The following is a 72,089-nucleotide window of genomic DNA, read 5'->3' as shown; positions in this document are numbered from 1 at the left end:
CATTCTTTTCAAAAAGAAAAAGAGGGAAGAAATCAGACCTGGCTTTCTCTCGCCTTCTTTGGCACACTAGCTTAAAGGAAGCTTTAGAGCGAGAGGTCGTACATCACCCTAGCAACCTGGCTTGAAGGAGGGGAAGCATCTCAAATGTAGGAAGAATGGCAATTGTAGCATCCTAAAATGTAGTGAAAGATGGCATTTGTCCGGCAGACTTATCACAGAGAGCTGCTTCTCCCTAAGTGGTCATGGTGTCCTGCTGAAAAGGGATGCCACATCCTAGTGTTGTTAGGATGCTCCAGAGTACTGTGTGCACTTACTGAATCAGCTGATGTTTCTCAGAAGAGCACATTAGAGAGTTACAAATAAGTTAGCATGAACTCCTATCTTTACTGCACAAGTGTTACCCATCAACAATTAAGTAACTGCCAAAATATTCAGACTGCATATGAATAAGTATTATTTGAGAACCCAAAAAGCTATGCATGGAACCCAAAAAGCAGTTAGACATTAAGTGACTGTGTTGCAATGTCAGTACAGCACCATTATCCTCTTTGGTTCATCATTTAAAAAGACAAAACCTAGCATAAGATGGCTACATATATTCAAAAACTCTAAAATTGTCATATTTCTGTATTAGTTTGTGGCTCATGTGTAGGACAGAGTCCCAGGCATGTATACATCTTCCCACCAGTGAAGCCTATAGCTCATGGAACATAATTTTTTCACCTATCTTTATCAATTTTCTGCAAAAGACTGAAGAAAAAAATTGTTTATTCAGGGGCTAAGTGGTTAAGAGCACTTACTGTCCTCCCAGAGGACCAAAGTTTGGTTCCTGGCACCCAAGTCAGACTGCCTGTAACTTGAGCAGCAGAAGATCTGATGCTTACCTCTGTCTTTCATAGGTATCTGCATGCACACACATAAGTAATAAAATTGTAAAAGTGTTTACATGCTTCTCACAAAATGTACAAAAATTAGAAAGACTAATCAGAGCTCTTTATTAATGGTAGGAACAGTATTTATTATTTCTGTGATTATTTCCTCTTTCATTTTTTCTTACAGGATTTCAGCCTGAACCAACAGAGAGAAAGCAAATAAACAAAGACAGTTTGAGGATGCTGAAAGGGGTATTTTGGACTTGTGGCAGCCATCCTATTGCAAGGCTAGCGGGCAGCATCTCTCTTGTAGCTCACTCTATAAATCACCTCTGAGTGATAATTGCCCAATTTTCCCCCACACTAAGGGAGAGATTATGTTATAGCACAATCTACCCTGAATTCCAACGGTGAATCAGGTTTGGCCAAAAAGTTAAATGGACTCTTAACCACTGTCTCACCTAAATGCTTCATTACTGATAGGATGCTTTAGAAAGGGGATGATGGGAGACTCAGAATTTTTTTTTAAATAGCCAAGAATGAGTTTTTATGCCCTTGTTTCCATAAAATTGCATTCTGATTATTATGCTACAAGATGAGATTGTTAGGAGAAAAGGTTTTTATAAAAATTCAAGAACATGATGAATTTGTAAACAGCATGCAGAACCTGTGTTCTGTATGATTGAAGGACCAATTATATACCAACTGGTGCAAGGCATGGGCACTCTCTTTATGCCTCTACACACCACATAAGTCTCGATTCTGTATCTATCACCCACAAACCAATATTCCCCACCACTCCGAACACAGTCCTCTACCCACCACTCACAAACACAGTCTCTAAATGATGGTTTAGACATTGTCTTCTCTCACTTTTCAAAGGACTTTAAATTCATAGTTTTTTAAGATTATAATTCTGTAGTCTTCTTCAAAAGTCTTAAATATGTCCATTTTATTTATCCATAAATTTTATTAGAAGGTGTTTTCAGGCCGGCAAATGGTTCAACCACTAAGTCCAATGGCCCATCTTCAGTCTGTGGAACCCACACTGAGGAAAGAGAACATGGATTTCTGTGAATTATCCCCAATCTCTACTTGGGCCATGACATGCACACACACACACACACACACACACACACACACGTGTAAACAAGCAAGTGAAATGTAATAAAAATATTTTTAAAAATAAATAGTCTAGTAGAAAAATATCAAAAATATGAACAAAATTGGTGATAGGATATTTATGAAATGTTTTATATTATTGCAAAGATGAAAATGATCAGAATGTCCATGATGTTATGTGGAACTATATAAGACACAATAAATAAATGGATACTACATTGAAGACAAATCACTCTCATATTTTCACATGAATAAAATGTGTAAAAATACCTATTGATTATATCTTGGAATACTAAAATCTAGGCATATATATGCATGTATATATACATATATATGTACATATATGTATATACACACACACACACACACATATATATTCAAAAGGCTAAAAAGCAAATCAGAAACTATAAAGTTATCTATTTAAATACCAATGGGATCAAATATTTCATGAGATTAGTGTTGAGATTCTTACACACAAAACTAAATCATACAATACTCTTCAATACAAATACTGAGTTGATTTTGAGTCAGCAAGTAAAAATTGATTTTACCTCATAGATTTTATGTTAAAAAGAGTCTGGGCCAGGAGGTGGTGGCACACGCCTTTAATCCCAGCACTCGGGAGGCAGAGCCAGGCGGATCTCTGTGAGTTCGAGGCCAGCCTGGGCTACCAAGTGAGTTCTAGGAAACGGTGCAAAGCTACACAGAGAAACCCCGTATTGAAAAACTAAAAAAAAAAAAAAAAAAAAAAAATGTCTGAACATGAATATGTTGCTACTGTCTCTTTAAAAAAGAAAACAATCATTTAGAGAGAACAGAGTTTGTGCTCTTTATCATTTTCCTCAGGAAATAAAAGAGAAATTTTCCATAGCTGTGACTTATTAAGAGATGAGTGGATGGGCTATGGAGCAAGGGTAACATTTGTTGCCACATTTTCAGTTCACTAGTTCCAGAGGACATTTTTCTTTACCACTTTGCTGCCAGTGTGTGTGTGTGTGTGTGTGTGTATGTGTGTATGTGTGTGTGTGTGTGTGTGTGTGTGTGTGTGTGTGAAAGAGAGACAGAGACAGAGACAGAGACAGAGAGAAAGAGACAGACAGACACAGAGAGATTTCCATGGGGAGCAAGGAAAAAGCCCACATAGACAGAAGGGGGAAAGGGACAGAGCAGTGTGGGGAAGAAAGAGAAGGAGGAAGAGGAGGAGTAGAGAGGAGACATGAAATAAGCAATCAAATTTTGTCCATGGGGTAAATGCAGAACATCAGGAAATACAATGGCAAAACAACATGGAATAACTCGGCCAAACACCTGCTTACAAACACACATTCTTCAGACATGGACAACATCAAATGCTACCAAGGACACGGAACAACAGGATTTTCCATTTACTGCTGGTGGGGTTGCAAAGTGGCACAGCCATCTGAGAAGAAAGTATAGTGTTTCTTACAAAACTCCACAAATACTTGCCATAAAATCCAGTGATTGTAATTCTTGGGATTTACCAAACGTCTTGAACAGTAATGACCATACAACATGTGTAAATCCACTGTCTTTCAAGATTCTAATCTGGTAGTCTTCTTCAAAAGCCTTGAATATGGTTGAGCATCTTTGGGGTTACACCCAGGAGTGGCATTGCTGGGTCTTGAGGTAGGTTCATTCCCAATTTTCTGAGATACTGCCATACTGATTTCCAGACTGGCTGTACAAGTTTGCACTCCCAACTGCAGTGGATGGGGGGTTCCCCTTTCTCCACATCCTCACCAACATAAGCTGTCATCAAAGTTTTTTATCTTAGCCATTCTAAGTGTAGAGTGGTATCTGAAGTTCACTTTGATTTGCATTTCCCTGATGCCTAAGGATGTTGAATATTTCCTTAAATGTCTTTTGGCCATTTGAGATTCTTCTATTGCAAATTCTCTATTTAGCTCTGTAGCCCATTTTTAAATTGGATTATTTGATATTTTGTTGTCTAGTTTCTTGAGTTCTTTATATATTTTAGAGCTCAGCCCTCTGTCATTTGCTCAACAATGTTCATAGCAGCATTATTTGTAATACCCAGAACCTAAAAACAACCTAAGTGCCCTTCAACAGAAAAAGGGATAAAGAAAATGTGGTACATATACACAGTGGAGTATTATGCAGTGGTAAAAAACAAACAAACAAACAAACAAACAAACAAACAAAAATCCAAACAATGTCATCGTGAAATTTGCAGGCAAATGGATGATACTAGAAAAAAATCATCCTGAGTGAGGTAACCCAGACTCAGAAAGACAAACATGGTATGTACTCACTTATAAGTTAATGTTAAACGTAAAGCAAAGAATAACCAGACTACAATCCACAAGCCCAGGGGAGCTAGGTAAAGAGAAGGACACTAAGAGGGACACACATGGATTGCACTGGGGAGGGAAAAGGGTTAAGATCTCCTGAGTAAACTAGGAGGGGGAATAGAAGAGAGAGGATAGGAGGGGGTGGGAGGTGGGAACATGAGGTCTAGAGATGGCCCAGGGAGGGAGAGCAATGAAAGAGATATCTTGACAGAGAGTACCATTAAGAGGATGGGGAGAAATCTGAAGCTAGAGAAAACCCCAAGAACTCACAAGATTGTTCCCAGCTAAGACTCACAGCACTGGAGTGGAGAGGGTGCATGAACTAGCCTTCCCCTGCACTGAGATTGGTGTCTACCCTAATTGTCATCATAGAACTTACATCAAGTGGCTGATGAAAGCAGATGCAGAGACCCAAAGCAAAACACTTGGCCATGATCCTGGAGTTCAGTTGAAGAGAGGGAGAAAGGGCTGTAAGAGAGCAAGGTGGGTCAGAATCATGATGGGAAAAACCACAGAAATAGCTGACCCAAGCTATTTGGGAGCTCATGGACTCCGGACTGACAGCTGGGGAGCCTGTATGGGACTGAACTTGGCCTTCTGAATGTGGATGAAAGTTTCATGGCTTGATGTGTTTGTGGGTCCCCTGGCAATGGGACCAGAATTTATCCTGGGTACACGAACTGGCTTTTTAGACCCCATTCCCTATAATGTGATGCCTTACTCAGCCTTGGTGCAGGGGGAAGGGGCTAGGTCTGTCCCCAACATGGCATGCGAGCCTGTGTTGACTACCCAAGGGAGGCCTTATCCTCTATGAGGAGGGGATAGGGGCAGGATGGGGGGGTATGTTGGGGCAGCGGGAGAAGAGGAGGGAGGGGGAACAGGGGTTGGTATGTAAAAGGAAAAGTTTTAAATAAAAAATTATATTAAAAAAGTAAAAAGCCCTGAATATGTCAATTTTATTTATCCATAAACTTTTTTCCTAAGGTATTCCCAGGCTGACAAATGGCTCAGCCTGTAAAGGCACCTGTCTCCAAAACTTACTGCCCTACTTCATTCCCTAGAGCCCACACTGTGCAAGGAGAACATGGATTCCTGTGAGTTGTACCCTACTTGAGCCATGATATGCATTTGTGCATGTGTGCATGTGTAAACAAGTGATACATAATGAAAATACTTCTAAAAATAAGTTTTCTAGTAGGAAGGTAATCAGAAAAATGTACAAAATTAGCAATAAGATAATTCTAAGTATACATGGATACATTTTCGTTTGTTTGGCACATAAACTATTATTGGGTTGTAAAAAAGAAATGAGCTGTCAAGCCATGACCTGTTTGTATTAATGTATATTGCTAAGTAAGACACCAATCTGAAATAATGTATTTAATACCTTCTGATTTTATGATGCTGGAGAAGTATAGGGAAAGTGATTAATGTTTTTTAGGAGTCACAGGCTGGCCAGAACAGGTGGAGTGCAGAGTAACTTTAATGCTTTTGTATTAAATGCATTGAAACTATTCAATATGGCACTGTAATGATGAATATAGGTTATTATACATTTGCCAGTATCCATAGTATATACCATGCTCGAGAGGAACATTGACAAAGTGGATTTTGGGTGATGGGTCAGATTGGCTCCTGACTGCATCAGAGGTACCAGTATGGTGTGGAATGAGGAAGGGGGTCAGGGTGGATACGTGAAAAACAGCAAATTTTAGATATTTTTGTGCATTTCACATAATTTTGCTATAAATAAAAACTGTTTTATTTTAAAATAAGGTATATTTAAAAGAAATATCTAAGGAATGTTATGTGATGTTGAGAACATGATTTAAAAATTGTGTCTTTAAAGGAAACAGCATGAGCAGAAAGGTGGAAACATCTCAGATATGGAGATAGCCTGAGTGAAAAAAAGAAACTTTCCATGTGAAGAAGATGCTTTTGCAGCTGATTGCCATCAAATATTTATTTGTTCCTGGAGGCTACGCGCACATTTGCCCTTAGTGAATTTGCTGCTGCCAGGCTGCTTATTGCCATGTCCTCTTTCCTGCTCTCCTGTGGTTTTCCATGTATCCACCCTGCTTTCCGCTGGGCCTATCTGGTTCCTACCACTTTCATTACCCCTGTTCTCCAGTGAGACCTGGAAATGTTTGCATGTGGCTTCCTGGATTAAATATCTCATATATAAAACATTCACAGAAAGTATTTAGAGAAATTATGGCTTTAGGTTCCAGAGCACATAGAAACATAAAAAGACAACAAAAACAACATAAACATTTTTTTTTTCTGGCAGGAGGATGTTTGCTACTGTTCATTGTTTTGTTTCAAATGAGAAGGTTATTCTTTTAAATTCATTTAATAGGTTATTCGTTTTTTTTTCATTTTCCCAGATCATTTTAATGCATAATCATAGAATTTAATTGCAGGATTTTAATGGCATACATATATTACCTAAACATTTCTGCCTTGTTGTACATTTAATCCACTGATAACTTTGCTATTACATCATTGAAAATAAACCTTTCCACAGCTATATTTCTGTGCTTAAGATAAATTTCTAGAAATCTAATTATTATATAAAAGATTATTTTCACCTAAAACATATGCCAAGATGGCTCTTCAGAAAAAGGTAAAATCATTGCTTTCTCCACTGCTAGCATCCAGACTTTTGTACCCATGCCAAACATTGATGTATATCCTCTGCTTCTTCAAATAGGAATTTATTTAATTTAATATTTATGATCATTACAGCAAAACTGAACACACTGCACACAGTTAAATGTTCCATATCTACTTTCACATTAACACTAAAATGCACACTTCTATTACAAGGTAACATTTTCTTATCAGAGAGTACTAAAACCATGCTAGGATGTTACCCATTCCATACACACGAATGTTTGATCTCTTTCTCCTTACTCAGAGAAAACCATGAGACTGGAAGTTGCTTGAGAAAAGTTACCAACTCTTGTTTTAAGACAGGGTGTGATAGTAATACAATAAGATATATGCTTGCTTATGGATTATATTTGACATTGATAGGTCTGCTAACTTGCTGAACGGTTGATAGTGTCGAATATTCAGAGTAATTGTGCATCCTTCATTTTTCTCTGGCTGTCATGGGTTAGCTTGTGCAGTCATGTGAAGAGATGCGAAGAGATGACCATCTGCATGGGTCAAGGTGTGACCTCATTTAGAATTCCTTCAGATACCATCAGGACAATTAAATAAGGCCTCTGCCCGTTGTCAACTTCTAGAGTAAGAGAAGAATTGAAAATAGTTAGTACAAACTACTCTATTGGGCTTTAATCTAAGGGATGATGGAGAAATGAAACATAACTGAAGTTGTGCAAGAGATCAGAAGAAAATTCTTTTTCAAAGAGAAATTACAGCAAATTGTGATGGCAGTTATCACTGAGTAGGAGGAGAGACACCACACAGGGAAGAGTAGAAAGAACCTCTGAAATAATGTCCTTGAGCAAGCTAGAGAAAATTGTATCTATACATGGAGGGGCCAACCTCAGACGGAAAGCCATTGTTAGGAACAACAGCAAGGCAGAGATAGACAGATCAGGGGTGGCTTAAGGGAAAACTGAAAATATACAAAGTCCAGGGCAAGGCACGGAAGCCAATCTGCCCTTCTCTGGAAGTTCTTGCCCCAACAGTGGTACGTAAGCAGACTGATTGGGATTCTACTAATCATTGCTAGACTTACTCTAGGGTGTTGGCTCATGTGTTTACAGATGCTGACAAGTTCAGAATCTGCAGAGTAGAGGGCTGGCTGGCCTACACCCAGAAGGAGTAGGTGCTGCAGTTCTTTTCCAAAGACGGCATACTGGCAGAAGGTTCTTTCCTAGAGGTCAATCTGTACTTTGTTCTATCCATCCCTTCAACTGACTGAAAGAGGCCAAAATGCACAACAATCAAATGTTACATTAAGAAACCTCAGGCAGCTGGGCAGTTGTGGCACATGCCTTTAATCCCAGCACTCAGGAGGCAGAGCCAGGTGGATCTTTGTGAGTTCGAGGCCAGCCTGGTCTACAGAGTGAGATCCAGGAAAGGCACAAAACTACACAGAGAAACCCTGTCTCGAAAAACAAAAAAAACAAAAAAACAAAAAAAAACAAAAAAAAAAAAAAGGAACCTCAGCCAACAGAATATTCAGAGATGGCAAATACAGGAAAGTATAAAGTTTAATGTATTTATTTTACTCTCTACACAATACAGTAAAACAAGGTCTGCCCTGCCTTGAAAAAAAAAAAAAAGAAAAAAAGAACCCTCACAGATACCTAGAATATGTGCATACACTCTGGACATTTTCATCAGCCAAACTGACACATATGGGTGATCCCCAGCCACAGAATTTTTCTAAGTTCTACACAACTTCTCTTTCAAATGGGCTCTGTTTTGGGACTAATGTGGACTAGATGCCCTTGTCTAACTAATTGTCTGCACAATGAATGAGCAGGAAATCAGTCAGGCCAGCTGTTTCCTTGCTTCTTCTCAAGATACTAAGAGACAGGTACATAAGCCAGACTGATTCTATACAGGATGAAATACAGGATGAAAACCGCTCCTCTTCAAGAGCCTGCAACCTAGGCTGGAGAATGACAGGAACAGCAGGGAAGGATACGGAGGCTGGGGTGGGGGGGGGGGTATGTATGTGTGGTAGTGGTGGAGAGAATCCTAGGTCAGGGTCTGAGTGATGAGAGCTCCACTTGTGTGAGGGCCATGACCTGGGGAAGGAAACTTTGTGAACCAGCTTTTCAAGACCCTGAATGGTGTGGCATTGTCCTATCAAACTTTACTTACAAAACACAAGTTATGTCTGTTTTTATTATTATTTTATTTTAAGGCATGGTCCATAAAGCATTAGTTTTAAAGTGTGGGTCTTTTCTAAATGTGGGTTCCTGTGAGACTGTTCTGGTTCCACCCCTGTGAAAGGCCCAGGTGGAGACCAGGAACAATTTATTTATTTCCTCTTTTATTGAAAGTAGATTCTTTTCTCATACAATAAATCCTGATTACAATTCCTTCTCCCTCTACTTCTTCCAGGTCCTCCCTGCCTCTCCTCCCACCCCAATCTATCCCCTTTCTGTCCTCATTAGAGAAGAACAGGTTTCTAAGAGGTAACAACAAAACATGACAAGATGAAATATAATTAGGTCAAAACAAAACATCACATTGAAGTCAGACAAGGCAACTCAACAGAAGGAAAAGAGCCTAAGAGAAGGCATAAGAACGGGCAGTGGTGGTGCACACCTTTAATCCCAGCACTCGGGAGGCAGAAGCAGGCAGATCTCCGAGTGTGAGGCCAACCTGGTCTACAGAACAAATTCCAGGACAGACAGGGCTACACAGAGAAGTCATAAGAATCAGATACCCATTTGTTCACACACTCAGAAGTCCCATAAAAACACTAAACTGGAAGCCATAATGTATACATAGAAAACCTGGTGCAGACCCACCCATACAGGCCCTGTGTGTAGCTGGAGAGCTTTTCTCCAGGTGCCACCAATCCCCCGTGGTCCCACAACCCATGTATAAAATAATCACTCAGACGCTTAGATTACTTATGGCCGTGGCAGGCTTCTTGTTATCTACTTCTTCTATCTTAAATTAACCCATTTCTATTAGTCTATTACTTGCTATGTGGTTCGTGGCTTACCTGCACCTTACATCTCACTTGTCATGGCGGCGGCTGGCAGCTCTCTCTGCCTCTGCCTTCCACTTCCCAGATTTCTCTTCTCTGCTTGTCCCATCTATACTTCCTGCCTGGCTACTGGCAAATCAGTGTTTTATCTTAACCAATCAGAGAAACACATTTGACATACTTGAATATCCCACAGCACCTGTGTATGCTACTTTTTAGTGTCTGAGTTCCTATGTGCCTTGCTCCTGTTGATTCAGAGGACCTTGTCCTCTTGGTGTCCTCCATCCCCTCTGGCTCTTACACCTTTTCTGCCTCCTCTTCTGAGGGGTTTCTTGAGCTCTGAGGGGAGGGATTTGATAGAGATAACCTGCTTAGAACCGTGTGTTCCATGGTCTCGCGGTCTCTGTGTAGTGTCTGGCTGTGGTTTCTGCATTAGTTCCCATCTGCTTCAAGAGGAAGCTTCTCTGATGATGGCTGAATAAGGCACTGGTCTATGAGTATGGCAGAATGTCATTTGGAGTAATTTTATCACTGCTTTCCTTTTATTTTTATTTTATTATTATTATTAATTATTATTATTATTATTTCTTTTTTTTGGTTTTTTGAGATAGGGTTTCTCTGTGTAGCTTTGGCACCTTTCCTGGAACTCATGCTGTAGCCCAGGCTGGCCTCGAACTCACAGAGATCTGCCTGGCTCTGCCTCCCAAGTGCTGGGATTAAAGGCGTGTGCCACCACCGGGCTTTTTTGTTGTTGTTGTTCTTTTTTTTTTTTTAAAGACAGGTAGTATTTGGTTTTACCCTAGGTCTTTGGATTATTTAGTCTCTGGTTCTTGATCACCCAAGCAGTTTTGGGTATGGGCTTCATCTTGTGGAGTAGACCTTAAGTAAAATCAGTGCTTAGTGGCTTACTCCCACAGGCTCTGGGCCACCATTGCAATAACATATTGTTCAGGCAGGACAGATTGTAGAAAAAGGTTTTGTGGCTTAGTTGGTATTTACATTTCTCTTTTGGTAGCCTACATAGTACCTTCCTGTAACAAAGACACTAGAATGTAAGGGTGAAGGTGCTGTGTAGGCAACACCATGTCTGATGAGCTGTGTGGGTGATGTCCTCAACAATGGGGCCTTGCTGTGTGTAGAAAGCAAAATATTGTCTTGTTGACAGCCTGGGTTGTTTGGGAATTTCCATGGGAACTCTTTGGTCAACAACTCAGTTGGATGTAACCCTGTCTGGGAGTAGATTCTTAGAGAACTGTGTGGAAATTTTTGGTTGCTCTTATTTTCTTAATAGAAAGAGGTAATCAAGAGAGGGAAGGAAAAGGCTGGTGGTAGACTCGGGATACAAACAGATGAAATTAAATCTTTTACAAAGAGTGAAAGAGGGAAGGAACATATTTGATGTTCTGGGCAGCTCCAGGGCACCACTTGTGTAAGCCACGAATTTAAGGAAAGACCAAGATGAGAGACAGTTGATTTTTCTGATGTGTGGGTATCACAGGATAGTATGAAGAGTTGGATATAGCCAGGATTGATATTTTGCAAGCAAATACAATGAAGAAAAAGGTGATTAAGTAATCTAGTGAGCTAATAAAGACTTCTCAGAACATCAGAACAAAGCAAAAAAAAAAAAAAAAGATTTCCTAGTATATTTAATTTGGAGCCAAATAGATTATTTTCACTGTTCCATTTAATTACCCAAGTGTTATTTATTATACTTATTCATTTTTAGCCAACAGTTATTTGTGGAGCTCCTTTTTGGTGCCAGGCCCTTCTTTGTGCCATGGTTCACTCATAAAGAAAGTCTGTATTTCCATGGAGCGGAGTAAGTATCATAAGTACAAATAAATGAATGAGAAACACTGATGTAGCAGGAAGTTCTTTGAAGACAACATAATTGGGCCAGAAAGTGTAGACAGAGATTGGAAGGGATACTGGATGAGAGGTGGGACTCCTAAGGGTGAAGGATGCAGGGCACACCCCACAGAAAGCTGAAGGAGGACAAGCTGGCGAGTCCTCCCACTGTAAGAGCATCTGAAATGCAGCATTTGCCCACCATCGCCTGACACTGGCGTCTCCTAGAGGCGAGGATGGCAAAGCCTTCAGGAGCAATCCTATAACTAACAGCGCTTTCCTTCACATGCACAGCTGCCTCGGCTGAATTCTCTCCCCAGCCGCAAAGAAATAATTAGTGAAGATGTAGAAATGATCGCTGTGTGTGTTACATAGATATAATTACCAGCTTCACTTCGAGGAATTGGAGAAATCCCCTGTTCCCTGCCGGATACTGATTCTCCTCTTCTGCTGATGAGCTCGGCAGATTCTTCTGCTTGTTCTCCATCACCCTTCCACCCTCTAGTATCAGAGATGATACTAGTAGCAGAAAGATGATTTAGCTCTTGGAAGAAAACGTCTGGTTTCTATATCGGCAGCTGCACTGGGTTCATCCAGAGAAGGCTCGTCAGCTACTTCACTGCAAGGCTTGGCTCCCTTCGCTGAGCTCTGCCAAGTCCCTGTTGCCAACTTGGTTTCCAGTGTTCTGACTGATTTCTGTTCTTTGGCAAGAGCCCCAGTGTTCTCCATTCGTTCTGACCTGCTGCCACGGGGAGAAATGTAATTCTCTCCTCCATTATGCTGAAATTTGGCACAAAGGAACATTTTCTGATTATGAATTGAAAAGGAATCCGCAGGGGGTAAAAGCATGAAACTTTAATAGTTTTCATACAAATCATCTCTATCGTAAACTCTGTTCCTATAACCTTTTAAAAAATTAATGGCCCCTGTGTAATAAAGCAGAAAAACCCATACATTGAGGACATGATTGTTGCATGCATCAATTCACAGCAGCTGTAGTTAGCTGAACAAGCTCGAACTGGCCAGAATTCCAGCTTGGATGGAGTAGAGGCACCTTCTGGAGATGATATTGGCATTTGGTTGCAGCTGAGGGAGGGTCCTTCACTTTCAGAGAGGTGGCAACTGGTAGGTTGATCATACCACAGTGGATAGCCACAAACCAGGAGCATATGGGAAGCATTAACTGGACACAGTAAGTTGTAGTTAGAGTTTTCCTGCCTGGCCCACAGTCAGGACAAATCTCTCTCACCCGCCAGTCCCACAGTCGCTCAGACCCAACCAAGAAAGCACACAGAGACTTATATTGCTTACAAACTGTATGGCCATGGCAGGCTGCTTGTTATCTACTTCTTCTATCTTAAATTAACCCATTTCTATTAATCTATACTTTGCCACATGGCTTGTGGCTTACCAGTGTCTTTACATGTTGCTTTTCATGGCGGCGGCTGGCGGTGTCTCTCTCCAGCCTTCTACTACCCAGAATCCTCTTCTCTCTTGTCCCACCTATACTTCCTGCCTAGCCACTGGCCAAACAGCATTTTATTTGTACAGAGCGATATCCACAGCAGTAAGTTATTAATAACTGTGTAAAAGAGGAGATGATGTCAGGAGAGCTATGAAGTGGAAGGCACTACAGGGAGTTGGAGTAATGTGTGCAATATGCATTGTCTAAATGTATGAACTTTTAAAGAATACAAACATTATACCTTTTAAGAATCAAAAGGTATAGGCTGTGGTTCTGTTACTGATACTTTATTAGCGACTAGTAAACATCACTGATTCTAATGTTTTCTTTTGGAACAAATACGCTAATCTGGAGTTAACTACAGTGCTCTGAAGACCAAAGAGGGAACACAGTTATACAATGGTTTTCATGGCAATAGATATAAATCTATTTGCAATCTTCTACATGTTGATGTCCAGTTATGCCAGCACCATTTGTTGAAGATGCTTCCTTTTTTTCCATTGTACAGTTTTGGTTTCTTTGTCAAAAATCAGATGTTCATAGGTATGCGGATTAATGTCATGGTCTTCAATTTGATTCCATTGGTCCATATGTCAGTTTTTATGCCAATACCAAATTGTTTTTATTAGTATAGCTCTATAGTAGAGCTTGATGGTAGGGATGGTGATGACTACCCACCCAAATTCAAGTTATTTTTCTTCCCCTCTCTCTCAAAAACAAAAACAGACAAAACCAAAACAAACAACAAAAAACAAAGAAAATAAAAACAAACAAAAAACCAATAAGACAAAGTAAAAGGAAATAAGAAGCCCACAAAATAAAAAGCAACCAACAATCAAACAAACAGAAAAACCCATGGAGTTCCTTCTGTGGTGACCAGCTAGTTACTCCTGGAGATGGAGCCTGGCCTGGTACCACTTGATGTACCTAGTGACACCTCATTCTACATTAGAGAAACTAATAATTTCCCCTTTGCCAGGAACTGTCACTTGCAAATAACTTGTGGGTTAGAGTTGGGAGCCCTTGTCTAGTACCCCATCGGTGCCAGGAAATAGTTCTCTGGTTTGAATTTTCTTTTCAAAAAGCTGTTCTCCTGTATTAATTTATGCTTCCCAGAGAACTCTGTCCTTAACATAAAATTAAAAACTATCAACCTTTTCCAGTTGCTAAAGGGCCCATCTCAGATGATGCCCATCTCAGATGCCAATCTCAGAATGAACCAGGAGCAGCAACAGAAACACATGACACAGTAGCAACGGATTAAGGGAAGTGCTGGACCCGAAGGAAAGCAGAAACTTTAAGGTGACATGGTGTGGCAGGTGAGTAAATGCTCTTCTGGGACAGCTGTGTCCTGATTCCTGAAACAAAGGAATGAGGTACCTGGTAAACAGGCTTTGTGATGGGGTTGTCTATATTAAGGGGAAGAGATTATTGTGTATGAGTAAGGTGGTCTAGAAATAACAAAAAGGGCCCTTAGAAGGGGGAAACAGTGAGGTCAGGGTCAGAGCACACGTTATGACAGATGCCAAGTTCTGAAGGACATGGAGCTACCAGGCAGGGAGGGCCAACAGCGCTAAGCTGGAAATGGTAGGAAAGTGAGTCTTCTCTACAGTTCCACCTCTGTTCTAGCTAGACTCGTGACCTCACAAACACATGACAATCAATTTACATTGTGTTAAACCCTTATGGGGGTGCTGGTGTGCTACCTGAGCAGAAAGAAGTAAAGACAGGGTTCTGCTTGTCTTTAAAGACACTTGTGTGTCACACAGGCTGGGTCATCTGAGTTTGCCTGCCTGGGGAAAAAGAGAACCAACTATAAAGTTGTCTGTTGACCTTCACATACTGCACATGTGCTTGTACTTGAAATATTTAATATGCACACACATATAATAATCATAAATAACAATACATTTTAAAAAGAAGCAAATACAGGTTTTTAGGACTTGAACAAGTAGGAAATTCCTTGTCATTTGTACACTTACATGAATTGATTGATACATATGGAGATGTTTGGATATGCCTGAACATGTTTCCAGAAGGACTTACATGCTGTAGAGTGTCCAGACTTGGAACCATCTTGGAAAACATTTTATTTCATCTTCCGCCCTCTGGACTTCTGGACTCATCCACTCATCCATTAATTTACTCATTTGAAATGGTCAGCCCAAGCTGGCCCCAAAGCTGCTATGTAGCAAGGATGACCCTGAGCTCTGGTGTGATGGGATTATAGGCAGGTACCATCCTGCCTCTTTTCATGCAGAACTGGTAATGGCAGGCAGTCTACCAACTGAGCTACATTGCCAGACCTGAATTATTTTTTTAAGTTAGCTCTCTGCACATATCGTTTTGTAAAATTTTTGAGCAGGCCCCAAATAGGATGAAATTTGAACCAATTCATTTCTAGTCACTTCTCAGAATATCTTCTCCCACCATCAGTAGGTTACAATGGCTCTGCCTTTGGGAAAGTCTGGGTGTGTGAAGGGAATGTATGGACAATTGATTTACACCAATGCTCTTTCTAAGACAGCTGCGTCTTCCACTCTGACATAGAGGCCTAAGAAGCATAAACCACATAGAAGACAGAGCTATGGTTTTCATAATTTCCCAGGTAAGTTCTAGTTCAAATAAAGACTTATCAGACAACAGTGTTCCCTTACATTTAGAAAAGATAACAGCTTTGAGACAATTTTTGTACGTCTGCCTGGTAGTGTTCATTTCTTCTTAGAAAAAGGGTTGAAATCAGGAAATAACAAAGATTCATAAGTAATAGCCCAAAGATGCAGATGAAATCAGGACTCCGGTGGAGAAGCACTGTGATTCTGCACCCTGTGTTTGCTTTGGTGTTGCGGGAGTGAAACGTGAAGGGGCATGGATGTGGTTGTTTAGCAAGGAGCATGTTTTGCTTAATGCAAATCACTGAGCTAAAACTGCTTCCCACAAAGCGTCAGCATGTCCATTTCATTACGAAATGACGCCACCGCTGATGACAATCGCAGCAGTCACTGTCTGCCTGAGAGGATCAGGGTGCAATCAACGAGGCTTCCCGATTTGGGGAAAGTAAAATAATTTACAAGCATATTGTTTGCTTACTCTGATGGGTGTACAGTTCTTGCTTGCTTTTTCAGACACAAACTATTCTGATCACGGCCTAGTCACTGTAAAGCTGAATGGTCCTTTCTCAGAAGCCACATGTTACATTCTCACATTTGCTTGGATTCCTTACTTGCTTCCACACAGTATATTGTATATGGCGGTGCAGGACTCTAGTTTCATTTGGGAAAACTATGCTTACACTACATGGGGTCCCCAAACACCATTTTTCAAAAAAAAAATAATTTTTGTATTATGCTTTTTATACATTGAAATCCTCCCTTTTTTGCTAGATAAAAGCCTCATAATATCTTATAAAAATGCTGGCTTATGTCTAAGGGGGTTCATTTGCATAAAAGGTATTTTGTGCTGTCACGCTCATTGCTCATTCACAGAGTTTAAAAGCAAAAGGTGATCTCTTGGAAACTTATAGAGAGCAGCCTAAAGAAAGAATATCTTTTTTCTTTTCGAGACAGGGTTTCTCTGTGTAGCTTTGCACCTTTCCTGGATCTCACTCTGTAGACCAGGCTGGCCTCAAACTCACAGAGATCCGCCTGGCTCTGACTCCCAAGTGCTGGGATTAAAGGCATGCACCCCCACAGCCCAGCTAAGAAAGAATATCTTGAGTTTTCCCCATCAACCTCAACCTTTTCATGTTCTTCACAGTTTCATTTGAATCCACAAATGCACGAAGTTCTAAAATAGCTTTTCATTGTTATTGGACAATAATGAGATCTAAAAATGTTAGGAAGTGTTTTATAGAGTGCTTGATCCAAAACCAATATACTGTCTTCTCCTTTTTCCTTTTTAATTCAAGAAAAAGCTAACAAAGACACTAGTGTAGTACTCACTTGGGAGGGCCTTTTCAGTGACTAACTTCATGAATTTAGGTTTGCAGAGCAGTCACTTATAATTTTGCCCAAAACTAAGGTGTGTAGTCCTCAATCACACCAGAGCTGGTTCTTCATCTATAACACATCACAGCATTTAGAATAACAATGTCAAACTCAAGGACTGTAGTGAATAACAGTGGGATATATTCTGGGCTTTTGCTAAGTGGGTAGGTTGTAGCTAGTTTTGAAAACATATACAACGGAAACCCTGTGGGATGACAGGGATGTGACCTTGCTTTACTGTAGTAACCATCTCATCCTCTGTGTGGATCTCACAGTATGATGCCGTGTTCTAAACATACACAACAAATTTCATTTTTCAGAGTTGTACATGGTTTCCATCTAGCAATATTAATAAAATCACAGAATATTTAACAATAGACAGATATATCAGTAGCCATAAAGTAATACTAAAATACTGGAAATTTTTAAGTAAACTTTGACCTGTATTTAATCGCTAACGTACGTCATTCTTACCGACTTCAGACCCATACCTCATTGTTGCAGCACTATGTAAAAGGGTGCTGTTTGCCTGCTCTGCAGTTTCGAACAAGATTATATTAGGGGCAATAGCTATTTGTGCTTCTCCCCTTTCATTTGTTTATGGGATGGTAGCACTATGCTATCTGTGGTGTATCTGCTATGTGTAATTAAGAATCAAATATCATCAACTGGAGCTGACAGGGTATTCTGTGAAAAGAAAGTAAGGAACACTCTATGTTGGACACGGTGGCTTCCATCCGCCTTTGTTTCTTCCTTTGTCTCCATTTTTGCATGACTGCAGTGTAGAAGGTTCATATGAGGCATCATGTGTTCTTTTTCTGACAGCTCTCAAAAATTGCTAGACAAACCCCAGCTTAAAGAAAGAGAAGGTTCCACTATGTCCTAGACATATTCAATCAGCTCTCTGAGAGTGAGAGCTCCATTATCTTAAGTGACAGAACTCCAAATGGGCAGTCTTTAAGGAAAGACATTCTGTCTTTCCAACCCGAGGAAAGCTTTGAAATTATCTATCATTTGTTTTAATCTTAAACCTTAGCCTTTGAAACCTTTAGAAAGTGAGGTTCCTAATGTATGATATATAATTCAGCTTATTAAATACAATATCTGGTTATATTTCAATCTGCTGATAAAGACTTCAGCTGTGTACTCATTCTTGTGTATTATCAGTTCAGCTTTTCTTGTGTCTTCTACATAGAAAATATATTAAGCATCAGTGTTTATGCCTGACCCATGCCTGCTGCCATAAACTCCATTTCCTAATCAATGAAGGCATGAGACAGCCTTGCTTGGTTGGTCATGGTGGTTTTCTCCAGTAGAGGCTGCATGAGGTACTTGGGATGCTGATGCTGTGTGACTAAGAGTGGCGAAAAGGTCTCCTGTTCACATATCTATTTTTCAGAACAGTCCCAAGGTGAACTTTTTGGATCCCAGTATGTTACACAGTCAGTCTGGCATAAATGAATTTCAGTTATCACAACTTACTAAGCACTATGAGCTCCCTACCAACCAACTGAAATTTCAGTTGTCACAGTATATTAACAACGAGTAATTGTGTAAATCATCAACATCACTGCTGGCTCTTTAGTCCACAGTTATTGAGAAGCAGATGTGCATCATAGACAGTCATCAATCACACCTGCCACTCAAAGACTGCAGTTGATTGGTCTTGGTATCTGCTATTCAGTTCGTATTCAGACCACAAATCCTCTTTGTCTCTCAGTGAAAAACAAATGATAGAGAAGGAGAAAGAGGGGGAGGAAGGAAGGAAGCAAGGATGGGAGAAAGGAAGAGAAGAGGAGAGGGATGGGGAGGGGACAGAAGAGGAGGGGAGGGGAGAAGAGGAGGGGAGGGGAAAGGAGGTGAGAGGGGAAGAGGGAAGGGAAGGGGAGGGAAGGGAAGAGACAAGAGAAGAGAAGAGAAGAGAAGAGAAGAGAAGAGAAGAGAAGAGAAGAGAAGAGAAGAGAAGAGAAGAGAAGAGAAGACTTGGGCAACAAAGACTCATGCAGGAAGAAACAAGATAGAACATGATGTCAAATTCAAATTAAATATGAATAGAGATACAGAAGAAATAGTCTATTGGCAGTGCTGCGGTTTGAAAGACTAACTCCACAGCCAGAGGAAATCAGTAAGATGAACTTGCTGATGAGGAAATGAGGAAAATGATTGTGACACACACAGAGGCCGTGATGTTGGCAAAAACATCGCCTGAAACTCCCAGATCCTAGTTTGCTGTCACACTCCAGTTATCCCAGCAAACATAAAACTGAGGCAGCAGGATCATGAGTTTGAGACTAGCCTGGGCAACAAAATAAGACCACACCTCAGAAAGAGAGAGAGAAAAAAAGAGGAAGGAGAAGAAGCAGCCACAGCCAGAAGCCTTGGAGTACATCTGTAATCTCAACACTCCTAGGACAGTACAGGTCACAGAGACTGAAATATCAGCTTTTTAATTTCCTCATGCATATATATAACTAATAGAAAAATATCTTAACTTTTTGATGAAAAAAATTAAAGATCACAGGGCTATTGAATTCTTCTTCATTAGTTATTATTTTTATTTCTTCACTGCTCAAGATCAAACCCAGGACTGTGCTCAAGTAGGAATTCTACTCCAGATTTCTACCTCCAGCCCACCCATTGAAATGCCCTTGTGTGGATATTTCATGCTATGATCACTTTATGTTTTCATGGCCTTACACCATCCTCACAGCAGAAAGCCCCTGGAATTGTATAATTCATTTTCTTCCTGCATGGGAGAGTTGGCCCAGGTATTGTTTTAAGAATTGATAATTGGACTCAAAAATCATTATTCCAATGTGATGGCCAAATAGTCATGATGCTCCTTGGTTCTTCAGATTCTCCAGAGGTATCACACTGAGTAATCATTTTGATTGGCGTGATAAAAATGACTGAACCACAGAAGAAGCGTAACTTAGACCATTTTCAAGTAATTTGTTCTTTCTAAAGACATATGATTCGGGCAGGATTTGATTCAACAGCCCTCACATTGTGGTTGTTACCAGATCCACAACCAAGCCCACTGCTTCAGCTGAGGGCCTTGCTCTATAAGAGAAACTGAGGCCAAAGAAGTTCTCACATCATTGAAGAACATGTTAAAACCTTTGCTGAATTTTCTAGTGATATTTTGAGAAAATGAGAATATGTGTCTAGGTAGTAGGGTAGAATGATTTAGACTTCACTGGGAATAAATTTTTATATGTGTGTGGTACTGAGAAATTGTTTTCTAGGTGTGTGTGTGTGTGTGTGTGTGTGTGTGTGTGTGTGTGTGTGTGTGTGTTCACTTCAGCTGTCAGTCCTCAGGTCCATGTTGTTTTTTGAGACCAGGTATCTTCTTGGCTTGGAGGTTGCCAAGTAGAATAGCTTATGTAGCCAGTGAGTTCCAGGGGTCACCTGACTCCCTGCCTCCAGCCCTTGGATTATAAGAATGTACTACCACCCTGAACTTTTAAAAATGTACATATATTCTTACATAGGCTTTGAGGGACCAAACTTAGAGCCTCATACTTGCAAGGCAAAACTTTATCAACTGAGTTATCACCCAGCCTGATGGTGAGAATTGGATTCTAGGGTTGTGAGTGTTGTAGGCAAGAACTCTATCATCACTCAGCCATATATCAGCCCTGATTTTGATTTTCTTAATTATGTGGTACTTTTAAATAAAAATTTCACTTAAAAGGATAGTCTTTTATTATTATTATTATAATTATTATTATTATTATGTGTTTTAATTTTATATATCAGCCATGGGTTCCCCTGTCCTCCCCCCTCCCACTCCACCCCTACCTTCCCCCCAGCCCCTCCCCTCCATTCCCATGTCCTCCAGGACCAAGACACCCCTGGGGACTCATTTAAACCTGGTGTATTCAGTACAGGCAGGTCCAGTCCCCTAAAAAGATAGTCTTTTTTTTTTTTTATAACGTATCATGGCTTGAGTATACATTCTTATCACATCAATTCATTCTTTTCCTTCTGTTCATCAATTAAATGTGTTTATGTCTCACTTCCCAGTGTCAGAACACAGCAAAACAAAAATAAAATAATTTCTAGTTTCTTTGAATTTCTATTTCTTTTTTTTAATATTCATAAGACAGAGCAAAAGGTATTTTTTTTCCTCTTGCAATCCAGCTTCTGGCATTTTCAGAAATATACCACTAATTGCGATTTTATTGAAACTATAACGTTTATTTGCTTGACACTGAATGTATGTGTCAATGTGCAGCCTTGAAAAGGATTACATACAAATCAATTTGCAGAGGCAATTTAGCAGTGGAGGTCGAATGCCCTGTGGCTCCTCGCTGTTGTCTGAGTGGCTTGGGAATGAGTTATGCCAGATGTCGGTCACACACACAAGTAAACAAGGCCAGTCCAGCACAACAAAGCACAGAATTACCTATGAAAGAATACTCAAAATGATTCCAACCATACAGCTTCTCTGTTTTCAAAACCAGCCACTGGGAAGAGCACAAGGTCTCAGGCTCATTTAAGGTGAACTAAAGAAGTTGTTTTGCACTCCTCACCCCTACATGGTACATATTTTTACACAATCAGCTAATCAAACATGAATATAAGTTAATGAATGATTTTTTTTTTTTCCTGCTGGAGCTGAGGACCGAACCCAGGGCCTTGTGCTTGTTAGGCAAGCGCTCTACCACTGAGCTACATCCCCAACCCAATGAATGATATTTTAAATATTTAGCTTTTATTATTTTTAATCTTAACATGTATGTGTGTCCATGCGAGTGAATGTCATCTGTGTGCGGGTCATGGAGGTCAGAACTGCCTGTCAGGACTTAGTGTTACAGGTGGCGGTGAAATGCCCAATATGAGCCCTGCAAACTGAACTCAGGTCCTCTGGAGGGCAGCAGGTGCTCTTAGCCAGTGACATCTCCCCAGACCTGCACTGGACTTCAGGTCATCCTTTTAGTACTAAATATCCTCCAGAACTGGAGAGTAAAGGATATGTTGGACTAAGCTATTAAACATCAGCAAGTAGAAATTACAATGTAAAAATTTAAAACGTGTAGGCAATACACACACACACACACACACACACACACACACACACACACTATTTTTAAAAATACATTCTCTAGTTTTATAAATCAAAATTAAGTCAGCTGAGGTGTAGCTCAGTAATATAGTGTATGCTTAGCATGTGCCAGACCTTGGGCTCAATGCCTAATACACACACACACACACACACACACACACACACACACACACACTAAAGTAAAAATACATGAGAGGAACTGGAAGCCTTTGCTTGTGCTGGCCCAGCTTGCTATATTTTGAATAGCTTACAGCTTAAGTTAGGGTTCTTAGACACAGGACATGGAGCAAGGACCAGATTTCAACTTTTATCCTAACTTGGCCACTAATTAGAGTTCCTACAAGAAAAGAAAATGGATGATTCTTTCCTGGGGACCTACTCCATGCCTTGCACTGTCTGGCCCTGACATCTCACTTGGTCTTTGCCATAAGAGGAGTGTCTTTGTCTTCATATTACAACCAGCACTCTGCCAAGGCTTCCCACAGCACATGAGCAATTAGAGAGAGGTAAACACAAAAATAAAATTCTGATATATTGTGAGCAGATGCTCAAGAAAAAAAAGATAGCATGGCAAAAACATAATTTGATTCAAAATGACTGCAGTAAAGAGAGACACGCTTTCGTTTAAAAATGTGTTCAATTCTGAACACAATGTGCACAGCCTGGGCAAAGGGCAGGGGTGCTGTAATTGGAGAATGACTAAACACAGCATAGGGATGTAGGTGTGGCTAAGGAGTCCTGGTGGGATTCCTGCTCAAGCAGTCAGGCTGATGTGACACCTGCAAGGCATCCAGGTCCACTCGGGCTCTGGATAAAGGAGTGGGAAGGTTCTTGCTAAAACTTGATTTTACTAGGAAGTAAATTTCTCTAGTTTGCAAGGAAGCACACTGAGAAGCACACACCTCAAAGGGGCTTAGAGGCTTCAGGGGAGTTGAGTTGAGCAAATACCCTTGTCAGTATAGCCTTTATGCTGCATTGAACCTAAGCTTTGTTGTTCTACAAACAGACTACCATGCAGTAAATTCTTCCTTGCCAATTTCAAGTACAAGTGTAGAGCTTTCTTCTCATTGATGAGGTTTTCATTTCTCATTCATTGTTGCTTATACCAGTTACCAATATTTTATGATCCGTTTAACATCACTGGTTCTTATGTTTTTATTTTATTCCAAGAAAAACAAGTATCTAATAACTGTTCCTAAATATTAATGAGACGGTTGAGTGAGGTAGTCAACAGAAATGTGTTTTTCAGGTTTAAGGGATATGTACAACCTGAGGGCCACAATACTGTTTATATTACAAAGCCACATGAAATACACTTCACAAATTTAGAAATTACGCCAGAAGAGTGTGTAGGTGTATCCTTCCTTCTGTACCAGCAAAATCTACCAAATTGACCTTACATATAGTAAGAAGGATGCTGCCTGTTCACAGTTATCTGCTGAAAATGAAGCAGGAGATCCAATATAAGAGGATGGGTTTCCTTTAGAAGACTTGAAAGTGGGACTTCTTTCTCTGCCCATCTGGTGCATGTGCAACTCTTCCAAATACTAAATAAGTCTCTTCATAGGCTCCAACCCAGAACTGTCTTTCCCAAGGACAGTTGGAAACATTTATTGGGAATGAATCACCTCAGAGGAGAGGAACTGGTCCCACTGTCGGGGAAGGTAAAGAGTCACCTCTAGCCAGAAAGATGAAAGACTATTTTTCCCTTTGGATAAAGACAGTCCACACAGATGGTCACTCCAATTAGAACCACAGGTCATAAATGGTGTCCATGCCCTTTGCTGGATGAGTGGTTAATTCTTCTTTTCTCCTTTTATTTACTGTGTGTGTGCATGTATATATGCATATAGGTGTGTACACGTGGAGGGCACAAGACAACTTGCAGAAATCCATTCTCTGCTTCCATCATGTGGCTTCTGGGAACTAACTCAGCTTGTCAGATTTGGCTGCAAACTGAGCCGTCTCACTGGCCCCCGATTCTTTAAAATAAATAAACAAATACATTGATGTTTTGTGTGTGGGTGGGTGAGTGAGAGTACATGCAATCACTGTCTTAGTCCTACCAAGCGTTACTTTGCCTTTTTTTTTTTATCTTAAATATGTAGTTCCTCATCTTCCCACACTCAACACATCCATTCCCACAATTCAGACCTCCATAGAAAATTTGAATTTTATTCTGAAGAGACAAACTCTACATCTCTTTAATGCTGAAAGAGACTTGAGTGTGTTTCTTTGGTCCACTTTAGAGTCGGTTGTTCAGGGTGAGAGTAGACAGCGGCAAACACGGGGCCTTTGAAAAGCTGTCCTTCCACGAAAAGAAATTGACATCGATGCACCTAGTTAGTTAAAGAAGGGGGGCAGATGCAAATAGAGCTTTTCTTGTCCAATAACCCCCTTTTGGCTTAGGAGAGAGCTGTCCAGAAGTTTCACACCTCTCCCAGACAAAGATTGACAGAGGTGAATATCTACATAAAAGGCAACCTCCAGTCTCCTTTTCTTTACAGAGGCCCTCAAAACTGCTTGTGTTCCCCATCGTTTACTTCCCCAGCAGAAAAAAAGTGAGGATATGTGAGCTGGTGATTTATGCGGGGCTGATGGGTAACTACACTCTTGAGGTGTTTTTCCAGTGCTCTGATGCCCATCCCTTCCTTTGCACATTAATAAACATATTTGCCTGTTTCCTGTCTGATGTTTGTCAGTCTGTTGTGAGAAAACTTCAGGAGACCACAGGGCAATTATCCTTTGCCCCAAGTGAGTAACTCAGTATGGATTTCTCCTTTGAGTGAGTCACATACATTTCAAATTCTCACTGTTGAAATGGGCATTGCATAGGCCCTACATTCCAAAAACCCAGCCTATGCACCAAGGACAGGTCCCGGTCCCACTGCCTGGGGGCCTCCTAAATAGTTCAAGCTTATCAACTGTCTCACTTATCCAGAGGGCCTGATCCAGTTCCATGGGGATTCCTCAGCCATTGGTTCACAGTTCATGTGTTTCCATTAGTTTGGCTATTTATCCCTGTGCTTTTTCCAATCATGGTCTCGATATCTCTTGCTCATATGATCCCTCTTCTCCCTTGACGATTGGACTCCTGGAGCTCCACCTGGAACTGCCTCAACTGAATCTACCAGGCTGAGCTGACTCCCCAGGGGAGACCTTGCCTTGGAGGAGGTGGGAATGTGGGATTGAGGGGGGAGGCTGGAGGTAGGAGGAGGGAGGACAGGGGAATCTGTGGCTGATATGTAAAATTAAATAATTAATTATAAAATAAAAATGTTTATATAAGAAAGAATGGGCATTGCTTCTTAGCATGGTATTTATGTCTTCTTTTTGTGTTCACAACTCAGGTCTTACATGAAACATAATAACAATATCAATAATATTAAAAATAACCCCCAAATCTCCTAGTTCTGGAAGCCACCACATAAAGGTCAAGGATAGAAAGTAACCTTATTATTAAGCAAATATGACATGAGAATGTGACATATATCACAGTCAGGGAGCAAGGAGGTTGCCAACATATGAAGAAGGCTCTTCACTGCAGTCAAGCAGATACAAGCCATTACACTTGCTCTCAAAGAAACAATACTCTAGCTAGTGAGATGGCTTAAAGAGGTAAAGGATATTGCCAAACGAGCCTGGCGTCATGAATTTGACCCCCCAGAACCCACACAGAGGTGGAGGGAGACAGTCAGATCTGCATAGCTGTTCTCTGACCTACACTTGTGTCCCAGCCAGTTCATCACTCTCTGTGGAAGCAGATCGATCAGTAAAGGACCTTGAGTTTCAGATCCTCTTACTCCTCCCCGCTGACTGCTGGGGTTGCGGGATCATCAAAGCTGGTGCTGATCAAACCCAGGCCTCATGCATGCCAGGCAAGGACCCACATCACAGCCTCCTCCCCTTTCTTTACAAATTTCTTAATATTCCCAATGATTCTATTATTTCATAGGAACAACTAGACTATGAGAAGTCTAGTATAATCTTTAAGAAAAAGTTAAAACTCAGGGGCTGGAACGGTGCCTCAGTGGATAAGAGTGTTGGCTGCTCTTCTAGGGACCAGAGTATGTTTCCTGGAGGCCATGTCTGGTGACTCACAACCACTGCCACTCAAGCTCCAAGGAACTCTTCTGACCTCCAGAGGCACACACCAATCCACAGGGCACAAGTCACAAAGACACACAAGCGTGCACATAAATAAGAATAAAATAAATCTTTTTTTTTTTTTTAAATCAAAACTCACTATCTCACTAGGGCACATTTTAAGGCCAGCACTGAAAATTCAGATTTCTTCCCCAGTCCCATTTGAGAGTTTGGAGGAAAGGAGACATTTGATCAATGGTGAAACGAGGCTCTGACGCAGTCTGTCTCAGAGTTAGCATATGGCAGCCACGCAATTCAAGGTTTTTGGTTAATGGGGATTAACAAAGCCAGCTGGAGCCTCTGTCAGTCATTCAGAAAGACATCTGCAGAGGTAGCTTTAAAAGCTTTTTTGTTGTTGATTCCTGAGTTTTTGCATTTCACCTGTCTTAAGGGAAATGGATTTCCCGTTAATCCTTGAGGAATAAAATTGACCTAAGTGGTTCCTGGAATTACATGAATTAGATTTCATCAAATCTAGAGCTTATGCAAGCATTCCCCAAGGTAAATGATAACTAACTAACTAACTAAACAACCAAGTATGTTCCTTTTTGCGGAGCTCAGTTGTTTTCCTGAAAGTTTAGTCCTCAAAGTGAGAACCCAAACCTTCCACCCTGTCATCAGTGTGGCCCCTCAGACCTGAAACTGTCACCCCTCAATGCCTAACATAAGGTAGCTCTGCTAGTCTCCAGGCTTCTTCAGCATTGTTTTCTCAGGAGTCTCTAGTCTAAGCAGGGTTTGACTTGGTTATAAACAGCATGTGAAAGGCCCATGAAGTCTTCAATGGACACTGTCAGCATTTAGTTATGGGACACTGTCAGCATTTAGTTACGCCTCATTGAAAAATCCTTGCTTTCTTCTTTCTCCTCCAACCTAGCACTGCCTTCTCATGGCCCAACCCCATCCCCAACTCATCCACTGCTTTACAGACCTTCCTGTAAACAAAACTGCTCCATTGTCAATTCGGTTACGGCTATGACAGACCTGACTGTGTTGTATTAAGAGGATTCCTGAAGGACTTTCGAACTTGGGGCTAGGAAAGCCACCGGATGTTCAAACTGGAGGGTTTTTCTGTGGGACCTTGGAAGGTAAAAATGTTGAGAGCAGTGCAGATGGTGGCAGCCTGGCTTGTGCAGTTCAGAGGGAGGTGTGAAAGTCACTAAAAGATTGTATCAGGGCCATTTGCTCTTTTGAGTTGAGAGTATGTCCTTCTGGTTGGCTAGGACTGAAGAATCAGCTGTGATTAACAAAAGACCAAAACTGCAGAAGGAAAATCTTTGCTCTACTAGGACAATTGATGTTGGTCAGCTGGAGATAAGGAACTAGTGATGATTAAGAAGAGACCAGCATCCTTGGGCACCAGCCATCCCAGGAGGACCTGCCCAACTTGGCCCCAGTTTCAGGCCATTCTTCAGGCCCTGTGGGAAGGCTCCCCTTTTCCAAGACTTCAGGCAGACCCTGCAGTCTCCACACCCTGCCCCAACACCCATTTGCCCTAGACCCCAGCCACTTCCTGAGACTCAGAGACCAGCCCCCAGCTCCCATCCACCATGGAACTCCCATCTGGACCAGAGAGCCTCCAGAAACCATCTGCCCCGGAACTCCCATCTGGACCAGAGCTTCCATCCTGTCCCAGAATTCCCATCTGGACAAGATAAGGAGACCCCAGGGACTTCCTGAGACTCAGAGTCCAGCCCCCCAGCTCCTATCCAGCCAGCACTCTCATCTGGCCCAGAGCTTCCATCTGGACCAGAGAGAGGCTCCCTAAATCTGTCAGCTCTCTCTGGACCAAGTACACTGATAAGACCAAGAACGAACACAAGAGGAGATGGGCAGATGTCAAGGCAGAAGTACATACAACAAAATAAAGAGCAACACAGCATCACCAGAACCTAGCCATTCTCCAACAGCTAGACCTGAACATCGCGGAAGGGAAGAAGAAGAAGAAAACAACCTTATAAGTAACATCATGAAGAGGCTAGAGCCTTATATAAAAGAAATCAAAAATAAAGTAGAGGAACAGACAAACAAAAAATGGGAAGAACGCTATAAAAAACTAGAGGAAAGGACAATTAAAGCAGAAGAAAACAATAAGTCCCTGAAAGAAAATCATGAAAAAACAGGGGAAACAGTCCAAGACCTGAAGAGGGAAATAGAAAAAATGAAGAAGACACTAGCAGAAGGAATGCTGGAAATAGAAAATCTGAGTAAACAAACAGGAACTTCAGATGCAAGTATAACCAACAGAATGCAAGAGATGGAAGAGAGGATCTCTGGTATTGAAGATACGGTAAAGAAATAGATTCATCAGTCAAAGAAAACACTAAAACCAACAAAGTCATGACCCAAAATGTCTAAGAAATTTGGGACACCATGAAAAGACCAAACCTATGAATAATAGGGATAGAGGAAGGAGAAGAATACCAATTCAAAGGCACAGAAAATATATTTAACAAGATCATAGAAGAAAACTTTCCCAACTTAAAGAAGGAAATGCCTATGAAGATACAAGAAGCCTATAGAACACCAAACAGACTAGACCCCCCAAAAAAGTCCCCTCGCCACATAATCATTAAACAACTAAATGTACAGAATAAAGAAAGAATATTAAGGGAAGCAAAGGAAAAAGGCCAAGTGACTTATAAAGGCAAACCCATCAGAATAGCACCCGATTTCTCAATGGAGACTTTGAAAGCCAGAAGGACCTGGACAGATATAATGCAGACACTAAGAGACCATGGATGCCAGCCTAGACCAATATACCCAGCAAAACTTTCAATCATCATAGATGGAGTGAACAAGACCTTCCAAGACAAAACCAGATTTAAACAATACTTATCCACAAACCCAGCCCTATAGAAAGCACTAGAAGGAAAATTCCAACCTAAGGAAGGCAGATACACCCATGAACACACAGGCAATAGACAACACCATAGCAGTAAACCCCAAAGAAGAGAAGTACACACACACTACCACCAAAAAATAAAAATAACAACAGGAACGAACAATCACTGGTCGTTAATATCCCTTAATATCAATGGACTTAATTCACCTATAAAAAGACACAGACTAACAGAATGGATACGAAAACAGGACCCATCTTTCTGCTGCATACAAGAAACACACCTCAAACTCAAAGACAGACACCTCCTAAGAATAAAAGTCTGGGAAAAGACTTTCCAATCAAATGGTCTTAAGAAGCAAGCTGGTGTAGCCATCGTAATATCCAGCAAAATAGACTTCAAACTAAAATCAATCAAAAGAGATGATGAAGGACATTACATACTCACTGCAGGAAAGATCCACCAAGATAAAGTCTCAATTCAGAACATTTATGCCCCAAACATAAGGGCACCCACATATGTAAAAGAAACATTACTAAAGCTTAAATCACATATAAACCCCACACATTAATAGTGGGAGACTTCAACACCCCACTTTTACCTCTGGACAGATCAGCCAAATTGAAACTTAACAGAGACGTAATGGACTTAACTGATGTTATGGCTCAAATGGACTTAATTGATATCTACAGAACATTCCACCCAAACAAAAAAGAATATACCTTCTTCTCAGCACCCCATGGAACCTTCTCTAAAATTGACCACATATTTGGCCACAAAGCAAATCTCAACAGATACAAAACAATTGGAATAACCTCCTATGTTCAATTGGACCACCATGGTTTAAAGTTATATTTCAACAACAAAAAAACCTACAGAAATCCTACAATCTCATGGAAACTGAATAATGCTCAACTGAATCACCAATGGGTTAAGGAAGAAATAAAGAAAGAAATTAAAGAATTCCTAGAGATCAATGAAAATGAATACACCACATACCCAAACTTACAGGACACTGTGAAAGCAGTGCTAAGAGGGAAATTCATAGCACTGAATGCCCACATAAAGAAGCTGGAGAAATCTCACGCTACTGACTTGACAGCACAGATGAAAGCCCTTGAACAGGAAGAAGCAAAGTGTCCCAGGAGGAACAGACACCAGGAAATTATCACATTGAGAGCTGAAATCAATAAAATAGAAATAAAGAGAACAATACAAAGGACTAATGAAACAAAGAGTTGGTTCTTTGAGAAGATCAACAAGATAGACAAGCCCTTATCCAAACTAACCAAAAGACAGAGAGAGAGAGCATCCAAATTAACAAAATCAGCAATAAAAAGGGGGACATAACAACAGACAATGAGGAAATCCAGAGAATCATCAGGTCATACTTCAAAAACCTCTACTCCATGAAACTGGAAAATCTAAAAGAAATGGATAATTTTCTGGATAGGTACCACATACCTAAGTTAAATCAAGACCAGATAAATTTAAATAGTCCAATAACCCCTAAGGAAATAGAATCAGTCATTAAAAGTCTCCCAACCAAAAAAAGTCCAGGATCAGATGGTTTCACTGCAGAATTCTACCAGATCTTCAAAGAAGACTTAATACCAATACTATGTAAATTATTCCACACAATAGAAACAGAAGGAATATTACCAAACTCCTTCTATGAGGCTACAATTACCCTGATTCCTAAACAAAACAAAGATGCAACAAAGAAAGAGAACTGCAGACCGATATCCCTCATGAACATTGATGCAAAACTACTCAATAAAATACTGGCAAACAGACTCCAAGAACACATCAAAACAATTATCCACCATGATCAAGTAGGCTTCTTCCCAGGGATGCAAGGGTGGTTCAACATATGAAAGTCCTGCAATGTAATACACCATATAAACAAACTCAAAGAAAAAAACCACATGATCATCTCACCAGATGCAGAAAAGGCATTTGACAAAATCCAACACCCCTTCATGATAAAGGTCTTGGAGCGATCAGGAATGCAGGGTACATACCTAAACATAATAAAGGCAATCTACAGCAAGCCAACAGCCAACATCAAATTAAATGGAGAGAAACTCAAAGCAATACCACTAAAATCAGGAACAAGGCAAGGCTGTCCCCTTTCCCCATACTTATTCAATATAGTACTTGAAGTTCTAGACAGAGCTATAAGACAACACAAAGAGTTTAAGGGGATACAAATGGGAAAGGAAGAAGTCAAGCTCTCCTATTTGCAGATGACATGATAGTATACATGAGTGACCCCAAAAATTCAACCAAGGAACTGATACAGCTAATAAAAACCTTCAGCAACATAGCAGGATACAAGATCAACTCAAAAAAATCAGTTGCCCTCCTATATACAATAGACAAACAGGCTGAGAAGGAAATCAGAGATACATCACCCTTTACAATAGCCACAAATGATATAAAATACCTTGGGGTTACTCTAACTAAGCATGTGAAGGACCTATATGACAACAGCTTTAAGTCCCTGAAAAAGGAAATTGAAGAAGATGTCAGAAAATGGAAAGATCTCCCATGCTCATGGATAGGCAGGATTAACATAATAAAAATGGTGATCTTACCAAAAGCAATCTACAGATTCAATGCAATCCCCATCAAATCACCAACACAATTCTTCAAAGATCTGGAAAGAATAATACTCAATTTCATATGGAAAAACAAAAAACCCAGGATAGCCAAAAGAATCCTGTACAATAAAACAACGTTTGGAGGCATCACAATCCCTGACCTCAAGCTCTACTATAGAGCTACAGTAATAAAAACAGCTTGGTACTGGCATAAAAACCCGACATGTGGATGAAGGGAATCGAATTGAAGACCCTGACATTAACCTGCACACCTATGAACATATAGTTTTTGACAAAGAAGCCAAAAATGTACAATTGAAAAAAGAAAGCATCTTCAACAAATGGTGCTGGCATAACTGGATGTCAACGTGTAGAAGGCTGCAAATAGATCCATATCTGTCATCATGCACAAAACTTAAGTGGATCAAAGACCTCAACATAAATCCAGTTACTCTGAACCTGATAGAAGAGAAATTAGGAAGTAGTCTTGAACGCATAGGCACTGGAGATCACTTTCTAAATATAACACCAGTAGCACAGACACTGAGAGAAACAATCAATCAATGGGATCTGTTGAAACTGAGAAGCTTTTGTAGAGCAAAGGACACAGTCAACAAGACAAAGCAACAGCCTACAGAATGGGAAAATGTCTTTAGCAGCCCCATATCTGACAGAGGGCTGATATCCAGAATATATAAAGAACTCAAGAAATTAGACATCAAAATGCCCAACAGTCCAATTAAGAAATGGGCTATAGAACTAAACAGAGAATTCTCAACAGAGGAAGTTCAAATGGTTGAAAGACATTTAAGGAATTGCTCAACATCCCTAATTATCCAGGAAATGCAAGTCAAAACGACTCTGAGATACCACCTTACACCTGTCAGAATGGCTAAGATCAAAAACACAGAAGACAGCTTATGCTGGAGAGGATGTGGAGCAAGGGGAACTCTTCTCCACTGCTGGTGGGAATGCAAGCTTGTACAGCCACTTTGGAAATCAATATGGTGCTTCCTTAGAAAATTGGGAATCCATCTCCCCCAAGACCCAGCTATAGCACTCTTGGGCATATACCCAAGGAATGCTCAATCATACCACAAGGGCATTTGCTCAGCTATGCTCATATCAGCATTGTTTGTAATAGCCAGAACCTGGAAACAACCTAGATGCCCTTCAACTGAAGAATGGATAAAGAAAATATGGTACATATACACAATGGAGTACTACTCAGCAGAGAAAAACAATGACATCATGAGGTTTGCAGGCAAATGGATGGATCTAGAAAAAATCATCCTGAGTGAGGTAACCCAGACTCAGAAGGACAAACATGATATGTACTCACTCATAGGAGGATACTAGATGTAAAACAAAGATGACTAGACTGCTACACAACTCCAGGGAGGCTACCTAGAAAACGGGACCCTAGGAAAGACGCAGGGATCACCCAATGACAGAGAAATGGATGAGATCTTCATGAACAACCTGGATGACAGTAGGAGTAATGAAGGGCAAGATTTGAGGGAAAGAAAGCTTAGGGGAGCAGGAGATCCCAGCTGGATCAAGAACAGAAAGGGAGAACAAGGAATAACAGACCATGATAAATGATGAACACATGAGAACAGGAATTGGCAGAGTGTTGGATATGTCCCCCGAAATCCACAATGATACATCCTCTGTAGACTGCTGGCAATGGTCGAGAGAAAGCCTGATCTGACCTAGTCTGGTGATCAAATGGCCAAACACCCTAACAGTCATGCTGGAACTCTCACCCAAAAACTGATGGAAGTGGATGCAGAGATCCTCAGCAAGGCCCCAGGTAGAGCTCCAGGTGTCCAATTGTGGAGAAAGAGGAGGGACTGTAAGAGCATGAATTGTTGAGACCAAGACTGGAAAAAGCACAGGGACAAATAGTCAAACTAATGGAAGCACATGAATTATGAACCAAAGGCTGTGGAGCCCCCAGCTGGATCAGGCCCTCTGGATAAGTGAGACAATTGAATAGCTTGAACTGTTTGGGAGGCATCCAGTCAGTGGGACCAGGACCTGTCCTTAGTGCATGAGCTGGCTGTTTGGAACCTTGGGCTTACACAGGGACACTTTGCTCAGCCTGGAAGGAGACTGGACCTGCCTGTACTGAATCCACCAGGTTTAAATGAATCCCCAGGGGAGTCTTGGCCCTGGAGGAGATGGGAATTGAGGGGAGAGGGTTGGGTGGAATGTGGAGGTGGGTGCGGGAGGGGGAGGACAGGGGAACCCATGGTTGATGTGTAAAATTAAAACACAAATATAATAATAATTAAAAAAAGAAAAAAAAAAAAGAGACCAGCATTATTGAGGTGAAAGTTTCTGGGAAGTACTTCCTCAGAGTCAGCACAGAGAATCTGTGTTCCAGAGGCAGGCAGAGGAGCAAGGCAGTAAGCAGCATCCCTCCATGGTTTCTACATTAGCTCCTGCCTCCAGGTTCCTGCCCTTGCTGCTTTTGACAAAAAAAAAGCCCTGTTATATATGGACCAATAGTGGTGGAGCCTCCATGGGACTGGACTGGGCCCTCTGGATAGGCGAGAGAGTTGTTTAACTTAAACTGTTTAGGAAAATGTTTAGATCCATGTCTGGTGCATGAGCAGGACTTTTGGAGCCCAGTGCCTAAGGTGTGACACCTTGTGCAGCCTTGGTGCAGGGGTAGGAGCTTGGACCTGCCTCAACTGAATGTGCCAGGCTCTGCTGACTCCCCATGGGAGACCTTAACTTGGAGGAGGTAGGAATGGGGTGGGGGTTAGGGGGGAGGGTTGAGGAGTGGGAGGGGAGGAGGGGGGAAATCTGTAGTTGGTATGGAAGATGAATAGAAAATTTAACAACTACAACAACAACAATAATAATAATGAACTGTTATATAGAATTGTGGATGAAATAAACCTTTTCTGTCTGAAGTTGCTTTGGTCACAGTGTTTCATCACAGCAACAGTAACACTAAGACACCACTGAAAGTAAACATGAGTCTTGGGCCAGGTGGCAGCGGTGCACGCCTTTAATCCCAGCACTTGGGGAGGCAGAGGCATGTAGATCTCTGTGAGTTCGAGGCCAACCTGGGCTACACAGTGAGTGAGTTCCAGGAAAGGCACAAAGCTACACAGAGAAACCCTGTCTTGAAAAACCAAAAAAAAAAAAAAAAAAAAAAAAAAGTCTTTTCGTGGTTCTCCTTTTTAAAAAATGTACGGAATATGCCCTTCTGTACTTTCCTACTTTAAGAGTAGGGAAGCAACTCTGCAAATAGCAGCATGGCACCATCTTGTTTCTGAATAGATAGTGGCCATACAGGTCCTTATCTCACACAAGGAATAAGTTCCTTTAAATAGATGTCCTACTTATGCCCAAGGGACATTTAGCACACCATAGCGCATCCTAACCCTTAACAGAAGGCACACGCCTTCACCTTTCTAATCAGCCGGTCACTCTCTTAGCCAGTACTCGTCTCTTCTTGGCCCAATCTTTTCCACATCTTGACTAATAATTGACGCTTTTGAATGTGCATTAGTAACTGTTTGTCCCAGTTTTACTGTTCTCATCAGGGAAAGGAGACTGGGGAAGTAAGGTGGGGAGATGGTAACCAACCAACCAACCAACAACCAAACCCTGCTGATTACAAGACCATTCTCCCAGGGAAGCATCAGGGACACAGTTTACCTTATCATTAAAACTGGCTGAGGCCAGGATAGTGGCCTTGAATAATTAAGTGCATAAGCTGTTATACCCAGAGTCCCCCAAAGACCACCAAGAGACCAAATCTAATGCAAAAGCAAAGAGTCTTTTTACTATTTCAAGTTAACCTGGGCCTCTTCCTCCATCTGACGCAGCAGCAGAGCAGGAGAGACCCTGAGCAGCAAGGGGGCAGGGTATTTATAGGGGGTAAAGCAAGGGGGGGTCTTGAAGTCTACAGACTACATAGGAACAGACTCAGGATTGGTTTATGCAAGTAGCAATCATGTTAGTAACTTTTTAATTGGCTAGGGTTAGTTGGGGCAGGCTTTGTCCTTGAGCTGCTATGGAGGGTGGCTGGCCTAGCATGTACTGACAGTGGGGGCTGGCTCAGTGGCCCAGGCTTGTTGTGTCCTATCTCCCTGTCCCTGCTGGTAGGGGCATCAGTGATTAATTTGTCCCCATTCACGGCCCTCCCAGAAACTGCTAGCTCAGTCTCAGGAAACAGAAATTGAGGCCTGATCTCTGAGAAAAGACGGAGCAGCCTGTTACGGTGTCTGCTTGGTCCTTTCAAAGCTACCTTTCAGAAGTAACTCCAGAATCCACTTATGGTCTGCTTAAAACTAGCTTGCCAAGTAATGAACATGTACGAAAGACATCTACTCACCAGGAAGAGACCTCTGAAATCTCAAGTTCAAAATCTTCCAGAATGAACATCACGACCTCTTCACCAAAAGCAACAAATAACACAGGAGGAGGAGGCGTGAAGAAAGGAACCCCCAAACCTTCCCCTTTCCAGCATCCATTCATTCAACTTCCCTCTTTCTCACCCTCCCCCAACCCCCCCAGGCAGAGAGGCAGAGTCAAACACAACTACTTTTTTCTTGATGGTTTTCACCAAAAGGTTTTCTTTTTGTGAAAATCCGGTGCCGTATTGTTGGCTTGGCTACACCTTTGGGCTGTGAGACTTTGTGCTTGTGTTATATTTTTCTTTTTGTGAGTCCCGAATACATTTTACAAATACAGGTTGGGGGCGCTATCAGCAGCTAAGAGTTGTCAGAGAGGGAGAGACATTTTATTCAGTGGTGTTGCACATGTTAGGCTGCCCATGCTCTGGTGAACACCCTCCCGTTCTTGTGCAAGGAATTCCCATTGAAATTCCAAAAGTAGAAGAGGAACTAACTTGGAAGACAGGGTCCAGCAAGAGGGAGAGGGAGAAGAGAAGGCCATGGGGTGAACACAATTAAAATGCTTTACAGAGATGTATGCAATTATAAAACAAAACAAAACAAAACAAAACAAAACAAAAACAAAAACAGGTTTATGTAACTGTTTTTTTCTGGTCCTGCCCAGTCCTACAGACCCTGCAGCCACTTATAAAAGAATCACTCAGAAGCTCCTATTAATTAAAACTGCTCGGCCATTAGCTCAGCTCACTACTGACTAGCTTTTACACTTAAACTCAGCCCATTTCTGTTCATCTATATGTCACCACGTGTTCCGTGGCTTTACCTCTGTGCCACTACATGCTGCTCCCTGGACGGCTGGCTGGCATCTCCTGACTCAGCCTTCCAGCCTTCCCACAATTCTCTTGGTTTGCTTATCCTGCCCATACTTCCTACCTGGCTACTTGGCAATCAGCATTTTATTGATCAACCAATCAGAGCAACACATTCATAGCATATAAGTGATATCGACAGCAGGTTTAGAAAAGTTATGCATTAGAAAGAATCATAGTGAATCTTTTCATGAAGAGAAACTCACATTACCAAAAGGCCAGGAAGAACTACATTGTCCAGAAAGAACAGCATTGGAAACCAAGTAAGTAATAAATATCTTTCAAAAATGATGAGCATATTTTGAATAAAATCAGTCTTCAAAGTTCTGGTGAAGTGCCACTTCCCAGACAGAGACTATGGAGCGACTTCAGTCTCCTTCACTCATCTGAAGGTTCAAAGAGGTTTATGAGGAATGCACAGAGGCGTGTGTCATCTTGTCCAACTGAGAATCGGACCCACAAAATTCAGACACTGCCTGAGACTCTCCAGCTTCCACACTTTATAACTGAAGGATTGGTAGTTTTGTTCACAGGCTGAAAATTTTATGATGTACAAAATATATTATTCACAAACATACTTTAGAGGCATAGTGTAAGCGTCTTGTCTCAATTGGAGGAGACTTGAGAATACGTTCATGTTATATGCCCATGCCCTCAGAATGTTATTTCTAAAGTTTACATTCATCAGACAGCTTTCTTACCAATCTGTTTTGGTTTTCTCAGTATTTCAGCGGATGAAGTGCCATTAAATTTATACCCCAGGAAGCTTTCAGAATTATCTCAAAAATATGCTTAACACCTTTTAACATGACCAAATGCCATTTCCTGATGATATAAAAGTTCCTGATGACTTTATCATGTAAAAGCACATAATTAGGTTCAAAATGACACCAGTAAAATTGATACTCTAAAGCAGATGACAGCATGGCTCTAGGCAGAGAGCAAATTAAGCGATGAAACTTTGTAGACGAGGTTGAACATTACTCTATCGATTTGTTTCATTATTTTTTTTATGTGCACCAGTGGCATCCCTGGTACCTGTGGAGACCAGGACAGAGTACCAGATCCTCTAGGCCTGGAGTTACAGATGCTTGTAAGATTCCAAGTGGGTACTAGACACTGAAGTCTGGTCCTCTGCAAGAGCATTAAGTGCTCTTAATTCCCCTACTTCAAGATTTTAAAACATGAATTTTCTGTTTTTCTCCAACATCTTGAGGTTGGTTCCTTCACTTTTAAATAATGGAAGATTATAAAAAGAAGAAAGGTAATGTATTATTTAGGGTTCTCTAGAGCAACAGAATTGATAGAATGAATCTCTTTCTCTCCCTGAATGACCAACAGGTTGTGGTCCAACTAGTCTAACAACAGCTGTCTACCAAGGGAAGGTCCAAGAATCCAGTAGTTGTCCAGTCCACGAGGCTGGATGTCTCAGCTGTCTTCAGTATATGCTGGAATTCCAAAGAAGTCGGCTCTAATGCCAGTGAAGGAATGGACTTGCCAGTGAATCTGAGGGCAAGCAGGCAAAGAGAGCGAGCTTCCTCCTTCCATGTCCATTAGATAGGCTTCCAGCAGAAAGTGTGGCCCAGATTAAAGTTGTATCTTCCACCTCAACACTTCCAGATTCAAAGCGAGTCCTCTCACTTTAAATTATCTAATTAAGAAAACCCCTCACAGGTATATCCACACACTTGGGTTTTTGTTAATTCCAGATGCAGTCAATATGACAAATAAGAACAGCCATGACAGGAAAAATGTGGGTTCGTGTAACTGAAAAGGTGAAAAATCCACATATGCAGTAAGATTAGAAATGACCTTTACATTTTACAAATATTTTCAGAACATGAAATCCACCAACTGGACACTTGGCAAGAACAAAAGTGGAAACACACTTCATGGGAACATATTTAGCTATATAATAAATTATTATATACCAGCACTGAAAAAAGAAAAAAGAGTTCAACTCCAAAGTTCACTTTGAGATTCAGGGTAACTCAGCTATGGAACCTCTTTTTAAAAGAGAGAGAGAGAGAGAGAGAGAGAGAGAGAGAGAGAGAGAGAGAGGAAGAATTATAAGCTTCCAATATCCAAGGGCACCAAGTAAACATTTTCATTCAAAAGAGAGGAGTAGGGGGCACAGAGAGGGGAGAAGGGACCAAAGGAAGACCAAAACTCAGTAAGACAGGTATTAAATCCTATGGTCCCAAGTCTGGCTTCTAGAGCTTTTGATGCTGTGTGAACTCCGGAACCATCACCCACCAAGCTCTGCTTACAGCACTATAGGACTTCTTTAGCCCTCACACCTTAGTTTTTCTGAGTTCTTCCTACAAACTAATTCTGAGGGCTGAGGCCCAGGTGATCAGACTAAAGCCATCTCCCCACTTCTCTGCTACCATTTTTCCGGGTAGCTCACATTCCATCACTTTGACAATACCTGGCATAAAACTACTTAAGGGAGGAAAGAGTTATTTTAGCTCAGTATTTCAGAGGTTTCAACCCAGCATCGTAGGTAGTTTGTGGCAGAGGAGAGAAGCCAAGGCACCACAAGACAGAAACAAATTCTACTACTTATGAGTATTTAGACCCCTGTTCAAGGAAAAAACTGGTCTACACAATGAAACAAAAGGAAAAACTGTGGTCAAATGTACATTGTGTTCAGTTAATTAATTAGTTAGTAAATGCATCATGTGTGTATGCATGTGCTTGTGCTTGCACATACATATGCCAAGGTGTGTGTGTGTGTGTGTGTGTGTGTGTGTGTGTGTGTGTGTGTGTGTGTGTGTGTGTCTTTCAGAGGAGAACTTTGTGGGAATTAGTTCTCTCCTTCCATGCTGTGTGGGTCATGGGGATCTGAACTTCGAAGGTCAGGCTTGACAACGTGTGTCTTTTACTTGCTTAGCCATCTCGCTGTCCTTGCTACCACATTTTTAATGAGGCCATTTGGCAGCAGTGTTTATGCACAATCCTAGCTGCTGCCAACAAATGTGAGCTTGGTCATCTAGGTACAGGCATCTGTAACTGGGGAGTACACAGAGACTCAAGGTGTGCAATATAGGGTCATAGTACTCAAGTTTTATGGGCATTTTATTAAGTGTATGAACTCTTTACCTTCTAGCATCGTATCATTGCTTCTGACAGAAGAATTTCTCCTGCCTGGAAATACATCAACACTATTTGCCCAATGCTGAACTTCTCTCATCTCCTTCTTTGGAACCCTGATTCACAGCTGTCTGAACTTGTGTCTAATGGATTGTGATTCCCAAGACCCCAAATAAAGTCCCCTTGACTTTTGCAGTTTCACAGTTTGAACTGACAAGTAACATTCTAACAAGTGGCCAAACCATCTGTAGATAGTCCTTGTAAATTTACTACGGTAAAAACATCAAATCATTAGCAACAGAATTTTTGTTTTGATTCCTTGCCAATATGATAGTCTTTTGTCACAGAAAAAAATGTTTATGCTTAATGAAAATGTAAGAGAAATCCAATTTTGGATTTTCTACTTAAGCTTATCAAAAACTTTCATAGAAAAACTGAGTTTGTAAAGAAGCCCTTGAATCCCTAGCTTCCAAATAACTTATTTCTTCTTTTCACCTCAGTGGGAGAAAGAAAGCTGGCAAAGAAAATACTAAAGCCATTACAGACTTTGAAAATTACTCTACACTGTGTGTGAGGAGAGTATAAGAATGCTTCTAGTCTCCTCACTGCTCTTATACCAACCTTACTGAAGACAGATGCAGCTTAATTCGCAAATATACTAAACAGCTCAGATCACTAAAGATACTGAACTTATCTGCTTAGTCACTAAGCCTAGTGGGAAGGTCAACTAGACAATTATTAATAATAATGTTGAGAATTGGTTATGCTGTGAGCATTGTATACAAAGTAGCAGAATAAAATGCCTTATGAGGGAGACATCAATAGAAGAGAGAAAAGTTTGCTCCAGGATAGTGCTGATTGAGGGGAAAATATATTCCCAGGGAAGATATAGTTAAGATAATAGTGAGAGCATAGTTCAGAACTGAGCACCAGGGGCAAACTAGATTAACAACTGGAGTCTTGTGTTTTTTTCTTATATTCTTCCATTAATAATAGTCAACTAATTTCAAATTATCCATGTAACCAGCAGGATATGGAAGTAATCACTTATGGACTTTCATAAGTCATCTCTTTCATCTGACACAAGCTCTTTCAGTGTCTTAAATGGGCCTGAGCAGATAAAATCCATCATTTTCCTACTTTCTGATTCTGAAAAATTGCACATTATAAATTTTGACAAATTTAATTTGACACTAGCATATTAAAATATTCTTTTTATACTTACTGGATCCTGTGTCATCTATTAATAAATGAGTCTCACAAACTAGAACATCTATTTATATCACTAAGAACATATGTGGTATCACTTCAATTAATGCTTTTAAGGAATGAAGCCTGAGCGATGAGGCAAGGGTAACTAATTTAATACTAAATATTTGGTGGCTGGGATTATGACATTTACTTGTTTGGCAGTTGTCTTAGTTAGGGTCTTACTTATCATAGCAATACCGTAGTCCCCAACTTTTGTCTTAGCTAGAATTTATACTGCTGTGAAGAGACACCAGGACCATGGCAACTCTTATAAAGGAAAGTACTTAATTGGGGCTGGAATACAGTTCAGAGGTTTAGTCCATTGTCATCATGGCGAGAAGCATGGCATGGTGGCATGCAGGCAGACATGGTGCTTGAGAGGTAGCTGAGAGTTCTATATCTGGCTCCACCAGCAGCAGGAAGAGAGTGACACACTGGGTCTGGCTTGAGCTTCTGAAACCTCCAAGCCCACCCTCTAGTGACACACTTCCTCTGACAATGCCATGTGCACTCTAACAAGGCCACACCTCCTAATAGTGCCACTCCCTATGAGCCTATGGAGGCCATTTTCATTAAAAGCACCACAGTGGCCCTTATTTTTTTCTATAAAATACAGAATTTTCTTCCAATTTTAGTAAAAAGAAATTAATTTATTGGAGGGTTTTTTAATGATGCAAAAATATAAAGAATAATTAAAATAGTTTTAATTTCTCATTCAGAAAAACTTAAAGGACTTCTCTCAAAACTGAAAACAACAGGAGCTTGAGAGATGGCTTATTGATGAAAAGTACTTGCTGCTCTTGCAGAAGACTGGAATTTGAGTCCCACCACCGACATTAAGTGGCACAAAACCACCTGTAACACCAGCCAGAGGGGAATCTGATGCCCCCTTGTGGTTTCAATAGGCATACTCACACACATAAGCATACTCATGCATAGACACACATTTTTTTAAAGGCTTAAAAATAAAATAAAATAATTTGAAGCCACATGCAAAAAGAAATAGACCTGAATACCCATTATATTAAAACCTCCAGGCAAGTCTTTACAACCTATTTATTCTCATTATACCCTTATGACAAAATCTGCCATCCTGTAGTGTTTATGTTAATATGAAAACAATACACTTAATGTTGTCATTATAAAGGTCTCCCATTATATCACCACATAACTTTCAGGTCACTGTGATAAAACACCTACCTTGAAGAAGTAAAGTGTAAAAATGTCTGTTATTATTGCTGTTATTGATGTTTTCAAATATCCAGTTCTCAGTACTTGGATTTGTTAATTCTGGACCCAAAACAGTCAGCACACCTTGGCAAAGGCCACTCACTACACAGTGGACAAAGCAGGAAAAGGAAAAGACTAGGTAAGCAGGCCTCCAGAGATCTATTTCCTCTGGGTAAGGCCCAGTTCCTAAAGTTTACAGCACTCACAAAATCTATACATGAGCATTTGAGAGGCATCTCATTAAAACCTTAATAACATGTAATAAGCATCATGTCCTACAGTTTAATAGAAAGTTATAGTTATATTTAAAAAAATTAAACCACAGAACATTTATAAAATAACCCAAACAGGAAGTTTCATATATTTTATATCTTTCATGAGAAAATTATTTAGAACACTTTAATGGAGCTTTTTAATATTCAATCTAAATTATAACTATTGCATTATTGTCTCAGACTCCAGTATGGGAAAAGATGATGGATTAAAACAAGGTACATGAGAATGTTTGAAACTATCCAAGTCTAGATACATCTAACACAGCCAAAGAATGTTTATTTTTTCTTTCTTTCTTTTTTTTTTTTTTTTAACAAAGATATGAGAATAGTATAAAGAACTCATCCTGGGATACTGTAGGAGACTTGCCTCTTTTAAACCCATTTTATGATTGTTTTAGCTGCATTAGATACTAACCTCAAGGTAGATCTGTTATTTCCTCATGTCTTGATGGTTTCCTGTCTTCAGTACATTCTGCTCCTACAGTTAAGTGGCTTTCCACTGTGGGATGGTAACTTAGATACCCGTTTTTTGCAGGAGTTAGAGCTTCATCACCCCCTTGCCCTGTATCTATCCTGAGATGTTCTTGAATAAATGAGACTTGATCAGAATCCTGTCATGTCTCCATCTCTTGTCTCCCGCATTTTCACTCCCCCTCTAGGGTCTCCGTTGACTTCCCCACAGGTTGGGACTGTATAGCACAGCACTTTATGGTTACCAAGAACAAAGAGCTGTTATACCCCATGCAGGCTTTGAGTTTCAAGAAGAGAGAATGAAATCAGAAAGACTGAGAAGTCTTCCTCCCTCTCTTACGAACAGAGCTACTGACAGGGAGGCTCTGATGGAGGAACCCAACCAACTTGCAGCAGTTCTAGGGAAAGAGGTAATCACAGTGCTCAGACGTTAATGTCTTCAAACATTCAAGTACCTACCAGTCTATGCCATTGGCTGAGTCTAATTTGAAGCCTTGGTGCAATCTGTAACAGCCATTGTCTTTAGTACTAAGCAAAAAGCAAACAAAGTGTACCTAGCAGGCCAGGACCAATCTCCACTGTATTTGTCGTATTCCTGTTTTAACATTTCCTTTGATGGCAGTGCAAAACCACAGGACATCTGGCTAGATGAGAGGCAGAATTTTTTTTCCCTACAACTTCAGATAAGAGAAGATTGCTTAACAGGGCGATGTGGGAGGTTATACCTGAGGCAGGATAATGAGAGCTGGTGATGCAGGATGCATTTTTTTTTTTTTTTTTGCAAGGCAAATGGGATAGGACTATCTCAGCTTCTGGTGAATTGGCCAATTTGAGTAACTACATGAGCTTCTGAGCATTGAACCTGTTCCTGTCAGTTTGGTATTGTAAGACGTGGTACTGCATAATAATAGATTAAGATGATTAAATGCGATGTTTCAGACTATAAATTGACCATATTTTTGAGTGTTTATAATTTACACTATATTCATTTATTTACTAATCTATTTATTTTCTTATGCTAGGGATCAAATTCAGGACCTGGACTATAAGGAGCAGTGCTCTACAAATGAGCCATATCCCCAGACTTATGCCTGGAGTTTGAAATACCTTCCTTAGAGGTGGGATTATAAGCATACACTCTAACACCTGACTCCCAGCTTCATTTTTGAAAGCCATAGTGACTGGGTGGTAACATTCCATCTGATAGCGTTGCTCCCTTTCAGGAATTTGAGGATATGTTCCACTGTCTTCTTGCTGGCATTGTTTTTTGACAAGATTTGTGCTGAAATCCCTGCCTTTGTTTCCCTGTGTTCTCTCTGGACAGCATGTAGCTTTTCTCTGCCTGTTTGTAAGATGTTCACTCTACCATTATTTTTGAGCCACATGTTTTGAGTCCCAATGAGGTATTTTTCCATGATTCGTATGCTTGGGAAGTCATTATTCTTCTTAGTCTTAATAACTTGAGTCATACCACAGAATTACTTCATAAAAATGTTTTTGTTTATGAATTACACATTACTTTTTTTTTTTTCTTGAGAAAGCATTTTCTTAGTGGCCTGGCTGGTTGGCCATTACTGTACTGCTGCTACTCTGCCTCCTCACTTACAGGCACTCGAAGACGTGTATATTGGGTATGCAAGATACTTCCTTAGATAAGGATTTTTTTTTAATTTTCTTTTTCTCTTCATTTATTTTGGGTGGTTTCTATCTTTATATCTCCATGTTTACTAATCTTGACTTTTTCGATTATAATTGGCTTTTACCCCCCTCAGTTTTCTTTTCTTTTCTTTTCCATCATTCCATGTTCTGAGTATTTTGAATGTCTGGACTATAGCTTCAATAACTATTTCAATGTCCTTCAGTCCTAATTATAGTATCTATTGGCTTCAGTTGGTTACTGTTCTATTCAGTAAGGAACATGTATTCCCCTTCTCCTTGAAGGTGATCTTGGATACCAGAAATTTTGTGCTGGGAGAGCAATATTTTCTACAGATATTCTTCATCGTTACTTTGGAATGAAGTACATTTATTTTTTTTTTTTTAGCGATTTATTTCCAGAGATTTTTTTTTTGCATCTTCTTTTTCTGATTTGTTGTTAGAACAAATCTACTCCACTATGGACTCAAGACCTTTCTGAAGTCTCCTCACTGCTCATGGTATAGTAAGGTCCAGATGATGAAAGGCAAGACTATCTTCAGGACTCTGGGAGTGTCCAACATCATCCCTAACATCTAGTCCTCTGGTAGCTCTTTTTCTCAGTCACAGGTAGTTTTCTCATACATGCATGGATCCTCACTGTGCAGTCATCAAGAGAGTGTGTGTCTTTGTAAGCTGTCCTCCTTGACAGGCCTGGATTTTTGGTTGCCTCCTCAACTCCGGAGTCTGGCAAATTCCACCCGGTCCCCGTCACTGGGACTCACCCAGGGTCTTCTTCGGTGAGGTAGCCTGACACAGTTGCTGGGATTTTGTGTCTGCTGCCTATCTTTTCGGGTCATTATCCTTCCTTGATTCCCACTGTCACACACACACACACAAAAGACTGTTTCTTCTGTTTTGTGATTTTTTTAGTTGGTTTGGGTGTGAGAACAAAGCCTGTCACTGTCTTTCCATTATGCTGCTCCTCACCCCTTCTCTTTCCCACTCACCTGGCAATGAGATAGTAAAGATGAAAAAGTCCACTGCTCTTTTGTAGTTTATAGCAGCTAGTGATGTGGACCTGAGTGGCCAAGAATAAGCACTAAATTACGGAATTGAGCATCGATGTATTAATACTGTGATGATAAATTTGATAAAATTTAGCAAAGATAACATGACACAGTGCTGGATCAAACGGTAGGTACACAGGCAGGGAGCTGTGCCACGTGTCAACAGTCTTGAAAATGAATTCAAATCGATGTGACTTTGATTTCATCAAACAGTTTTCCCATTTGCTGTAGTATTCCTCTCTCCTTTTTCTTCTGTTCTCTCCTTTGAAAGGTATATGGGATCAAACCCACAGTCTCACTCATGCCAAATGCACACTTTGCCTCTGATGAGGCTGATCCATATTCCCTGTGTATTTCTTAACGCCATTATTGTGGACAATTTTTAATAATACCAACATAATCATGGTAGCAGGCATTGTGCTGTCCTTGACCCTAGTCACCCCTCTTTGAGTTCCACACTTACCCGGATTATCTTCAACTGTGCATTAAAAAAAATTAACAGCATATTTAACGTCAAACACATCTTGGAAAATTTATTTGCACATTTACTTTATTGATGATAAATATTTGTTTCATGTTTTAGATAAATAAGATACTTATTCTATATTTCCCACTAAATGAAACCCAATAAACTGTAGTAGTAACTCTTTCAAACATGTATCTGGAAACGTAATTAACTAATTTGGGGGCTTTGGCCTCTGAGAGGAAAAGATTCATTTCTTAATTCTATGTCTTGAAGCAATCTCTCCCACCAAATTACGTACACTAAGAATGACTCCGTTTTCACGTGGGGCTGGTATGTGTCATTCTTCTACTTCAGCTCCCAGAGCTGCTACAGAGGGTTCACATCTCGGTAGATTCTCTCAAGGGCAGCAATGCTACAAGCTGGAAGCATGGGGGAGTCTTGGAGACCCAGCCCACATTTCATCATAGACTCTCAGATTTGATTCTGCTGGTGGAAATCTTTCCTGTGCGATTGCACCTATCTTCCTTGTCTAGCCAGTGAACTGGAGTTAAGGAGATCTCAGCTTTATATCAGGGAAGAGCTGAAGAGTCAGTGTTGCCGAAGAAAGCAAGAGATCACTGCTTTAAGGCTTCAAGAATAAGCCTTGGGCTGGCAACTCTCCTCCACATTGAGGCAGTGACTGTGATGTACATATTGGGGGCGGAGACAATCGGAGAATATAGGAAATACAAAAATGTTTGGAAATATAGGAAGATGTTAACTGGACATTAATTCTATTTTGTAATGATTAAAACATTGGATTTGGTGAGTGCTGTGGTTGACATGTGACATAATCTAAAGCAAACTTTGAAGATTTAATGCCAAGAGTTTTATTTATCTAAACTTCAAGCTTTTCTGATTTCCAAAAGCCAATGTTTATGGACAGGGAATGACCAGTTTGTAAAACAGAACACTATTCTCTTGGCAGTATTCTTTCATGTAGAATTGCCTTCCTCAGAATCACCAGGTAATAATTATTTTAAAAATATATTCTCCTGGGACCCTACCCACACCGTGACAGTATGGAGAAGGAATAGGAGAGGACTAAGAAATCCATATTTTTCCATTTTTCCTTCTACTTAAAATATATTTTCTCTCATATAATGTATCTTGATTATGGTTCCTCCTAACTTTAATTCAGCCAGCTCCTCTCTACCTCCCCTCCCATCTGGATCCACTCTCTACCTCTAATTAGAAAATGAACAGGCTTGTAAGGGAATGTAATTAATACAATATAATATAATATAATATAATATAATATAATATAATATAATATAATATATGACAAAAACTAACACAGTGAAGTAGACAAGAGAAACAAATAGAAATAAAAGAGCCTAGGAGAACCAAAAGAAACAGAGCTCCATTCATTCAAAACTCGGGAATCCCATAAAAACATTGAACTGGAACCAAAGTATATACACAGAGGACCTGGTGCAGAGCCATGCAGGCCCTGTGCATGCTGCCTGAGTCTCTGTGAGTTCATATGAGCTTCGCTCATGTTGACTTAGAAGGCCTTGTTTTCTTTGTGTCCTCCATGCTCTCTGGCCTTTATATTCTTTTTGCCCCTTCTTCCAAATGGTTCTTTGAGCCGAGAGAGGAGGGATTTGATGGAGACATCCCATTTAGGACTAAGGGTTCTCACTATCTGCATAATGCCTGTTTGTGGGCCTCTGTATCTGTTCCCATCTGCTGCAGGAGAAATACTCTCTGATGATGGCTGAGCAAGTTATTGATCTAAGAGTATAGCAGAACACCATTAGGAATCATTTTATTACTATAGTTTTTATTGTTGTTGTTGTTGATGGGTGTTTTTTGTTAATAGGTGTTGTTTCTGGCTTTTTCTCTCCCTCCTTCCCTCTCTCTCTCCCTCCCTCCCTTCCTCCCTTCATTTCCCCTTTTTAAAAAAAAAAACAAAAACGGCCAGTAGTGCTTGTTTTTACCCTAGGTCCTCTGGCTATCTAGTTTCTGGTTCTTGATCACTTAACCAGTGTCAAGGGATATAGGTTCCATCTAGTGGAATGGACCTTAAGTCAAATCAGATATTGGTCAGTTACTCCCACAAGTTTTGTGCCACCCTTGCCATAACACACGATGCAAGTGGGACACCACTGAATATCAAAGGGTTTGTGACTGGCTTGGTGTCGACACTTCAAGAATACCTTCCTGTATCACAGTGCTTGACCATAGGATAAAGGCTCTATCGACATAGGCATAAGCTCAACTTCTCCACGTTCAATGAGTTGTGTATGTGTTATCTTTAACAATGGAGCCTTGTTGTCAGTTTGTGGAGGGCAACCTACAATCTTGATGACAGTCTGGGTTTGTGTGTGTGTGTGTGTGGGGGGGGATTCCAATGCGACCTTTTGGCCAACAATTCAATTAGATGTAACTCAGTCCCAGTACTAGAAACTTCATTTGGTGACAAGAGATGGCAAATTTTGGTGATTTCATTTATATCATCTTCATTTACATTTTAGGAAGCTTTTACTATATTAGGTTTCCACACTATCCCTCTAATGGCCCTTAGTTTTAGCCATCCCTCCCCATATTCCTTCCCTTGTTCCCTTCTCCCTCCCCACTTGATCTCCCTTTTATAGCATCCCCCAATCCACCCATAACTATTGGTTCTATTTCCCTTTCCTTATGAGATCTACCTGTATCCCCTAGTCCCTCACTCTCTACAACTATCCTCTGTGGTTCTACAGGCTGCAGCTTGGTTATCATTGACTTAGCAGCTAATATCCACATAAAATCCAACACATATCATATTTGTCTTCTGGGTCTAGGTTACTTTACTTAGGAAGAAATTCACACTTTTAAGAGTATGACAGATCATTTTTACTCACTTTAAATTCCAAGAATTCTTACCTTAACCTATGAGTTTGTACATATGATGGTTTTATGTCAAAATACAACATTAAAATAGTTTTAACCCAAAAAGTTAAGGGCTAGATTTATAAAGATTGGAAAGTATTCATATCTCTGTATGTGAGTCTGTCTGTATATCTGTGTATGTCTGTATCTCTCCCCCATCTCATGAGTGTGCATCTGTGGATATAAGGTCCAGAAGGGGTCATCTTGGATGTCAGTCCTCACACACCTTAAGACTTTTTTTTTGAGTCTCTTAATGCCCTAGAATTTTGTCACATGGTCCAGGCAACCTGGCTCATAAGCTTGTATTGATCCTCCTGTTCGATCCTCCATCTTGAAGCTCTGAGAGTACAGGCATATACCACCAAACTAAACATTGTTTCTTGTGTAGTTCTGAGGATCCAATATCCTCATGCTTTCAAGCACTTTATGGTTTGAGCCACCAAATCAGCCCCCTTAAATGGTAAAATTGGTAGTAATGTTTATGCACCTTAGATAATGCTACAACTTTTCAGGCCTTAAATCTATTGCCAGAAATGAGTTTATCTAGTCTCTGAAACTCAACCATCAACCCTGGGCATATTTGTTAAAAAGGATTTGTTTCCTTTGTCTACTCCTAATCATTTAGGTTGATGGACTGTTTTCTAACTTGGTCTGTCTCACCTGCTTCTTCCTCTTAGAAGCCACCAATGCTGCTGTACAGCTCTCCAGAGCCTTCACCAAACTCATCTACTTGTGCTGATAACATAGGTTTAAATTATGACTGAGAAGGTTATGATACCCATTATAATACATGTCTTAATAATTTCCAGCAGCACAGATTTTTTATTTGAAATACAAAATAAATAATTATGTCAGCAAGAATCATTTTCTTAGGAAATAAAGAGAATGATTTTTAGAAGTTAGAGGTTAGCTTGATGGGTTTTCATTATAGCAATTTGAGAGCATCTCTTAATTTAAAACAAGTTCTTTTCTTGCCAAACCTTCCAAAGGAAAGCTCAGTTCCCATTTCCATCACAAGCAAGATTTATGTCTCTAGGCAACCTGTGCAAGCAGTGTAGTTCTCTTTGCTCCTTGTCACCTTGAGGGAAAAGAATTTGACATAAAAGCAGACTTCTCCAGGTAGCCTTCCCTTCATGTTTTCCCTTAAACTGCTCCTCCACTGGTGTCTAACACTCAGTCTCAGTCGCTGGGGATCTGACTGCAGAGGACTCATAGCAAGTGTTCTTTAGAAATTGTTTCCACTTTATCGAAAGTGACCTTCTTCCCCTAAGGATGTTCTTCATTCAACGACTGAGTGATTTGTTATGCAAAACCCCTTCTCCTTCACTCAGTTGCTAACAAATCTGAAAGACCAGCTATTTATGAGATTTATTAGTGTACTTAGGATCTGCTTTCCTCCTTCCAGTATCCCTCCTTCTCCCTCCATCCCCCTCCCTCCCTCCATCCCCCTCCCTCCCTCCCTCCATTCCATTCCTTCTCCTCTCCTCCCCTCCCCTCCCTTCCCCTCTCCTCCCCTCCCTCCCCTTGTCTTTCTCCTTTCCTTCCTTTTTACTTTGTGTGATGGGCTCTTGCTATGGAGCCAGCCCTTGGCCCTGAATGCCTTGTCCTCCTGCTTCATCATCCCGACTGCTGTAAAATAAGTTGTACCACAACCCCCAGGAGGACACTGAAGTTATTCCTTCTTTGGCCTATCCTGTATCTTCATTCACAGGAGAGCATTTCCCAAAAGACCCACTGCACAGAAAACTCCAGTTGTTTCCTAGGAAACATGAACTGAAATAAGATATCTGAAACAGATACCCTGCAATATTTGAAAAAAATCTTAAAAATAATAATGTCCCTTGATATTCGATAACTTTAAATACTAAATTTTATATTCATTAATTAAAATGAAACATAGATGTAAATCTTAATCTAAAACTTAATTTTTAGGAGAAAAACTTTGTGGCTACAGACTTAACAAACATTTTATAGATACAATGAAAAATGGAAGAACAAATGATTATATTCAGCTGCATGAAATTTGAGAAATCCTGACCTTCAAAAGGCACCATTAAGAAAATAATAAGGAACTCCAAGTTAGAAAATGTCTTTTGTGAAGCATATCTCTGGCAAAACATCTTATACAGAATCTATAAAGAACTCTGAAAATCTATTAAGAAGAATATAAAGAACTTGATGAAAAAAGTATAGAAGATTTGAACAGTCATTTCATCAAAGATAGTCAATGACAAATGAGGACAAAGAAACACCTTCACTGAGGATGTGAAAATTCAACTCAACTGAGTTTTAATTCCCACCTACTGTACTAAGAGTTCTGGTTCCTCTGAATTCTCACCAACAACCTTCAAACTTAGCAAAGCTGGTAAGAGTACAGTGAAAGGTCATCGGAGCAAAAGGGGCCAAACATGAGCCAATCAGAATTTTCTAGGTCAGTTATCTCAAGTACTAAAAACATGAAATTAATAAAGTGTGCCTGGAGGTTTGTTTTGAATATGTGTCTGGGTGCATGAGAAAGATCTACTTCAAAATAGGCATTGAAACATATACTGATGTAGAGTGGAAGCAGACCCACTGCCATTACGATATCCAACACAGCCTACGTACCCTGTGCAACCTCCTGGGAATCCAGTGTATCCTCAGACCTTACATCTTCCTCAGGCTCCACCCTATACTGATGCTCCGCCTGCATACTCAGAGCTCTATCGTCCAAGCTTTGTTTATCCAGGGGCTGCCACAGTCCCCACCATGTCAGCTGCCTTTCCTGGTGCCTCTCTGTATCTGCCTATGGTATGGCCCAGTCTGTGGCTGTTGGGCCTGCCGCTAGGCTCCACAATCCCCGTGGCTTACTATCCAGTTGGTCCCATCTATCCACCCGGCTCAGCGGTGCTGGTGGATGGAGGGTATGATGCAGGTGCCAGATTTGGAGCTGGTGCTACCCCTGGCAACATTCCTCCTCCGCCTCCTGGATGCCCTCCCAACGCTGCCCAGATTGCAGTCATGCAGGGAGCCAAGGTCCTTGTAACTCAGCGCAAGGGAAACTTCTTCATGGGTGAAGAACCGTGGCCGAGAAAGACATCACATACCTTCAGCACTTCATAATGTAACTGCTTTAGTCCTATTAACCTGAAGTTGCGGTTTAGACACATGTTTTTGGGGTGTCTTTCTGGTGTCCAAACTTTGAGGCACTTTTCAAATTTAATAAAAAAACTATGTAAGGGTAGCAGTCCCTCCCTAAAGCGTTTTGAGGTAGGGAGGCGTCCATTCTTCAAATGAATATGAGTAAAGCAGCCTGAGGCTCTTCTTTATTCCTCTGGAGTAATACTGTACCATACTGGTCTTTGCTTTTAGTAATAAAACATCAAATTAGGTTTGGAGGGAACTTTGATCTTCCTAAGAATTAAAGTTGCCAAGTTATTCTGATTGGTCTTTAATCTCCTTTAAGTCTTTGATTTATAGTAGTTGTTAAATGAACTGCACTAGCTGTCTGCCTTTTCCTTCCCGACATCTGCGCACCGGCCGCCCTGTCCTTGCTCTTCCGTCCCTCCCGTCAGTCTCATGGAATCAGTGGTGCAGGACAGAAAGCCAGTCACTCACCCCTTCTCGCCTCACACCTGTCCCACTTGCCATTTTTAACTTGTCTTTCATAAGGATCCTCTGAAGCCCCCTGTGCCCTGAGCACAGACCCCATTTCTTTGGGTTTTATATAGCTCCAGGAGAAGGTGAGGTACCTTTAGGGCCCGCCTCACAGACCGACTCTGCATGATCTCGAACCCAGACTTGCTGTGGTACCAGAACCTGAACCTAACAACAGTTCTCAGCTCACACTGTCCCAGAAAAGTGTCTTTAGAGTGACAGGCAGAGGAGATGCACATCACAAGCTTGGCTTGAAAGCCAAATCAAGGGCAGCGTCTCAGATCAAAACCTGGTTTTCATTTTCTGAGTGTCTAATGCAGCCGCTCAGGTTCCCCGAAGTTTCCTTTGAGGGGTTAGTCAGGTCACGTGAATGCCTCGCTATGAAATGACTTGAGTCCAGTGAGATCTCATTAGGATTAATATTTCAGGGATCCTTAATATTTTGATTTGTTTTCCGAGATTGGATTTTATTTTACTTTATCTGACATTTCAGTTCATCTAAATCTTGTGTTCTGTACATGTGATGTTTGACTGTACCATCGACTGTTATGGAAGTTCAGCGTTGCATGTCTCTCTGCACTGTGGTGCACTTAACTTGTGCATTTTTTAATACTGAAAATGTAGAATAAAGACTATTTCGAAGATTTGAAAAAAACTATATGTAATTCTGTTGAAATGTTTTACTTCAGAAATTCAATGTGATATAATTTTTGAGATTATAATTATAGCATCTCTTTCCTCTTTTTCCTCCCTCCAAACTCTCTCAAAAACCCTTCCTTGCCTTCTTTCAAATTCATGGCCTCTTTTTCCATCAATTTTTATTGCCTGCATACACACACACACACACACACACACATGTGCGCAGCCTATATTCCTGGTACATGAGCTGGCTTTTGGAGTCCATTCCCAATGGTGGGACACCTTGCACAGCCTTGATGCAGGGGGAGGGGATGGGACCTGTCTCTACTGAATGGACCAGGCTCTGCTGACTCCCCATGGGAGGCCTTATTTTTTGGAGGAGGGGATGGGGGATGGTTTGGGGAGGAAATGCTGGGGGGGGGGGGTTACTGGGAGGAGGGATGAGAGGAGGCTCTGTTGTTGGTATGCAAAATGAATAAAAAATTTCTTAATAAAGAAATAAATTTGTACAGAGTGGGAACTACCACTTTTACACACCATAAATGGCAGCCATGATATCTTTTAAAGATCGTTATCTGTTTATAGCATGTCTCCCTTCTAAAACTCAGTCCTATTATCTTCAATTCTAATTCATAGTCCTTATTCTGTCCTACAGTGTCCTGCGGTATGTCTGCCTTGCTCTGTCCACCTCTCTATCTGACTTGTATGTGTATGCATATGAGCACATGAATGCTATGCACATACTAAACAATGTCCTTCAGCATCACCAATTGGCCACATAACAGCTCAAGGTAACAAAAATAAAACAAACAAACAACAACAACAACCTACAAAATTCACTCAGACCAGGGAAGCAGGGCTAACCTCAGACCTTCACCTCTGCTTAGGCTCCTCCAGCTCCAATTCCCAAGTCTCATCCCCAGCTCTACAGCAGAGCACCAGCGGCAGCCTCCCCTCCCCCACCCTGCCCCTTTCTCCAACTGACCCCACAGATTTCCCCCTCCCAGGATTCCACAGGAAAGCAGGTAGGCAGACTGCAGCTCCTCCCCTCCCCATCCGTTCCTCCAAGTCTAATTCCCCAGTCTCATTACAACTCTCTAGCAGACCTTCTGCTGTCCCTTCACCCCACTCCCTGCCCCCATTCTCTGGGGACTAACTAAGCAGATTCTGGTGGGACGCACAACTTCCTTCCCTCTTTCTTACAAAGCCCCTCCACTGCACCCAGGTCGCCCTCATTCCTAAGTCTCAGGTCCCAACCCTCCAGTGAACACATCTATCAAGACCCCAGAAGATTTTCTTACAGGCAATGCACAGCCACCACACTATCCTAAACACCAGAGGGGAAACAGACACCAAGGAAAAAAACACTCACTCAATAAAGATTAAGACCAGATAACAGCACCCAGAACTACAATCTTCCCAATCCTAGATGTAAAAAAAAAAAAAAAAAAAAGTTAAATGTTTATGTTCATGAATCATAGGATGTTACTTTGCTTTGGTGGCTTATCTCTGAGTAGATCTATTTTCTATTTATTAAAAATGTACATTCATCAAAAAATGTACATTCATCTTTTAAAAAATAAAACTAATTTTAAAAGAAAAAAACTGCAAAATTAAATAAGTGATTAGATATCCACTGTAGTTTTTGTAGTCTTGGAACTTTTGCTCATATTAAATATTTAACTCAGAGGAAAGGATTATTTACGACCAACTAATTCAGCAATGGAATCTTCATGTTGCTACTTATGTATATAAACAGAATGTGGTGTATGGCTACATTGGACAGTTATTACTCTATTCTCTGCCTTCCTGAAGCCTCTACAGATATAAAATCTCCACAATATCAATGGCTCATTATATCTTGTCTTATAATATTATTTGATTGGCAATTTCAAAAGTTTATAAAAATACTTATGTAATGATTCTGTATAAAATATTTTTGTTTGTTTGTTTTATCTATTATAATTGGAAGTACATCTTCACTGGAATACCTAACCATAGTTAGAAGAGATTTTTCAGGAGCATTAGTTTGATGTATTGGAAGTCCTTCCCAATACATTACAAAGTTTCCAAATGAGATTTTCTTTGCCAAATTCAACTCTGTTTTGTTTGAAAACAGTACATAAAACATAAAGTGGAGATTATACCAGTCCAACCACCTTTAATAGTAATGGAACACGACCACATTTCCAAACTTAGTAAATCACTTCCTTGGGCAAGCTTCCTTTACTCCTCAAATTCTGTAAACTTTGCTATCATTAACTACAATTTTAATGTGCTATTAACATACACTAATTATGCACAAGTTTCATTGCAGCATTTTCCTCGTGTTTATGAATTTTGATCACAATCACTCCTATATCCTCAGACAGAATGGTTTTAATTTGTAACACTTGAGCATCTTTGGTGCACATACCTAGTTCTGTTTCTCACTTGGCCATAAGATCAGAGGTCAAGATGGCCGTGTGTGGTTTGTGGCCATAGAGTGCTTAGGCAAATCCTTATGTATGGAGGGTAACCAGGGTGAATGACTGCTTAATGAGTAACATGCCCACTCACACGTACACACCATATACACATATATACTAATAATAACAAATAAATTAATCAAATGTGTCTTTTTACATGAGTGTTTTGACAAACTACCATAACTTTTGTTTAGAACATCATTAGAATATAGAGAACTGGGTTGACTTATTACATCCAGTGTCCAAACCTTGTGGCTATTTAATGAGCTAGAAAATGTAGATCTGAATTAATGCAGAGTTTTCTTCATGTGTCAATTCGTTTTGTTTGTGTCTCTAGATAGAATCAGAACACAGAGAGAAGGCTTCTCCTTTCGTGTGACTATCCAGTAGACATGAATGTAATTAGAGAAATGCCTTGACCTTCTGTCTCGGCACATATTTGCTCCACTGTTCGTTGAACACATGGGGCTGAAACTTCAGGAAAGGGGTTAAATCAGGAGAACATTCATTTCACACAAATGAACACAAGCCTTCTTCTGTTATGAATCACATTCGTGAAGTACAGGTTTTGTCCTGTGAGAACCAGGTGCATTTCTATTACCATGGTGAACTAGCAAGAACACAAAATGGCTGTGGATTAACAGTTTCACTCAGGGCTCATTTTCAAACTGATAGTCATGTGTTCTATTTTGTTCCTACTCTTGTTAACATTTACCAACGGGTGCGCATCAAATTTGTTCTATTTTTTCAGTAGGGGACATGTGTAGGAAACCAGAATGGATCAAACTGTCTATCTGTGACATTTGGGGAGACACTCCCTCAAGAAAGTAGTGAATACTTCAGCTAAGTGATTGTGCCTTGGCATTGAAAGATGTGTCAGACTGCTAGGGGTTCAGACCAATCATGCCACTTCACTGTACTCATCTGTCTGTGTGAGTTGTCTGTCTGATGGGCTATGATCAGAGAATACGTGTGTCATCCTCAATTATGGCTCATAAGGTCTCCTACCCTGTTCCACCGCGCTCTTTCCTCCCTGCGGCTGATGGGATGACAATGCCCTGAGTGACCTTGGATGTAACCCATCAAAAATGCACAAAAGCTGTTAGTCTTATCAGTAAAAAATTTTATACAGCAAAGCCATTTTGCTGACTTCCTATATGCCTCCAATCTTCTTGTTCTCTAGATTTCTGTATTTGGGAGTTTTTGTTATTGAATCTTAGCCTAATTACTGTTGACTTGGAACTTCACAACAGACATAAGTGTGTATGCGCATCTCCTGTCAGTCAAAGGCATGAGTGGAAAAGAATGTAATTAAGAGCTTAACTGGATCCTTGGATCTTCTGAAAATTTAGGGAGTTTGTCATTATTTTGAGTTCTCTATTTTTTTATTCAAGTGGACCAATAAACCTATAAAACTTTGCCTGATATTGGATTATTGCCCCTCACAGGAATTAAATAGCACCTCTTAGATGTATTCACAATGCCAAAAAGTGGCATTCATCATGGTGCATTAACAGCCATGTTAAAGTCATTGTCACCACACCTGATACATACATTACAAACACTTGTTCTTCATTCTAAGTACTTATTAACATTATTAATATTATTCACATTTGACAGGTGACAAACTGAAGCTTGGAGAGAATTAACTTGCCCAAAGCCATATAAGAATTATATGGTGGAATCAGGATTTAAACCAAGACTTGACCTCGTGTTTACATTTTAGTTTTCTAACTCAGAGAGCAAAAGAGCAAACAAAGTCAATTTTTTAGGTGTCCTTTGTAAAATTACATTTGCAGGAACTTCATCTTGCTAAATCACCTGCGAACTCTTAAGTCTTTAGATTTTGAAGACATCTCTTCTGAATCAAGAAGATGACAGCATAATGTAACTTTAAAATGATACAAAATCATCTTCAAAGCTACCATAACTTAACCTTTTAAAATATTAAAATTGTAACGTAGTAGTCTTGATCCTTCTATATCTGCCAAAAAAACTTTTATCACAAGTTTTGTTTATACAGCAGTACAATCTTCTATTTGAGTACTACTTTTAATTTGAGTTTCACACATAATGCCCAGTGTTACCTGGATTCCATCCTGAAAATATTAATTCAACAGCTCCTAGAAATGTACACACGCACACACACACACACACACACACACACACACACACACACACACACATTTTCTGTCAGAAAAGTTTTTTCTTAACTCAACATTCCCCTCTGTGTTTCTAACAAAACAGTTGAAGCCTACATTTTAAACTGTATTGTATATATGCCAATTACCTAAAACTCCTGAATTGTGATTACTACGATCCACTTCACTAATTGCCTATAAATTATCACAGGCAGGTAACCTTGATGTGATGGAATTGATTTTTATTTGTTTGTTTTGTTTTGTTTTTTGAGACTGAGTTTCTCTGTGTTTTCTTGTTATTTTGACAGATATGAGTATTCAAGTCATTTTTAGAAGCAAGTTCTATAAAGAGGAGGTAAACACTTCTCCAAACTTAATAAGGTAAGATCATATCCATTCATATCCATCCCACAACTTTCTGAAATCAGTTTTTTTGGGGAAGACTGAATAGTAAGACCACTGAAGGAATTACATTTATCGTTTTCCATGACAGTACATGTCTTTTGAGTTAATCATGTGTTGGGAACATAAAATGAAGGTCCTTATACTCACAGATCTCCAGAGAAACCAAAAATGTTAAGCATACAGGGTTGTCTTTCCAATGGCAAAGATGAAAAACCTTCTATTCCATCCACAAAGCTGAGAATAGGAAGTGATTAACAGCCTGGTGATCTGTGTTATCTCTTGGGCCAGGTCATATCAAGCTTTTACAACCAGAACTGAAGGTGGCTAGTAATCTAAATGACTCTGATAGCCAGAGGCTACTCCAACCTGCCACAACCAGGACTAAAGGTGGCTAATAGCTCAAATGATCTCTATGCTTATCTTTATGACAGAGACCAGGCCAGATCTTTAGGCCTTTAAGCTAGTATAGGTAGCCTATCTCTAGAACCCATCTTCTTGGAGGAAACAACATGTACCCTACTTAGAGTTTCAACGTAATTATGCTTCTTTGTGCACCAGGGATTGTGTTACACCAGGAAACTTTTTTTTTCTAACTGTAGTGGACTGTAGCATGAATCTTAAAAGGACTTATTAATAAAATCAAACCTGAGCCAGGTATTGTGGTGAATGCTGGAAGATCAGAGAAGCAGAACAAGCCACAGCTACCTCACCTCACCAGTTCCTTAGCTGATCCTGTTTTCCTCAGACTAGAAGCCTCTGTGTCCTCATCCAGAATGAATCTCAGTTGAACTGTTGCTCAAAAGCCTAAAAGCTTAACCAGCCAAAAGCTTCTAGTTTCTGGTCTTCATGCCTTATATACCTTTCTGCTTTCTACCATCACTCCCTGGGATTAAAGGCATGAGTCACTAAGCTTGGCTGTATCCTTGAACACACAGAGATCCAGGTAGATCTCTGCCTCTGGAATGCTAGGATTAAAGGAGTGTGTTACCACTGCCTAACCTCTATGGTTAATATTGTGGCTCTTCTGTCTCTGACCCCAGATAAGTTTATTAGAGTGCCCAATATTTTGGTGAACACAATACCACCACAGTGAGCTACACTGGGAATAAACCTCCTGTCACTAGACTCCCTGAAGTCTGATCCAGTCTGGCAGGTCAATCTGTACTGGATTTTCAATCTTCTCTCTTCATGGGCTTTGCTTCGCTGTGTGACACCTGCAGGGACCCCCCCACACACATTCAACTGGCACCCAACATGACTAAGAAAATTTTTCTTTAAATTGAAATTGGAGATTAACTTGGTCCTCTCACTGAAAAGGGGTTGTGACCTTAAACTGAGTGTGTGGAACTAAATATTAGTTCTTCTCAGTCCTCTGAGACAAAGCATTTTTTACAATTATTGAAATATTTGTTAAGATTCAAAGAAACAAAATATTCAGAGCTACACCTCTGCAACTTTATGTGGTAGGAACTAAAGTAAAGAAAACCCACGAATGAGGGATATTAAAGTCCCTGTCAATTAAAAAAAATTGAGAGAAAATAATTTTTTTGTTGTTGTTGCCAGACACATCCTGGCAGGGCAGGCAGAATGAGGTACTTGAAAATGGAGTCTAGTTAACAGGAAGTTGGAATGGATGGGACATAAATCATTTTGGAGCTAGAAATGGAAAGGAGACAAAAGTGGGGAAAAGTCTTAAGACACTCCTTCAGCTTAGTTTCCTTCCTTTAAAAATAATAACAAGGAATAAATAAATCCAATCTTATTGAAACATGACAGTAAGGCTGCTGGCACCTTCATCTCTAGAAAATGCCGGCAGGAAAACCTGCCTAGGAGGAAAGCCAGGAACAGCTGTGGTGGTTATTGGCAAAGGGAGGTGCCTATAAAACTCTGTAGTCCTAATGAATCCTCTGCTGATTATCTGTATCTTCTTTTACTTTTTATTAAGAAATTTTTTTCATTCATTTTATACATCAGTCAAAGATCTCCCTCTTCCCTCCTCCTGCCCCCACAGCAACCTACCCCCTACTTTGCCCACCCTACCCCCTATTATTCCCCCCCACAAGAAGGCAAGACCTCCCATGGGGAGGCACATCCAGTAGAGGCAAGTCCAAGCCCTTCCCCCTGGCTCAAGGCTTCATGGGGTGTCCCATCATAAGTAGTGGGCTCCAAAAAAACCCACTCATGCACTAGGGATGGAGTCTGATGTAGTTAGAGTTTTTCTGCCTGGCCCAGTCAGGACAAATCTCTCTTCCCCGCCAGTCCCACAGTCGCTCAGACCCAACCAAGAAAGCACACAGAAACTTACATTGTTTAGAAACTGTATGGCTGTGGCAGGCTTCTTGTTATCTACTTCTTCTATCTTAAATTAACCCATTTCTGTTAGTCTATACTTTGCCACATGGCTTGTGGCTTACCAGTGTCTTTACATGTTGCTTCTCATGGCAGCGGCTGGCAGTGTCTCCCTCCAGTCTTCTACTTCCCAGAATTCTCTTCTCTCTTGTCCCGCCTATACTTCCTGCCTAGGCACTGGCCAATCAGAACTTTATTTACACAGAGCGACATCCACAGCAGTCTGATCCTACCACCAGGGGGTCCCCCAAGCAGATCAAGCTACACAACTGTCTCACCATGCAGAGGGCCTAGTCCAGTCCCACGCAGGCTCCACAGCCATTGATCCAACTTTCATGAGTTCCCACTAGTTTGGTTTGGTCATTTCTGCAGGTTTCCACATCATGATCCTGATGTACTTGCTCATAGAATCCCTCTTCTTTCTCTTTGACTGGACTTCTGGAGCTCTGCCTGGTGTTTGGCTGTGGATCTCTACATCTGCTTCCATCAGTTGTTGGAGAATAGCTCTGAGATGTCAGGGTATTCACCGGTCCGATCACTAGGGTAAGCCAGTTCAGTTCAGGCACCTTCTCCACTATTTCTAGTAGTCCAAGCTAGGGTCATCCTTGGGTATTCCTGGCAACTTCCCTAGCACCAGGTTTCTCTATCCCCATGATATCTCCCTCTATCATGGTATCTCTTTCATTGCTTTCCCACTCCATCCCTGTTCCATCTTGACAATCCTGTTCCCTTGTGTTCTCATCCCCTTTAACCTACCCTCCATTGCCAACCCCTCATGCCCAGTTTACTCATGGAGATCTCATCTATTTCCCCTTCCCAGGGCGATCCATGTATTCCTCTTTCGATCTTTCTTGTTAGCTCCTCTGGAGTTGTGGATTGTAGTCTGGTTATCCTTGGCTTTACATCTAGTATCCACTTATGAGTGAGCCATACTTATCCTTCTGAGTCTGGGTTACCTCACTCAGGATGATATTTTCTAGTTCCATCCATTTGCCTGCAAATTTCATTGTTTTTTACAGCTAAGTAATACTATATTGTGTATATATACCACATTTTCTTTATCTATTCTTCAGTTGAGGGGCATCTAGGTTGTTTCCACATTCTGGCTATTATGAATAATGCTGCTATGAGCATAGTTGAGCATGTGTCCTTGTGGTATGATTGAGCATTCCTTGGGTACATGCCCAAGAGTGGTATTATTGGGTCTTGAGGTAGATTGATTCCCAATTTTCTGAGAAGTCACCATACTGATTTCTAGAGTAGTTGTACAAGTTTGCACTCCCACCAAGAGTGGAAGAGTGTTCCCCTTGCTCCACATCCTCTCCAACAGAAGCTGTCATCAATGTTTTTTATCATAGCCATTCTGACAGGTGTTATCTTGATTTCCATTTCCCTGATGAACTAAGGATGTTGAGCAATTCCTTAAATGTCTTTTGGTCGTTTGAGACTCTTCTGTTGAGAATTCTCTGGTTAGCTCTGTAGCCCATTTTTTAAATTGCATTGTTTGGTATTTTGTTGTCTAGTTTCATGAGTTCTTTATATATTTTGGAGATCAGCCCTCTGTCAGAAAGAGGTTGGTAAAGATCTTTTCCCATTCTGTAGGCTGTCATTTCATCTTATTTACCATGCTCTTTGCCTTACAGAAGCTTTTCAGTTTCAGGAGGTCCCATTTATTAGTTGTGACTCTCAGTATATGTGCTACTGGTATCATATTTAGGAAGTGATCTCCTCTGCTGATACATTCAAGGCTACTTCCTACTTTCTTCTCTATCAGGTTCAGTGTAGCTCAATTTATGTTGAGGTCTTGGATCCACTTGGACTTGAGTTTTGAGTATGGCAATAGATGTGGGTCTATTTGCATTCTCCTACAGGTCAACATCCAGTTATGCCAGCACCATTTGTTTGTAGCTAGAGTTTTCTCCATTCCTGCCTGGCCCAAGGTCAGGACAAATCTCTCTCACCTGACAGTGCTGCATCTGCTTAGACCCAACCAAGTAAACACACAGACACTAATATTGCTGAAAAACTGTATGGATGTGGCAGGCTTCTTTCTAACTGTTCTTATATCTTAAATCAACCCATTTCTTTAAATCTATACCTTGCCACATGGCTTGTGGCTTACCAGTATCTTACATGTTGGTACTCATAGTGGCAGCTGGTAGAGTCTCTTCCACTTCCCAGAATTCTCCTCTCTCCTTGTCCCATCTATACTTCCTTCCTGGCTACTGGCCAATCAATGTTTTATTTATTAACCAATCAGAGCAACACATTTAACTTACAGAACATCCCACAGCATTTGTTGAAGATGCTTTCTTTTATCCACTGTACAGTCTTGGCTTCTTTGTCAAAAATCAGTTGTTCATAGATGCATGGTTTAATGTCAGGATATTCAATTGGATTCCATTGTTCCACATGTTGTTTTTATGCTAATACCAAGCTGTTGTTATTACTATAGCTCTATAGTAGAGCTTGAAGTTAGGGATGGTGATGCTTCTAGAAGTTGCTTTATTGTAAAGGATTGTTTTGGATATCTTGGTGGTTTTTTTTTGTTTGTTTGTTTGTTTTTTGTTTTTGTTTTTGTTTTTTTTTTTTTTTGTCTTTCCATACAAAGTAGAGTATTTCCAGGTCTGTGAAGAATTATGTTGGGATTTTGATGGGGATTGCATTGAATCTGTAGATTGCTTTTGGTAAGATTGCCATTTTTATTATGTTGGTTCTACCTATCTATGAACATGGGAGATCTTTCCATTTTGTAATATCTTCTTTAATTTCTTTTTCGGATACTTAAAGTTCTTATCATAGAAGTCTTTCATTTGTTTGGTTAAAGTTACCCCAAGGTATTTTATGTTATTTGTGGCTATTGTAAAGAGTGGTGTTTCTCTGATTCTTTCTCTGCCCATTTATCATTTGTGTACAGGAGCACTATGGATTTTTTTGAGTTAATCTTGTATCCTGCTACATTACTGAAGGTGTTTACCAGTTGTAGGAGTTTCCTTGTAGAATTTTTGGGATCACTTATATGGACTATCATATCATCTGCAAATAGTGAAAAATTGACTTTTTCCTTTCCAATTTCTATCCCCTTGATTTCCTTTTGTTGTCTTATTACTCTAGCTAGAACTTCGAGTAATATATTGAATATATATGGGGAGAGTGGACAGCCTTGTCTTATTCCTGATTTTCATGGAATTACTTCAAGTTTCTCTCCATTTAATTTGATGTTGGCTTGGTGTAAATTGCCTTTATTATGTTTAGATATGTTCCTTGTATTTCTCATCTCTCCAAGACCTGTATATGAAGGGGTGTTGAATTTTGTCAATGGCTTTTTCAGCATCTAATGAGATGATCATGTGGGTTTTTTTCTTTCAGTTTGTTTATATGATGAACTTCATTGACAGATTTTTGTATGTTGAACCATTCCTTCATCTCTGGGATGAAACCTACTTGATGATTGGTGAATGAATTTTTTTGATGTGTTCTTGGAGTCTGTTTGCCAGTATTTTATTGAGTATTTTTGCATCAATGTTTATGAGGGAGATTGGTCTGTAAATCTCTTTCTTTGTTGTATCTTTGTGTGGTTTGGGTATCAGGGTAACTGTAGCCTCATAGAATGAATTTGGTAATGCTCCTTCTGTTTCTATTGTGTGGAACAGTTTGAAGAGTATTAGTATTAACTCTTCTTTGAAAATCTGGTAGATTCTGTGCTGAAACCATCTGGTGCTGGGCTATTTTTGGTTGGGAGACTTTTAATGACCATTTCTATTTCCTTAGGGGTTATTGGCCTATTTAAATGGTTTATCTGGTCTTGATTTAACTTTGGTATAGAGTACCTATCCAGAAAATTGTCTATTTCTTTTAGATTTTCAAATGTTTGTGGAGTACAAGTTTTTGAAGTATGACCTGATGATTTTCTGGATTTCCTCATTGTCAGTTGTTATGTACCCCTTTTCATTTCTGATTTTATTAATTTGGATGCTCTCTCTCTGCCTTTGGTTAGTTTGGCTAAGGGCTTGTTTATTTTGTTGATTTTCTCAAAGAACCAACTCTTTGTTTCATTGATTCTTTGTACTGTTCTCTTTGTTTCTATTTTATTGATTTCAGTCCTCAATTTGATCATTTTCTGGTGTCTACTCTTCCTATGTGAATTTGTGTCTTTTTCTTCTAGAGGTTTCAGGTGCGCTATTAAGTCTCTAGTGTGAGATTTCTACAAAATCTTTATGTAGGCATTTAGTGCTACGAATTTTCCTCTTAGTACTGCTTTCATAGTGTCCCATAAGTTTGGGTATATTGTACATTTATTTTCATTGAATTCTAGGAAGTCTTTAATTTCTTTATTTCTTCTACGACTCAGTGGTGATTCAGTTGAGCATTATTCAGTATCCATGAATTGTAGGTGTTTGTAATTTGTGTTGTTGAATTCTGACTTTAAGGCATGGTGATCCAATGAAATACAGAAGATTATTCCATTTTTTGTGTCTGTTGGATTTGTTTTGTGACTCAGTATATGGTCAGTTTTAGAGAGGGTACTATGGAGTGCTGAGGAGAAGGCATATTCTCTTGTGTTTGGGTGGAATGTTCTGTAGATGTCTATTAAGTACATTTGAGTCATAATGTCTTTTAGTTCCCTTATTTCTCTGTTAAGTTTCTGTCTGGCAGACCTGTCCATTGTTGAGAGTGGGGTGTTGAAGTCTCTCACTATTACTATGTGGGGGTTGGTGTGCAATTTTAGCTTTAATAATGTTTCTTTTACATATGTGAGTGCCCTTGTATTTGGGGCATAACTGTTGAGAACTGAGACTTCATCTTAATGGACTTTTCCTGTCATGAATATGTAATGTCCTTCTTGATCTCTTTTGATTAATTTCAGTTTGAAGTCTATTTTGTTAGATATTAGCATAGCTACTCCAGCTTGGTTCTTAAGTCCATTTGATTGGAAAGACTTTTATCAGTCCTTTACTCTGAGGTAGTGTCTGTCTTTGAGATTGAGGTGTGTTTCTTGTATGCAGCAGAAGGATGGATCCTGTTTTCTATCCATTCTCTTAGCCTGTGTCTTATTATAGGTGAATTTAGTCCATTGATATTAAAGGATATTCATGACCAGTGATTGTAAATTCCTATTATTTTTTGGTGGTAGTGTGTATGTATCTTCTTTGGGATTTGTTGGTGTGGGATTACCTATTGCCTGTGCTTTCGTGGGTGTATCTAACTTCCTTAGGTTTGATTTTTTTCCTTCTAGTGTTTTCTAGGGCGGGATTTGTGAATAGGTATTATTTAAATCTGGTTTTATGATGAAATATATTGTTTACTCCATCTATGGTGATTGAGAGTTTTGCTGGGTACAATAGTCTGGGCTGGCATCCATGGTCTCCTAATATCTGCATAGTATCTATCCAGGACCTTATGGCTTTCGGAGTCTCCATTGATAAATCAGGTGTTATTCTGATGGGTCTGCTTTTGTATGTTACTTAGTCTTTTTCCTTTATAGCTCTTAATATTTTTTCTTTATTCTGTATGGTTAGTGTTTGATAATTAAGTGGCAAGGGGACTTTTGGGGGGTTCCAGTCTATTGGGTGTTCTGTAAGCTTCTTGTAGCTTCATAGGCATTTCCTTCTTTAGGCTGGAAAAGTTATCTTCTATGATTTTGTTGAATATATTCTCTGTGCCTCTGAGCTGATCTTCTTCTTCTTCTTCTTCTTCTTCTTCTTCTTCTTCTTCTTCTTCTTCTTCCTCCTCCTCCTCTTCCTCCTACTCCTTCTCCTTCTTCTATCTCTATTATTCTTAGGTTTGTTCTTTTCATGATGTTGGAGATTTTCTAGACATTTTGTGTTATGACTTTTTTGGCTTTAGTGTTTTATTTGACTGATGAATCTACTTCCCCTATTATATATTCAATGCCTGAGATCTGCTCTTCCATCTCTTGCATTCTGTTGGTTATGCTTGCATCTGTAGTTCCTGTTCATTTACTCAGATTTTCTTTTTCCAGTATTCCCTCAGTTTGTGTCTTCTTTATTGCATCTATTTCAATTTTCAAGTCTTAAGCTGTTTCCTTTACCTGTTTGATTGCTTTTTCTTAGCTTTCTTTAAGGGATTTATTGATTTCTTCCAATATTTTGTTTGTCTTTTCCTCAATTTTTAAAGGGAATTTTTCATTTCCTCTTTAAAGACACCAGGACTTTAACTATCAAGCTGAGACTTTGGGAAAACAAAAAGGACACATAGTACTAACTGCTAAATGATACTGTTATGTTTAATGACTGTTGTGAATGTTAATTATTATCAATGCAGAATCCAAATGCCTTTGTCAAGGGAGATAAAAAAAAAACGCATCTGTGATAGGAGACACATGATATTGCTTTGCCATGCTAAGGATTATTTATACGGATTTTTGTGGAATAGGCCAAATCACACTGATTTGCTAACAGCAAAAATATTACCAAAAATTAATCAAGAGATGGATGAATTGAGGATTGCTTTTGCTTTTCCTCAGTCTGTGGTTAGCTATTCTTATAATTCTCTTATGCTTTCCTATAGTAATTAAACTAGCTATAGAGGCAATGCATTCAACCCTGGCTTCTATTACAGTAACTATTTTTTCTTTTAAAAAAAATCAGAAGAGCAGGATGGTGGGAGCATAGCATGAAGGTCCTTGCACTCAGAGATCTCCAGAGAAATAGTGGCACACGCCTTTAATCCAAGCACTTGGGAGGCAGAAGCAGGTGGATCTCTGTGAGTTCAAGGCCAGCCTGGGCTACAGAGTGAGTTCCAGGAAAGGCGCAAAGCTACACAGAGAAACCCTGTTTCAATGCACCCCCCCCCTCAAAAAAAGAAAAGAAGAGAAAAGAAGAAAAGAATACAAGGTTGTCTTTCCAGTTGGAAAGATGAAAAACCTGCTCTTCTATCTAGAAAGCTGAGAATTGGAAGTGAGTGGTCTGTGTTATCTGTCGGGCCAGTTCATGTCAATCTCTTTTTTTTTTTTTAAGTTTTTATTTTTTTATTAAATTTTCTGTTTGTTTTACATATCAATGACATATCCCCTTCTCCTCCCTCCTCCTGTCCCCCAGATTCCCCCCCCAACCCACCACCCTTCCCATCTCCTCCAAGGCAAGGTCTCCCCTGGGGAGTCAGCAGAGCCTGGTCCATTCAGTTGAGGCAGGTCCAAGCCCCTCCTCCCTGCACCAAGGCTGTGCAAAGTGTCCCACCCTAGGCACTGGGCTCCAAAAGCCCGCTCATCTTACAACCAGGACTGGAGGTGGCTAGTAATCTAATTGACCCTGATAGCCAAAGGCTCCCCAAAGCTCCTACAACCAGGATCAGATAACTAACAGCCCTCAATGACCTCTATGCTTATCTGTCTGGCAGAGACCAGGACAGACCCTTAGGACCTTAACCTAGTACAGGTAGTTGATCTCTAGAACCCATCCTCTTGTGGGGAATGATACCAAATTCACTCAAAGTGCCCGCCTTGAGGAAATTTCTATCAGGGTCCAGAACAGATGCTACAAGTAGCTAAGGATACTAATCTGAGAGATATCCAATGAATCTAAGCACATTGAGTTTGTTAGTCCATTCACTTTATTCTTCTAAGTCAGTTCTATCTTCATGGTTTCTTTTCTGTTCTTATACTTAGTTTCTCTCTATCCCCTTGCTGTTCTCTTATCATTCTACCTAGTTCTTTCCATCTCCATCCTCATCTTTGTTCTTCTCAATAAATTCTCCCTGTGCTGTGAGGGGACAAGTATATATACACAGACAGTAATTCTTTGGTAAAGGAGTTCAAGGCTTGAAGTTCATAGTAATTCCATAACACCTTGCGTGATGGTTTCCTCTAACAGAACCCTTAGTTCTGATAGGTTGATCTTCTGAACTCTAGGTATCACTGCTATATACTCCCAAGGACTTTTGCTACCAGCAGCTCTCAATAGAATGACATGTACCCTGTGTTGAATTTCAATGTAATTATGCTTTTTTTGTGCACTGGGTATCGTATTACACCAGAAAATGTTTTGTTTTGTTTTCATGTTGTAGTGGCCTTAAATACATTGGGAATAAACCACCTGTCATTAGACTCTCTGAAGTCTGATCCAGGCTGACAGGTCCATCTGCAACAGGTCTTCATTCTTATCTCTTCCTGGGGTTTGCTTCCCTGTATGACACCTGCAGGGACCCCCCTCAATCTTGTATCCAGCCAATTCACTAAAGGTGTTTTTCAGATGTAGGAGTTCCCTGGTAGAATTTTGGGTTGCTTATGTATACTATCATAGCATCTGCAGATATCAATACTTTGAGTTCTTCCTTTCCAATTTGTATTCCTTGATCTCCTTTTGTTGTCTTATTGCTCTAGTTCGAAATTCAGTTACTATACTGAATAGATATGGAGAGAGTGGACAGCCTTGTCTTGTTCCTTATGTTAGTGGGACAAGCAGACCGCTTTACTCTCATGATTCTATTTTCCCATCAGGAAATGCAGAAATGAGGCTAACATCCCTGTATGGCTTAGAAAATAAGCCATGTGGTTAGGAAAGGCTGAGAGATGAAACAGCATTATTGGTCAAGTTATTTTCAGGCAGATAGATAAGTATCTTTATTTTTCTTATAATTTAAAATTTTTAATTAAAATATAATGACCTCATTTCTGCCTTCCCTTTTCTCTTCCAAACCTCCTGCATCCTCCCTCTCTAGCCAATGCCCCCCTCACCCCCTCTTAAAGCCATGGCCTCTTCTCCTTTGATTATTTTTATTACATTTACATACATAAGTATAACTTGCTGAGCCTGTTTAACTTTCTTTGTATGTACATGATTTTAGGGCTGACTACTTGGTGTTGTAGAACAAGGGCTGATCCCTGGGGAAGGCTGTTTCTCCTGCTCAGCAGTTCTGAATTGCCTGTAGTTCTTTTTCTAGGGGTGGAGTGCGTTGAGATAGCCCATTCCATGTTAGCATGTCAGTAAGTGCTGTCACTGTCTGAGTCTTGTTCAGACAGCCATATTGTTGGAGCTTCCCTGTTATTTCTGGACGACACAGTCTCATAGACTTCATGGCCCTCGGGGTTTAGCAACCACATCCCCGCACTTCTTTAATGTTCCCTGAACCTTAGGTAGAAGAGTTGGGTTGTGGAGGTTATCTGTTGGGGTTGGGCACCCCATGACCAGTTGATCTCTGTGTTTTGACCAGTTTTGGCTTTCTGTGATGGTCTCTGTCTGCTGCAGAGAGAGGCTTCCTTGATGAGGGGTGAACACTACACTTATCAGGAGGAGATATATAAAAGATCAATTTTAGAAATTTCTGTCAACAAAGAGTTTAGGTTTTCAGTCTCTGTGACACTGTTAGGAAAGCTAAAAAGCAAACAAGGTTTCAATCAAATGATTGCTATAAGCAATGATGCCTACCTGCTTGTAATTTCATATGTGTCATATAAAGATAAAGGGTGGGTGGATCAGGGAAAGACATGAACAGAGAAAAAGGAAAAGAAGAATAACTCATAGATTTTAGGTTGTAACACTAGTGTTTGTCACTCACTGCTCATTGATTCAATAATGCACACACCCATTCAACACCTATGTACACAGCAACCAAAACTCTGACTTCTTGGTTATAGAGTGATAAGAAAAACTTATGAGCTGTAGGTCTTCTGTATTCTGGGTTGAATTAAGGATGAACATGTATAAAGGAGTCTTTGGGGAACAGGATGGGGGCACTGAATAGTGTGCCTTCTCTCCACAGTGGGCAGGCTTCCTAGTTCTGCATCAAAAGCATTTAGATTATATCTACCCATATTCTTTAACTGAGTTTTGTTGTTGTTGTTGTTGTTGTTTTGTCGTCTGGGCACTGGTTCTCTTAATATGTAGCCAAAGATGACTTTGAACTCCAGATCATCTACCTCCAACTTCAGAAAGCTGTGATTACAAGCCTTCATGACACTACAGTCTATGAAGTGCTAGGTATTGAACCCAGGCATCCATGCCTGCTAGGCAGTCATATTAGCAACAGAGCCACATGCCCAGCCTTATATCTATCCACTCTTCATACCTCTCAGTAATTTCTTCATTGACCATATGCTATCCTGACAAAAGTGGACTTTATAGTGTTTCTATTTCAATATTTGAAGCATATCACACATATTTAAGGGTTGATAATGTTGTTAGCTGAAAGTCTATATTTTAGTAGGGTTGGATTTTTCTTGTGGGTCTAAGCATTATATGTGAGTTGGCACTACTCTACTACTCTGTTTTCAGAAAAAGATTCCCTGGAATTCAGGAATTATTATTAAACCTTTTGAAAGTAGATCTGAGGATTTTTCAATGTGAGGGATCTATTTATATATTACCTCAAATGTAATTTGGGTATTGGTTGAAGAATAAATAATAGAATATCTATCTTAACTCACTGTATCCTGACAAATAATATAAAAGACAAATAATATAAAAGTTTTTGCTATCTTCTAAAACATATTTAAAATGTCTAAGGTTTGGAAGCTGACACTCTGACAGTGTTTTCGAGAGTGTATGTTGGCTGTCTCTTAGGCAACATTATTAATGCATCAGACTGGGTAGATAGCTCCATCAGCAAAGTGCTTGCCTTGTAGGCACGAGGATTGAGTTTCATTTCCAAGAACCACTTTAAATCACCCAAACAAACAAATACCAACATTGGAGCTGGCAGGGTCTCCATAGTAAAGGCACTTGCTGCCAAACCTGATAACCGAACCTGATAAACCAAGTCCTAAATTTTATGTACAGGACTTACAGGGTGCAAGGAGAGAACTGTCCCCTGCAAGGTGACCTCTGACTTCCACGTACATGCTGTGGTTTGTCCTCTGCCACTAAATAAATATTAGAAAAAAGTTTTAAA

At 40.2% G+C, this 72,089-nt stretch overlaps 1 protein-coding gene across 1 annotated transcript; it reads left to right on the top strand.

Moving 5' to 3' along the window:
- The first annotated feature begins 16,261 nt into the window (after positions 1-16,261).
- LOC118597777 (DAZ-associated protein 2-like) lies at positions 16,262-52,705 on the top strand. The gene is made up of 3 exons (XM_036209443.1): positions 16,262-16,350; positions 52,162-52,370; positions 52,431-52,705. Exons 1-3 carry the CDS (start codon positions 16,262-16,264, stop codon positions 52,703-52,705), a joined length of 573 nt encoding a protein of 190 aa, XP_036065336.1.
- The last annotated feature ends 19,384 nt before the right edge of the window (positions 52,706-72,089 follow it).

This window comes from Onychomys torridus, chromosome 17, assembly GCF_903995425.1.
Source record: "Onychomys torridus chromosome 17, mOncTor1.1, whole genome shotgun sequence".
Classification (NCBI taxonomy): domain Eukaryota; kingdom Metazoa; phylum Chordata; class Mammalia; order Rodentia; family Cricetidae; genus Onychomys; species Onychomys torridus.
This window is presented reverse-complemented; position numbering and strand designations above follow the sequence as displayed.

Bases quoted from the DNA above. Each gene is read 5' to 3' on its own strand.
- LOC118597777 (XM_036209443.1), top strand. From the start codon at position 16,262: ATGACGCCACCGCTGATGACAATCGCAGCAGTCACTGTCTGCCTGAGA. The intron at 16,351-52,161 runs GTAAAATAATTT...ATACTGATGTAG, and splicing joins GGCTTCCCGATTTGGGGAAA to AGTGGAAGCAGACCCACTGC. The intron at 52,371-52,430 runs GTGCCTCTCTGT...GCCTGCCGCTAG, and splicing joins CATGTCAGCTGCCTTTCCTG to GCTCCACAATCCCCGTGGCT.